The 71,888-nt window shown below is 45.5% G+C and overlaps 1 protein-coding gene across 1 annotated transcript; it reads left to right on the top strand.

Annotated features, from left to right (window-relative positions):
* The first annotated feature begins 4,821 nt into the window (after positions 1-4,821).
* On the top strand, positions 4,822-27,630 carry BMP7 (bone morphogenetic protein 7). Its single transcript, XM_014308066.2, has 8 exons — positions 4,822-4,837; positions 7,728-7,735; positions 10,425-10,687; positions 20,658-20,806; positions 21,972-22,169; positions 23,550-23,626; positions 24,243-24,353; positions 24,860-27,630. The coding sequence occupies exons 1-8, from the start codon at positions 4,822-4,824 to the stop codon at positions 25,007-25,009; spliced, it is 972 nt and encodes a 323-aa protein (XP_014163541.1). The 3' UTR covers positions 25,010-27,630.
* Positions 27,631-71,888: the final 44,258 nt, after the last annotated feature.

Consider the following 71,888-nt stretch of genomic DNA (forward strand, 5'->3'; position numbering starts at 1 on the left):
TAGTAATAAAAAACATAGAGCAGCTCGAAAAAAATCATGTAGTAGAAGATAATTAACATATAATCTTAAAAGCGTCAGATTATGAGCACAACTTTCATAAAGTTCTTTTGGCCCTCGAGGGAAGAGGTTTGGAACTCACTCTCCAGACACCAGAGGTACCTTTAGCCATTTCTGTCTGTTTTGTGTAAACACATCAGAGATGCTCAGTGACCTTCCCAAAATTACTGACTCAGGCTGTTTATGATGAATAGTAGCTAATTTATCAAATTATTTAAAAACATATTACTTTGCCCCAGTGTAGATACGGGAATGCAAGGGAAAAAACTTGATCCTGTTACATCTCTGCATGATCAAACCATTGCATTGAAGAATTAGTGTAACAAGATTTGATTTTAATTTGCATGTCCTCTGCACATGCCAGTTGCAGATTGAGGTGCCTGTGCCCCCAGCAAGCTCTCATTTTCCTCCAAGTCCTTCCCTTGTGGGCTTTTCTCCCCATTTTAGGTTTGCCTGCAGCAGTCTCACACTGCCTCTTATCTCCCCTGGCTGAATCCACTTTATTTCTGACCAGATCTGCTCAGCCACTTCTCTCTCCCTCCTTGGGGATGTTTCCATTTGCTCAGGGTGTACAAGCAGTCAGGGCAGGCTGCTGGTTTTTGCATCAGTGATATTTTGAGACCTGCTCAGTCTCAGAGCAGGTTGCAGGAAGCACCTTGGGCCCCATTTGTCAAGTGTCTGGACTGGGGGATTATTTTTCTCAATAAACCTTATTGCCACTTAACTTTTCTCCCTCTTTGTGCTCTGCAACCTCTTCCCCCTTGAGACACCCATCACCCTCCTGCTTTCTCCTCCTCCCATTTTTGTGCTGTGGCTGCTGCCCCAGCCTGATCCTCATCAGGAATCCTCCCCAGACTGCCCCTATCTCCGTGACCCTTGGATGCCCTGGCAAAATGTGTGACTTGCAATTCACACCTAAGGCTGGCACAGCTTTCCTGGGAAGCTGGCCTGGCCAGATGCAGCTCCCTGATTCCACAGCACCAGGGAGGCAGCCTTGCTGTCCCCTGAAGTACAGAGCCAGTGAACAGTGTGATGTAGCCATCATCTCTGCTCAAAGAGGGGAAAGAAAAATACACTCCTGCATCTTCCCATACCTCCCACAGCTGCACCCAGAGGATTTGGGGGATGTGTTAGGCAGCAGCATGCCTCTGCTCTCAGGCTGTGCCATTCCATTGTGCAGACAGAGAAAAGAAAGCAGGAGCAATGAGGAGCTTCTGCCTGTCCTTTTGCTCACTGCTCAGTTTGGCTGCAGGGACATCTCTAGGGCAGGGTGTGGAGCAGAGCTGAGGCTGCCTTTGGGTGCTGTGCACTCATCTCAGCCTGCCCTGCGCACCCAGGGGCCCTGCAGGAGCTGCTGCCCAGGTGCATCCCATTTTCAGGTACACAGAGACACAGCAGCCCTGCTCTGTCAGGGTGAGCACCAGCCTGGGTTAACCCTGATCCCAGAGCCAGCATGAGAGCTCAAGACATCTGTGATGGCCACAACACTGCCCAGCTGGGGGGACACAGGATTTACAGCATCAGTGCAGTCCCCAGCTTGCCTCTCTGGAAAACAGCCACCCAACAAGGTTTTGGGAATGGGAGAGCTGGTGGGGTGAATGGGAGCTGGTTTTGGGAATGGGAGAGCTGGTGGGTGAATCCCCAGCTCAGCACTGTCCTGGGTTCCCCCTTTGCTGTGAGAGGAGGAAGAGAAACAGGATCTGAGAGCCTGGAGAGGGAGGCCCTGCCGGAGATTTCCTTACAGTGGATTCCAGGAGGATGAAGGTAGAAATAGAGGCAGTCTGTCAAAAGGAACAACTTCATGGACTCCCATTTTTTTTTCTTTTCCCTGTCACCCCTCCCTGAATTCTCCATTCCCTCACACCACTGAAATCCCACAGCAATCCTCAGTGCATTACAGCAGCTGCAGATGGATTGCAGCTCCATGTGCTGCTGTGTTCCACGTGACAGGGCTGTGAATAAGGTATTCTGTAGAAACACAGCTCTTCCCTGCTTATTTAACTTTGCTTTCCCCAGATACACACGCAGACACAGCAAACAGCACCAGGAGTCACACCACCATGGGTCTGTTTACTATTAGGAGAGTTTTGTGTTCTCAGAGCAGTCCCAGGTGTAAATTTTTCACAATACCTTTCATCTCGTCTGGCTCTGCTTTCAGCAGAGAAACCACAGCCTGAGCAGGCACCCATCAGGGCACACTCGGGAAAGAAAATGGATTACCTGTGCTTAACCTGCCCAGAAACTTCATGGATGTTCTTTAAAATGAAATGGTTTTACCATGCAGAATTGCCTCAGAGTGTCTGCAGAGAAATCCCAGCAGGGAATGTCTGAATTCAGACAGCAGCATGCACGATTCTCTCTGTCATTTCCTTCCCAGCGGCTGTTTCCCCCTTTGCCACCTACCATACTTGGGAATTTTAACCTAAAGGGCTCCTGGGTGACACATGGGGCGAGAGGATGTGGTGACTCTCAGCATCCTCTGGTCCCCACACACATTCCCTGGTGGCTCCTGGGGGAGCAGGTGGCTCCCTGCCTGGCCTGGGTACCACACTAACCCCAGCGCTGGAGGAACACCAATTTAGGAACACCAGGAAGGGAGAAACACCCATTTCTGTCCTGAGCAGCCCTTGCTAGCTGAAGTTTGACTGAGTCAGGAAGAACTTGCTGCTGTTTGGGAGATAATTAAACCCATCTTCCCTCGCCCGGCTGTTTGCACGCGCACAATGATACCATTGTTCAGAGTCATGCAACACATATGCTGACATTAAAGTGTTTAATCTTGTACTACAGTATTCCATTATTTTTTGGACATCTGTACATGATAGAAAGGCTACGTATTAAGGGATTTGTTGACAAAGAAATGGCTAATGCTGATACATGTGTGGACTGAAAGGATCTTTCCAAGTTGTGCTCTGCAGTAGGGAGGCTGCTGCTCCCCAGGCCTGGAGCCTGGCACAGATGTGATATGCACTGTTGCTATTACCACTTTTCAATTTATAACAAGGAGTCAGTGTTCAGAAGAATTTTGGAAGCTCCCTGCTGGGTTTGTGGCTAGGTGGTCTCGCTGGCAATACCAGCTCCATGCTGAAAGCTGAACAAATGAAGTGATGGCTAAAGGGAGAATATTAACTCCAGAGGGGTTTTTTTCCCCTTTCGAAGCAAAAATGCTCACCCCAGATCACTTTGCAGAGTGAGCACTAAAGAATTTCCAACCTCTGGGTTTGGGGATAGGGATTTATGGAGCCTGGTTTTCATCTTCTCGGAAATTAGTGCATTAGTCCTGCTCTCCACCCACAGACGGGGCAGGACTTTGCCCTGGCACACACTGAATTTACCACGCAAGAAAGAGTTTATCACCTTCTCCTCCCTCTCCCTGGCTGTAAAATGGGTCCCTGAGCAGGGAGCAGCTGGGTGCAGGTTCCCTTCTGCTGAGCTCTGCCTGGGCTCAGAGCAGCCCCTTCAGCAAAGGGCACACGGGGACAAAGCACCAGGGCAGGGCTGGGGCAGATGGGCCCAGAGCCCCCAAATATCTGGGGGTGCTGAGCTTGTGGCTCAAGGACAGGCTGTGGTTTCAGAATGGCAGCAATCCCTGGTGATGGGATGCATTAATGAGTTATAGAAAAACCACAGGCTATTTCTCTAGTAAGCTTATGTCACAGATCAGAATCTAGGCTGTATTTGTTTTTCCTTAGGTTTCTCCAAAAACCTGCACTAGCTTCTAGAGGACTTGGAGAGCTGCAACTATTCAGTGTAAAAGGCCTGCCAAATACTGTTTTTATCACTCCTTAAAAAAATTTTAAAATATATCCCATCACATACCCCAGGACATTTGCTCTACTCCATTTATAGAACTCCCAATTTATATTCTTCAACTATTTCTTCAATTATTTCTGTAACTGCTGCTTTAGCTGCCTAATGTCAGCATGTAAATCATGAAGCCAAGAGAATGGAACAGATGAAAACCAATCACAGAACTTTGCATTCCCAAATTCTTGCCATTATAAATTTCCTGCCACTGCCCCTGTAACTCTTGCTGTCAAGGACAATGAGGAGGGAAACATGTGCCTTTGCAGACTGTGGCCTGGCATGACATTATGGCAATAATCTTTATTATAGCCTGGTTTTTCCTCAGAAAAATATAAGGACTGACCTCACATTTCTTGCTCAATCAGGCGCCCTGCTGAGCCCAGTGGGCTCTCTCAGCTGCAGAGACCGCTGGATCCTCCCCCTAATTGGTTTCCTCCTTCTTGAACCTCAGCACCATAAGGAGAAAAGGCCTATATTTCATAAGTGCCATGGTTTTATCCACCAATTTAGAGACAAAGAAGCGCAATTTATAGAGGGAACATTTAATGCCTGTTAATTAGAAGCCCACCAAGAGGTCTCGAATTTGGCATCCCGAAAATTTACAGCCCGATTTCACAAGCACCAGCAGCAGCCCTGAGCCCCAGGGGCGGCCCTGGCCTCCCTCCCCGTGCTGGGAGGTCCCTGCTCCTCCTGCCACGCTGCTCTGGGAGCTGGGACAGGCCAGGATCCACCCAAAAGTGCATCTTTTGGGAAAGGGGACATTTCTTTCCAGTTGGATGCACTCCCCAAGGGATACAGGAGGGTGAGGCAGGAGATAGGAGTGGACCTTCGCTGTGAGACACGGGCTGGTGGGGCTCAGGTGGAGCTGGTTTCTGGGAATTTGGTTTCTGGGAATTCCTGCTCTGAGATGATGCAACAGAGCCTCTGAAGCTTTGGCTTCGGTCTCAGGGGGTGACGATGGAGGGAAAGAAAGGTAAATTTTCTTGGAAAATTCAAACAGGACTCTGCACTGCTGGATGCAAATGTGTCAGTCAGAGTTGGGAGGCTGAGATCCACCCTGGATCTCAGGACAGTCCAGGCAGCCTCAGCCACCTCTGAAGAAACAGTGCCCATTTTCTGTAGCTCTGCAGCTGCTGGAGAGAAAGCAGATAAAGACTCTCCTACTCTCTAAACTCACCACACAGGTAGACTCTGAAAACCTGTTAGACCTTAATGCCAATGTGGCAGACTTTTTTGGCACCCAAATCTGTGAGGGGTTTCTCAGGCAACTGCTGGTGGCTCAGCAGCAGCCTGGCTGAGAGGCTGAGGCAGGGGGGTGTTGTCTTTTGGAATCTATTTTCCTTTGACTTATCTTTCAGTCTCAGGAATTCAGGACCTTTAATCTATTTGAGATTAAAGTCCTTTACAAATCCCTTCTGGCCTTTTTTGGGAGTGAAGAAGTTACAGACACCCTACTGCACATTCCTTCTGGTGCCTTTTTCCATTGTAAATGAGAAACAAGTAGCTCTAATTGTTGTGAGCACTACAGTAAATGAGACAACTGCTCTCAAAGTGCCTTATAAAGACAATTAACATATTATCAGGTGAAAGCGTTAACAAGAAAATTTAAGTTTTTAATTGTTTATATATTCAAAGTGTATTCTAAGTGCATCACCCAAATGTGCCAGGGAGGAAGAGGTGTGGAATTACCAAAGCTTTCCCAGCTTGGCAACCTGAGAACAGAGTCTATTCATCTGATGTTGAGTTTCTTTCTGAAAAGCAGTTTTTTGCATCTTCAGAAAACAAGGGAGTAAAAATACCTACGCAGGGAGATTGGCCTCCCGTGAAATCCATTGAAATTAGTGAAAATATTTCTATTGACTTCCCTGGCATTTAGATAAGCTCTTTAATTCTTCAATAATAATTATTTTTAACATAGTCATTCTTGGAAAAAAGTCTTGCTGTGGTTCACTGTGATTTGCTGAACACCTGGGGCTGGTGGCTGGCGTGGTGCTGCTGCGCTGGGTCCCAGGAATGAGCTGGGATGTGTGGGGAGAAATAAAAGCACTGCAAGCTGGGCCTCACCATAACCCTGGTGTCACGAGGCAGGCCTGGCCACCAGCAATCCCTGACACCACCCCAAAGGTCACACCAGGTTTGCAGAATTACCTCAGGGTGGCTTTGCATGTGCCAGCAGAGGTTCACAACGGGGCTGCAAAGAGCTGGAGTTAGTTCATTTCTAACCTCAGCATACTTTGCTGTGAAAATGACCAAACGTGGGATCAGTTGAAGTTTCCAGCTTGATGCTGATGTGTCATTTGCTTTGGAAGTTTGGGCACCTGGGGTGCTAAACCAGGACCTCAAGGTTTTCTGTCCAACATTATTTATTTGGTACAGGTTTTAACTGTATTGCTGCAAGTTCCAAATATCAGCAGCCACACTGTTTCATCCCTGTCTGCTGATGTTTTTAAGTTCTGTATCTTCAGCACACGCCAGGACAAGCACCCAGTATTTGCTGACATTTTATCTCCAGCTTTCCCATATTTTTGGATCTGATACCTGGCTGCTTCACGCCTGAGCACATGTACCCATCCTGTTTGCTTTCAACCATCCCTGGCAGTTGCACAACTGTGTCTTGTCCTGCCCCCTCTTGCATCACCATCAGGCCACAACAGAGCCTTGGAGACACAAAGGACTTCAGAGAGCTGGGAGCCCTCTCTGCGTCAGATAGAGCAGCACTCAGATCCTGCTCCGATAGCAAGGCCAGGCTTTCAAAGGTGCTGATCTGACTTGCATATTTGTGACAGGTGTGGCCAAGCCACTGATAACCACCAGCCTGAGATATTCCTTGTTTTGGCTGCATCTCCTTAATTGTTCCCCCACGATTTCTGGTGTCTTGCTTATTTTCTCATGCATCTGACCTCCTCCTCCATCCCACAGCTCCCACTGTCTCCACCTTTCCCAAGGACTGTGCCAGGGGGAGTGTCTGATGATCCTCATCCACCAGAGCCCCAATTAACTGCCACGCTCACCATGCCAAGGGTTATTTTACACCAGCAATTTTAGAGCCGTGTTAAATTAGGCCTTTTAGTTAGGTCAGATTAAGCCCTGTGTTAAATTAGGCCAAATTAAGTTAGAATTTGTCTGCAGTGGCTGTGCCTCCAAAATGCAATTTTACTTCTAAGAAAGAGGAGAGGCTCACACGCATCACCTGTGAGTGACTTTGGATTGTTTTTTAAGGAGAGGAAATGCCCTGTTTTCCCACAGTCAAGGCACACAGTCTGTTTCATAGCAGAATTATTTTTCAAGGGTGTTCTTCCTTTTCCTATTTTACAACCTTTGATTGCACATCCAAAGCTTTGGCTTCCTCTCCAAGCAGCTGCCTTGCCAAGGCATTTGAATTGTGAGCTGGAATTTCCAATGTTTGAAATTAGCGTCTGGGCTAAAACCATTCACCAAAGCCTTTGGGTAGTAGATTTGTGAGAACTGTGAGCCTGGGACAAAGATGAGTTGAAGTTCTGTGGCCAGAAGGGCTATGAAGCATATCCAGCAAATATTCAAAATGCTTGATGTGTTTTAAGGGAGCATTTAACATTAACTTAACATTAGTGGCGACCAAACAGCTGAGATTAAGTCCTTCAAGGATGACCAAAAAGTTCTTCTTATGCTCATCGTGTCAATAGGGATTTTATAAACCTAATGGAGGAACTACAAAATCACATCCAAAGATGCAAAGAACTGCATCTTTGCAAGATGCAAAACTACAGTCACATCCAAAGAATTGCTGCAGCAATTCTCTTGAACTGTTGCAGTGAACACTTAAAATACCACTATTCCCCTTTGCCTTTTTTTTTTAAGCTCTCCCCCCACTCTCCCCCTTCCAGCTCCTCAGGTAATTAACTGGAAATGACCCAGTTGCAGCATTGTCAGAGGCCTAACACCCATCAAACCCAGGAAACTCAGGCTCCTTGAATGCTCCCCTGCTTACCCCGTGCTGTTGTGCTTAAGGTATTACAGGGGTCTGCAGAAAGTGCTTGATCAGATATACTGTACCACATGTTCCCAAATACCAACACACAGCAGCATGACTTGGGGATAGGATTTCAGCCTTCATAATGAAGAGTCTTGCTTTTATGAGTTCGAGTCAGACCCTTAACGTTATTTTAACATAGATTTTGGTGTTTAATTATGTAATAAGATTTACTGCAGTCATCTAACAGATGTTGATTCAGGGTCAGTGTTTCTCATAAATTAGTTCTGAAAGGATTTGTTACTTCTGGGTCAGCAGATAGGTCCAGAGTGCAAAGAAAAAGGGGAAAAACAATAAACACTGAGTTGAAGGGTTTCTTGGGATTCTTTCTTCAGTTACATATCCACATATTTTCATGATCTTAATGACTATAGCCACAGGAATGTTTGCTTTAACACTAAAGATGGCTCAGGCCAAAACCCTATATCCAAACATCTGCAAAGCATGGGAAAGTTCAAACTTTGGGGCTCTTTCTTTTATGACCCTGGCTGTTAATTTTTCATACTAACACGACACATTTTTTCTAGGGCTCAGCAGTGGGAATTGCTGTGAACTTCAGCAGCACCCCAAAAAGTTTCATCTTCATGTGCTTGTTGTCAGACCTTGTGTATAAAGTGCAGCTAAAGGCCAGTGTTGGTTGATGTAGTTGTCATCACACACGTTCTGAAAAACTGCACCCACCTTCCTCTGGAAATTCAGCCTTCCCATGTCTTAGGAAGCAAATGATATTTGTATATCCTACTGCTAACAGCTGCAACTAAACCCACACAGCATTATACTCATTGTTCTACATTTGTGGTTAAAGGAGGGATTCCATATTAAAGTATTTTTCATTCCATTTTAATTTAGTTGCAGATAAATTCCTTTAAAACTGAAATTATGTTCTTTATGTCTTATTCTGTTAGGAGTAATTTGTAGGAAAGGGATTGAGGCTCGTTTAATAGTGTTGCTAGCACATCCAGGGCAGCTGTAGTGTGCCAAGTCTTTCACAAACACTGGTGAATATTCACAATATTCCTCCACATCAGGGTATGAGACACTAAATTTTGCCCTGAGGTGTTTCAGTAGAGGTGCAACAGAGAGCGCTCAACACATAAAACCATTTGCTAAACTTAACCACCTTTGCCTTGGATAGCTCAGAGGTTTCATACCTAAAAAACTCCTCTGAGATGAATCCCAGCTATGAGTAAGAGCTCTGAAGCATTTCCCTGAGCAGCAATCACACAGTGGCAAGCTGGACTCCTCACAGAAGGGATGTGAGAGAGGAGGAAGAGTCCATGGCCAGAGGCTGAGCCTCGGCCAGCAAAGCAGCGCTGGACCTGCTCTGTGCTTGGACACAACCCTGCTCCCAGAGCCTCCCCATGCTCTGTCCCTGCCCTGGGGACACCCTGGCCAGGGCTGAGCTGTGTTTGTACCATGCGGAGCTGTCAATTTAAACAGCACTTTCCAGAGCTGGGCTTGAAACTCCTCTTTTTTCAGGAGTAATTCCCTTTAAGTCAATGGATTTACACAATGGATTTGCTGCTGCCAGAAGAAAATCAGGCCTGTAGGAAGACACACATTCCTCGCCAAGGAAATCTCAGAGCTAACTACTTGAATTGTGCACTCGAGCTGCAGAGAGGTCAAGTGGACAGACGACAGGACTGGGACATATAGGAAGTCCCTGGTTCAAACCTCAGCTCTTAAAATGTCATGCGTTGTGACCTTGGGCGAGTCAGTTCAGCCCCTTATAGCTCCATTTCCCCCTTCTCCTTTGTCTGACTTGTCTGTTTAATTTGGAATTTGTTCCAAGAAGGGTGCCTTGCCTCATGTGCTGGGCTGGGGCACTGACACCTCTCCTCCCCCTTGCTGCAGGACTGGCTTGAAGTCTTTGTTTCCTCCCAACACTGACCCCTGCTTCCGTGCCACAAGCAGGGGGGACCACCAGCTTCCATCAGGGGACAGGCAGGCCTGTCACCCCGTGGGACAGCACACATCCCAACACCAGCCTGGCAGGATCTGGCACTTGTTATTTCACAGTCAGGGTTGGGAGGTGGAAGGAAGCCCTCACTTTGAACAGTTGCTTCACAGCCCTGATCACTAAAGATCCTTTAAAATGAAAGCTTTGACCCTACAGAGAGGAGCCGTGAGCTCGTGATGAGTTCAGCTGGCACCAAATGTGGGTCACTGGCATGAAAAGCCTCAAAGGCTGGAATTTGTGTCTATAGAGTGTGGGTATGTGTGTGTGTGACTGTCAGGAGCAGAGCCAGGCCAAGAAGCAGCACTCCTGAAAAGCCCCATCTGTTGGTCTCAGCTCCTTCCCACAGCAGCTCGGTCGTTATCGGTGGCAAACGTCCAGAGTCACTTGTCAAGCACAAAGCTGCCAAAAATCATTAAAACACAAGGGCCCCCAGTGCCAGCCAACTGTAATTTTGTTCCAAAGGGAGCCTGATAAACACATATATGCCCATAATAGCCCAGATAGAGGCAGATATTTCCTCTGTGCTTTAGTGATCTGAGCAGCCCCCGAGATGCTGCAATCAGATATTCCCGCCCTTTTCTGTTGTGGCAGCTCAGAAGGTGTTTGCTGGCGAGGGGAAGGGGAACAAAGCAGGTGCCTAATGGGCTGTTTTCTGTTCCAGTGGAGCATGACAGAGAGTTCCAGCACCAGCGCTGCCACTACCGAGAGTTCAGGTTTGACCTCTCGCGGATCCCCGAGGGGGAGGCGGTGACGGCCGCCGAGTTCAGGATCTACAAGGATTTCATCCGCGAGCGCTTCGACAACGAGACCTTCCAGATCAGCGTCTACCAGGTCCTGCAGGAGCACCCGGGGAGGTGAGGCACCCACAGGGACACGCTGCCCAGGGCACAGCTCCCTGTTCCTGCAGGGAGTCCCAGCCAGGGCTCCCAGAGAGCCTGGGGCCATCAGCACGAGGGGCTGCGTTTGGCTTTGGGGCGTGCAGGGGATCCCAGTGATGCTGCTGCAGCAGCTCCTGAGTGTTGTGATATGGGCACAGGTGCCCTGGGAGCCTCCCCGTGCCCCAGGGAGCATCCCCAGCACTCCTGCTCTGCCCTCTGGGAGCAGTGGCTGTGTGTTAGTGCAGAAAAACTATCATAAACCAGGAATATCTCAAGATTTCTGGAAGAAATCCCCCCCTTCCTCCTGCCCCTGATGGATCCCAAGGTGGCAAACCCAAGGAGAGATGCCCTGGGAGCCTCCCCATGGCCCAGGGAGCATCCCCAGCACTCCTGCTCTGCCCTCTGGGAGCACTCAGTAGCCTGGCTGTGTGCTAGTGCAGAAAAACTATCACAAACCAGGAATATCTCCAGATTTCTGGCAGTACTCCCCCCTTCCTCCTGCCTCTGATGGATCCTGAGGTGGCAAACCCAAATGCTTCCTTTGGAATTGTAGCTTAATTACTAGCCCTTATTATCAAAGGCATTCGAGCTCCCTAATTAACAAAGACAGATGACACCATGCTTTTTATATTGACTGATTGTTTTGCATGTGCAAAACTACAAGATGAGCTATTAAATCCCTTCCAAGCAATTATTAATGTATGCCAAGCTCCCTGACAAATCCTCCAGGGAACTTGAATAAGAACATATGTTCAATTTTCTCATCTGGTTTTAGTTCCAATTAATCAGCAATCCCAAACCACTTATCAAAGGCACTTAGTTTCATTTGCACAGATTTCTTTCACATACAAATCCTACCAAAAGTGAGATTGCATTTATTTATGTGAAAAGTATTTACAATCACATTCTAGTCAGAAGTTATTCTTTAGGACTACTAAATATGGGCTAATAATACTACAGTTCTAATTTAGGTTTATGAAAAGAGAAACACCAGGGATTTAAAAAGTGGAAAGTCCAAAAGGGTAAGAAAAAAAAGTATAATCAGGACCCTGGCTTTATAGTTTTATAAGAGCTAATAAAAATGCAGAAAAAATTGAAAAATGTCAGGAAACCTTGTCAACTTTTTTTTAATGGTGAGAATTTCTACTGGCTTTGCTGGATGGTAAAAATATTTAACCACTGGTGTGTTTTCTTCCATATCTGAAATTCTGATTTTATAGCTTAAAACTCATGGTTCTCCTGGCATTTCTAATGATGCAATTATTTGCAGTGTTTGGGGACTGTGCTAAAACTAAATCTATTTTTATCAAACAGTGGTAATTCAAACTGTGCATTTTAACCAGGTCTTCCTTAAAGGAGAAGGCAACAAGCCAGAGCTGTACACAGGACCCATCAGATGTCCTGCTCACCCTAAGCATTTCAGTTTATTCCCTCTTAGGCCGTTCCAGAGGCAGCAGCCTCCCTTTGCTCTATTTCCTGAGTGGGTTATTTAGGTGCCAGCCTGCAGGGATGACCTTCCAGTCTTGGGAAGAGCAGAAACTGTAGATGTGCTGGCAGAGGAGGAGGCACCACCCTGTGTGCCAGGGCATTGGGGAGCTGCCAGGAACCTGTTCTTGGGTTAATGACCTTCCTTCCTCATCAGATGCCAGGGCAGTTCCCCCTCGGGTCCTGATGAGTGAGGTGCCCACTAGGAATCTTACTGACAGGGGCAGAACGAGATCTGATACCTTAATTTTACCATGGTGCATCCAAAAGGTTGTTACAACTTTGTTTAGAGAGGATGGGAAGGCACTGCTGGGGAGCAGCAAATGCTTCTGCAAATTCTCTCCTCCACTAATTCCTATTCCTAAAGGAAAAAAAAAACATATGCAAAGGGTGGGCATATACATCAACCACTGTCTGGAAGAGGTGAGGAATCTTGCTAATTATACAGATGTTCCAGCCACAGGACTAGATGCAATTTTACTGCATCATATTCACCACAGCAACACTAATGAGTGCTCATGCATATTCCCCTTTTGCATACATTTTGGCACAGGCTATGGTGAGTTTTGAACAGTTTGTCCTGAAAAAATATTCCTGTTGGTTTGGATTGACCAAAGGTAAAAATATTGTCACTACCATTTGTAAAAATATTTGCTCTTTTTCTGCATTTTTCCACTGACATTTTCCACCCGGCTCTGTCACAGCCCAGTCATCCAAGCCAGTGTGTCATTGGGCAAGTGGAGAAAGAAAACAAACTCTCTCCAGTGTTGATCAAAAAACACCCATTGACTTTGATGCTTCCTTGGCTGTTTGTCTCATCCTGAGCTCTGGAAAGTCAGCCCCATCTGACGTTGTTAGCAACAGGAGCAAAACAAAGCCAAACCCTCCCCCCCACGCAGGCAGGGAAACCTCTGCTGCCTTCGGGTTTCCTTCTGCCAGGGCTCTCCTGACACAGGAGCACTGCTGGAACTGCCTTTTGAGACCTGACCCTGAAATTCTGCAGGCTGTGCAGTGCCCGAGGCGCAGCAGATGCTGCCGGGGCAGCTCAGCATCCTCTCACACAGAGCAGAGAGCAGGACAGCTCCCAGAGTACAGGGAAAGCTCAGGCTGAGGGGGACTGGAGAGATTTTCCTCTGTGAGATGTGCTGCAGGCAGGGTTTTCAGTGAAACCACAGAAGAGCCTGCAGCTTGGAGGGTGTGATGGTGCCCTCAGCTCGCAGAAAGCAGAGGTATGAGCAGCTCAGCAGTAAATGACTTCACAAGTTCAGGCAGGTTGGAGGGATCTAACCAGCAACATCTCCTGTGTGCACTTCATTGTCAGCGAAAAATACAGGCTTAGGTGTTTCCAGAGCAACAGCTGCACCCCCAGCAGGCTGTTCCTGAAATCCTGCCCCTCAGCAGCTCAGTGTTTGCAGGGTAGAAGCTCTCCCCCATCCACCTGCTCAGCCTAGCAACCCTGGCAGCACAATGAGGGGCCAGCCCTCCCTTTGCAGCAGATGAGATGCCACTTGTGACTTTGGACTGCCAGAAATTACATCTCTGTCAGACTGAAGATATTATTACAGGTGTTTGTAGGAAATCAGGCTAAGGGATTTAATGTTCTTTCTCACTTCTCCAAGTCTTTCCTTGCAAGGCAAGCACTTCAAACTGGCAGCATCTCCTTGATAAAAAGGCGTGCACAGCATTCTTTAGGCACACAGCATCAGGTATTCACTTTAGGCAAACAAGTACATTCATGAACAAAAATGTCCCAAATATCACAAACACTGATGATGTTTTAACTGGTACAACATGCCTCAAAGCTTTCAAGTGCATAGCTCAAAGTCCAGTGACTCATGTCCAACTTCTCTTTGGACGTCATGGCTCACTCACCCAAAAGCCTGGGAAGGTGTTTGACAAAGCCAGTGCCTGACTTGAGCAGGGTGAGAGCAGCAGGACATCCAGTCCAGGTTTGAGGTGACAAACTCCTCAGTGGGAGCTGGAGGTGGCCATGGGGAGCCAGGGGCTGCTCAAGTTTCCTCCCCCTGGAAAAGGAGGGAGAGCAAAGCAGATCCCAGTGCTCAGTCAGAGCATCCCCCTCAGTCAATTAACCCGCAGAAAAAATGCAGACTGTAGAGCAGCCCTAAAGCTCAGAGCTCGATCCTGCTTTTCTGTCTGCACCTTTTGAAGCTGAAATACCTCATCCCAGAGTTACATCTCCTATTTCGTTGGACCCAGCTCTTGCACTGCAGAGTGAATCCCAGCCCCTTTGAAGTTAATGGGAGTTTTGTTACTGGGGAGAATAAAACCAGGTACTTGACCAGCCTTTGGTAATTGAAATGTAGTTGTTACATGTTCACTTTGTGGCCATTATGGATTTCACGGGCTTCAAAGGCAGTGATTTGAATGCTCATGTTACCAGTCCCACAGAAAAATCAGATCTTGCAGGATGCATTCCTGGGTTTGACTTGCAGCTGGAACCCTTTAGCTTGAGCTTCAAACTACAGCACTGCTGCAGCAGATCAAACCTGAGCCCCTCTCCAGACCCCTTTCTGCCATTCACTGGAGTCTGGTTCCATGTTGTGGGTTGAAACATGTAATTCTAGTACCTAAGAAAGGCTTGGGCCCACCCAACCCATAAAGCAGATGTGCCTTCTTTTTGGGGATTTTTTAAGTGCCAGTGTGATCGTTCTGAGGATGGTGCAGCACAGCACAGCTGGATTTAATGATGTGCCCCAGCACCATGACAGTATCTACAAATACCAACAATTAATTTGATTATAATTTTTGGTGACTTATCTGCAACTCAGTCATTTATCTCTCAGCAAGTAACAAGGGAACTTGAGCACAGAGATCCTGCAGCTCTCCAAGAACAGAGTGCATTTGGTTTTCTCCTTCCGACCATTCCTAAAAGCCACCACAGCCTGCAAAACCTCTGACAAATCTTGAATTTAGCAAGGCACAACTCTTCACAGGCACTTGAGGAGCTGCAGGAGGCATTTTACATACCCCAGTGGGTCCTTGCTGGGGAAGTGATGCCCTGATCAACAGCCCCTCAATGCTGAGCAGAAACAGCTGTACAGAAAGTGTCAGGGATATGTGTAAAACCTCATTTCTCCCAGCGCTGTTTTTACAACAGGCTTCATGTTTAGGAAACATGTTGCATCTCAGTAACAAACTCCCATTGCCACTTTTAATCAGCCTTTGAGATCTAGATCTTACCCTTCTCCAACACTGTCTAAGAAAGGCAACACAGCTACTTGAAGCACACAAAGCAGAATTAAGAATCTGCCGCAATTTTAAAGTGAATTTAATTTTCCCCTAGATTCAGCAGAATTTACACAGATCTGTTTCACTACCAGTACAGCCAGTTTTCAGGCCAACCCTTGGAAAACACCTCTAGCAAACTGAATTCCTGCTGTGGACATCACCTGGCAGAGCCCCCGGGCTGTGTTTGGTGATGGTCGCTGCCTGGGGGCGTGGGGAGAGTTTTTATCAGTGGGGAGAGTTTTTATCAGTGGGGAGAGCTGTTATCAGTGGGGAAGGAGAAGAGGGAAGGATAAGCAGGGGATCCCAGGCACAGGGAAGGGAAGGTGTGGGAGGAGGGCTGCATCAGGTCTGTGTACAGAGGGTGTTGCAAACGTGCCAGGGAGAGGCCCAGGGAGATCCTGGGGCCCTCTCAAAGTAGGAAAGTCTGAAAAATATTTTCCTAAGCTTGTCTTTGGACAGCTGCAGCTGACTTTAAGCAATGACACCAAGCAAGCTGGAATCTGGATAGGGCAGGTTTTTAATCCAAACAGATGTCTTCTAGCCTCACATCTCCTCTCACCCTGCCAGGATGCCCTTTTTGCCTTCTCCTCCCTCCACCTGCTCAAACCTGGATGTGAATAACCCCTTCCCCCGTGCCAGCTCTGCCCTTGGGCTGCCTGCTGGAAAACTTGCCCTGTGCCTGCGACCCAAACAGCCCCTCTAGGGTCAGAATATGAGTTGAGAGGAGAGGATTGTGCTCCTGCCTTTGACACTGTGGTTTACATGCTGAATCAATGAGAATTCAACATATCCACGCATCAAGAGTTTCCTACTTTAAAACAGAAGCAGGAGGGTTAACCCACATTAACCCAAAGGCTGTTGCAAGGTGCCTCTGTGTGGTATCTGTTTAAAGCACGGATATTGGAATTCCTGCAGGTAGAGGGAGGGATCAGGGGAGCCCAGCTGCCAGGTGGGCTCTTTGGGCTGAGAGATTCCCTGTCCCTGATGCAGGCAGATAAGCCTGTGGGCTGCTCCCAGCACAGAGTGCTGCCTGGTCACAGCAATCACCTTGTCTTACAGTGTAATGGAAATATCCAAGAGTCACCTTCGCTGCTGCTGCCCGTCCTCTTTCTCATTTATTTTTATCCCTCTTGGAAGTGCTCATTAGTGTTTACTGCCACTTGTAAGCAGCAGTTTGAAATAACAGGGCTGACGAGCAGGATGGGGACAGTGGGTGAAGAAAACAGACATAAAAGCAGGGACTGTTTGGCAGGAGGACTGGCCTAAAATAGTGTAGACCTTCCAGCATGATAGTCTATAAATGCAGAGTTTTATCTCCTGTTCCCTTGCCAGTGCAGAATTTCTGTCTCTCATGTTTTCATCCATGTTCTCCTTGTGCTCCAACTCACCAAGGCAGGTGATTGGGGCAGATGGAGCACTTCTCATTTTTGGGTATATTTCTAGTGTTTATGGCTTCAAACCAAGCTGCATCCCAGGGACTGGAAAAGCAAAAAGCAAGAAGCCATACATACTATTTTCACAAAGCTTCATGGTTGCTAATCCTTTCTCTTAATTTAGAATTGCCATGTTGCAACAATTCCCTTTATCTCACACCTTCCCTTCCCTGCCTTATTCTCTGATTTCTGTGCTCACCCCCACAATCCTCACTTCTTCCAGCCCTTTTCTCTTCACTAAATATTTGTGATCCCTTTCCTTACCACCATCAGCCCTTTGGCAGGTCAGCCCTTCCACCTCCATAGCTCCAGCTGCTTCCCAGACACGATCTCACATGCATCCTGCCCAGCCACCCTCACGCTGCAGTGCTGGTTACTCAGCCCTGAGCCCAGAGAACAAGTTCACTCAGGAAGTTTCACAGACCACACAGCACTTACATGACCTGTAGACAAATTTTTGGGAGTGCTTTCTAACAGGAGGTGACTCTCCTGTCTGGCATCCAGTGTGAGACACTACCAAAGACATCAGCAGGCAAATGCCAACCTCCTGTCTTCATCTCAGGCTCTCAGTGCTTGAGACAGGCGAGCAGAAAGCCCCAAATTTTATCATTGCTAAAAGCTCTGACACTCCCGCTGATGTCAGTTCTTTGAACACTGAGCCATTTTGATGTGGTCTCAACAGAACATACTTGTGGTCTGGATCCAGACTTTGTAATTTATGTAACTCTAATCTAGACATTAACATTTCCATGTCCCAGCCTAATTTTTTCTGTAAAAGGAGGATCATGTGCCTTTCCTATCTCTTGCTCTGGAAAAAAAGCAAGTACAGTTTCTTGCATGCACTGAAATTCTAAAATGAAGGAACTGAATGCAGGGCCGAGGAACCAAAGGGGTTTTTTCCCTCCTTGCTGCAGAGCCATCGTTCACACTGCTCCAGGAACAAGCTCTGTGAGTACACAGTGGGAAGGTGAGGTACAGGAGTGAGATGTGCATAGAAACCTTTTCTCTTTGGGCTCAGATCTTTATCTCTCAGCTAAAACCCAAAGCAGCCACATTAGTCAGACTGAACCAGCACTACCTTCTGTGGCAAGTCATTAGATGGGAGCCCTCAGAATAAATGTTGTTTAAGTCTTAGCAGAACAACATTTCTTTGCTGTGTTTACTGTGTCTTGTCCAGCAAGGATATCTCGAGGGCTGGCTGCCTATTAGCTGGTGATTTAATGCTGTTTGCCTGTCTTTGGAGAGCAGGACGTTCCACTTCAAGGAGGTTTTCTTTTTGAAAAGAACGAGAGGTTTCTTTTCATATGAACAGGAGCCACATCTCAGGAGCCTCTGCTTGCAACACCAGTGAGGTTGTGCATCCCACCCAGAAAACACTAACCCAGGAGTGCTTGAACTCCTCCAAAGGGCGTCCAACACTGGGCTTTCTTGGGGTCCAAATGTTCCAAGTGTGTGTGGGAAGGACATTTCCCTTCAGTGGGTCCCTTTGATCTCTCTCACTTCGGGCTTCCCCTCCAGGCCTATTGTTTGCACATTGCTGTAACTACAGGAAAACAAATGTATTATACAATCTCCCAGACTGACTCACCCTGGTACTTGATGCCTCATGTAGTCTGCTTACCCTGATTGCATCATGTCAGCATGGGAAGCTTAAAGGCTGTTTTTTCTGAGTAATAATACTGCAGTTGAGCAGTAGCTAAAAACAAAACAAAACAAAAAATTATCACGATTGCTATTATCATTAACCTGCAAACTACAAGGGGAGAAAACCAAGCAAGCCAAGTCCCTGTTAACCAAACCTTGTGTGAATCATGAGTTCCAGTCAGGGGCCATGCTGAAATAATGGACTATGTGAATAAAACACCCTTTACTCCTGGAAACTTGGCCTCAGCCACTGGGACGGGCCAATCCATGCAACTGCCTGGTCCCTGGCTCCTGTGGGATGTGTTTGGTTCAGTGTGCTGTAAACAGGGAAGGGTGGGAGGTGTCCTGTGCTGTGGGAACGGCGCCACTGCTCCTGGGTGGGGATGGAACCCCAGGAGATTTGTCCCCTGCTTGGAGTTCAAGCTTCTTGCATTGCTGTAACTAATGTGAGAGGGGTTACCCGTCCTGTTTAACTCCAGATTTCCTGGGAGCAAAGCTGACTGAGCTCCCAACACCTGCCTGGAGCATTGCTGCCCCACAGCCCTTCCTGACCACCCACTTTGGCCCCCAAACATCCCCTGAGCACTCCCACAGGATCCCCTCTGCCTTGGCAAGGAGCTGGTGCAGCAAGTCCAGCTCTGGTGTAGGGCTTCTTCCACAAACCAGAGCTTTGCTTAAAAGCAAGCACTGATTGCACCCTCAGCAGCACTGGCTGCATATTCAGCCACGGGGTACCCAAATCTCTCCTCCTTTAGGGAGGAAACACAAAATTTTCTTCCTCAGCCTTGCGCTCGCCTGCTCTGCAGGAACTCATTTCAGAAATTGAATTTCATGCAAGCCAGCACAATCAGAGGTGGGTGGTGACACCCCTTAGCTCACAGAAGAAAGCATCACCTCTTACACACTCTGGCCCACTAAGGTTGAAAGGAAAGATAAACAATAAAAGCATTGAAAAAACAACCCCTCCATTCCTGTTCTGTGTGGGACAAAAGCTTCTAATTTCTTGGTATGTCAAAGGGGAAAGAAACACTAAAAGCTGTGAGTCAAAAGCCCTTATGCCAACAGCTCTCCTCAGATTCATTTCTGATCACTTGATGTTTCATGCAAACAAGAGGCACTGTGTAAACCAAGCTGAATATACATATTTGCACTGACAAATCTATAGTGACCAAATTCATAAGGCCTTTTAAAGCTTTGAGGATGTGATTAAAGGGTTTTTCAAGGATAGTTCTTCATTCAAAAGGATATAATTACACTTGAACAAGTTATCATGTTTGTTCACTGTAGGCACAAAAGCAGCTCTTACAGGACTTGTCTAGACACTTCCACCATGTGTCTTTGTTCTTCTTTTAAAGTATTTTTTTATAAAAGAACTGCAGCAGCATCCATTTTTTAATCGGAGTTTTATCTCCTTCTTTTCTGATAAAACTCCTTCTTTTACAGAACCTGTATTTTCTCAAATTTTAATTTTTCAGAAATATGCCAGGAAACAGCTTGTAAATCTGAAATAATTTCACCTATTTCAAAAGAACAGAATCTCTCTATTTAGGATCTTTTCCATTTTCTGATATTATTTCTTTGGCTAGAGTAACCCAGCAGTGGCCTTTAAAAAAACCACCCAAGCAATGAATTGAAAAAAGATTGTGACCCACAGCAGTGCAGAGGGTTATTGCCTCAATCAGTTATCTGTAACCTCAGATGAGCCAATTAAAAAAAAACCTATTACATATGATAATGTATGCACACCATTGTTCCAGCTGGCTTGCACCAACACTACAGTTATGCATAAAAGTCAGGAAATTATGTGTGGAAAGGCTAATGAGCAGCATTGTCTGCCCAATTACTGGATTTGCATATGCAAACAGTAATTCTGCAGATCTGGGCCTGGCAAAAGTTTTAAGGTTGCATCAGGAGCTCAAGGTTAACAGCAAAGTAACCCCAACCCAGCTCAGCTCTGCTTCAACCCATCCTCCCTTTTTTGAAGACAAGTTTCACCTGAGGGTGATGGGAGGGGAGCACAAACCAGCCCAGCTCCACCTATCGCTGAAATCCCAACCCCATGCACTGCCTAAAGGATGTGTGTGGAGACTCCACTGGAAATCCTGGCTAACTGGGAATTCTGCTCTTTGTTTCAGGGATTCAGATCTGTTCCTGCTGGACTCCAGGACGATCTGGGCTGCAGAGGAAGGGTGGCTGGTGTTCGACATCACCGCGACCAGTAACCACTGGGTGGTGAATCCCCAGCACAACCTGGGCCTGCAGCTCTCCGTGGAAGGCATTGATGGTGAGTTCACACCCCAGCAGAAATCAGGGACTCTGTTTCATGATTCCCAGCCAGGAGGGGCACTAAATATCATATGATGTAAGTACAGCAGCATTTTGATGCAACGCTTTATGCTCGGGCAATCCTCAAGGCTTTAAGTGACGTAAAATGTCAAAGTAAATCAACCCCCATCCTTTCATTTTATCTGCTGTTACATGATCTGTAATCATGAAGCAAATGCAGTCTATTAAAAAATAATCATACAAAATAAATGAACTGGGAGCCCTTTTCCCACTCTCTCTGGTCAGGCTGCCTTGCAGGGCTTCTCCAGGAAAATGTCAGCTGTCCTTTGGCATGTTTGATTTGTGGATAACAAGGCCCAGCTCTGGCCTTAGCAAAAGGATCACAAAACCATAACTTGGATTTAGCAGCAGCACTCAGTGGCTTGGGACAGAATAATCCTGGAAATCACCTCTGCATTTCACAGCAGCACCCAGACATCCCTCAACAGCAACAAGGAGAAACATTAAATTTCCCATTGCCACCCTCTCCTTGCCTTATTTGTAAATAATTGATTTAATTCTACAGAGAAACCTACTAATTGTCTTTTAGCAAAAATCAAATTGTTCTAGAGCCCAAGATGAAGGATGATGATGAAATCATGATGATTATCATGGATGATAATCAGAGTTTTGTACAAAGTTATCAGGTACAGTGGTGGCAAGATGCAGCAATAAGCAAAATGCCTCTAAATATTTGTTTCTCTCAGCTGAGGTATATCTGGAGCTCTGTCAGCATTTCATACAAGGCATTTTTATTTTAAGCTAATAACCTTCCAGTGGGAATTTAGTGTTCCTATGGGCTGAGTTTTACGGCTCCTTTTATAGGATCACTTCAAATTATAGGTTGGTGAACTTGAAGAAACCCCTCTAAAGAATGCAGGAAAAGCTAACGCTAAGCGGATTTGGGCTAAAACAATTATATGTAGGACTAGTTAATGTAACTTTTACACACAGATATAAAATGAAGTTAGCTGTACTGAGCTGCTCGTGTCAGAAGCAGCTTTGCCCGTTAAGCCGTGGTCTTTGGAGGGTGGATGGCATTCCCAGGAGTTATCCTGGCTGCTGCCAGGATGAAACCAGGATAAAACCAGGACAAAACCCTCACCAGTCTGTTGTGCTTGCAGGACAAAGCATCAACCCCAAGCTGGCGGGGCTGATCGGGAGGCAGGGCCCCCAGAACAAGCAGCCCTTCACCGTGGCCTTCTTCAAGGCCACCGAGGTGCACCTGCGCAGCATCCGCTCCACGGGCGGCAAGCAGAGGAGCCAGAACAGATCCAAAACACCAAAGAACCAGGAGGCATTCCGGGTCTCCAACATTGCAGGTACAGCACAGCTGCCTGGGAGCACGCTTGTGGCTCTGGGATGGTGTGGGAGTGGTTTCTCCCACTTCATCTGTTTGTTGTCCCTTTGGTCACCATTGGTTCAAAAATGGTGTAGGGTTAGGGTTGTTCCAAAAATATCAGGTTGTTCCAAAAACATTCTTTTCCCTATGTTAGATTGAGGGATTTCTTAATTCAAATTTTAAAAAAGTTGAAGTAAGAAAATGTTCAAAAATGTTCAGAATGGTGTGGGGTTAGTGTTGTTCCAAAAATGTCAGCTTCAAACAAACATTCTTTTCCCTATGTTAGATTGAGGGATTTCTTAATCCAAATTTAAAAAAATACCCCAAGCATCTAACCAGAAAAACTCCTTTTCTGCCACGCGAAATAAATTCTCATTTTGAAATGGAAGATAAGTACGTTAAAACAATCAGTGATCAGTGTACCTGAATCCAAATGCTGTCCATTTTCAGGGCTTGTGATTTTAAGTTTAGCCCCTAAAAAGGACAGTAGTCCCAAAATTCTTGCATAGAAGAAGAAAACCCATTCATTCTCTGGATAACCACGGCTATTCTGGGGGGAGCTGTGCTTCCTAATTTGGAAGAAAACTCCATCAGGCATTTGAAATAGAAATGTGGCTTAATTATGTGATACCTCGGAGGTTCTGGCCCTTGATGAGGGTCCCAGCAGGAGCCCCAGCTCAGGGCTGGCTCTGCTGAGGCAGCAGCAAATTCCAGCTGCTTCTGGGAGTGCCTCACTGAGTGGAAGGAGAGGCTGTGAGGAGCAGAAGGAAAAGGAAAACAGAGCTTCCAATCACACTTTTATAGAATCATTAAGGTTGGAAAAAACCTCCAAGACCATCAAGTCCAACCTTTGACCAACTCCCACCTTGTCAACCAGCCCAGAGCACTGAGTGCCACGTCCAGTCCCTTGAACACCTCCAGAGATGGGGACTCCACTGCATTCCTGGCAGGTCCTTCCAGTGCCTGACCACCCTGTTGGAGATTAAATTCTTCCTGAGCCATTCTTTCTGCTTGGGCCTTCAGCTCAGGCTATGTGTCCAGAACAGACAAAACTTTAAAACTGCGCTGTTTCTCCTTTTATCTATAGGCAGTAATCAGAGTGATCTGTGTGTTGCTATTAGGAGGTCAGAGGATGTCCAGGGGAAAAAAATTAAGATAAAACCCCTACTTTCCCAGGCCTTTTTTGGCTTTGCACAAAAAAGCCAGAAGTGCATTTCATATATGTTGAACCCAGCCATTATTGTATGACTAAAAAACCTAAATAACCAGTTGTAAGTGCACCAGATGAGCAGCAATGCCTCACTCCCTGCTGAGGGAGCTGGGGCAGCCCAAGCTCATGGCCACCATTGTCCCCTCACAGAGAACAGCAGCAGTGACCAGCGACAGGCCTGCAAGAAACACGAGCTCTACGTCAGCTTCAGGGACCTGGGGTGGCAGGTAAGGACTGGGGTGCCCTGGCACATCATTTATCAACTGCAGCAGTGAGACACAGCTGCTAACAGATTTTTTATTTTAAATCCTGAAGGGGAAAAATATTGTTTACAGCCTGTAGCATGCTTAAGTGTTTCTGCTAAGTTGGGTATACAAATATTTAGTGGGAGGCTGGCTGGGAGCTCAGCACGTCAGGTCCTTTTGAGGGGCTGTGAGCCTGCAGGTCCTCTGGCAGTGCTGAAGGCATGGCTCTCCATTTTCATCTACATGTTTTTTTAGACCTGGTTAAAGCTATTTTCCTTTCTGAAAGCTTGTGTCTGCATTGTGCTGCTGGGTGAAGGGATCCTCGTGGGCAGGCAGGACACTGCTGAATGGATAAACAACTGAACCCAGATGTGCGGCTGCTCTGTGGGCACATTTGCAATGTGGGGTGTGTCCCTGCAGGAAGAGCAGGCGCTTCACAGGCCTCTAAGAGAGCTTCAGAAAGGCCAGGGGGGCAGATTTTTATTTTGCAGGCCGCTGTAACTGTGTGTATGAATGTTTAGATTTATGTGCTGGTTGGCTTTTTGTTTCACTCCATTTCTGTCCTTCTCCACAATCTGACGGCTTCAATTGACTCAAGGACTGGATCATTGCTCCGGAGGGCTACGCTGCCTATTACTGTGAAGGAGAATGTGCTTTCCCCCTGAATTCCTACATGAATGCTACAAACCATGCCATTGTACAGACACTGGTAGGTGCACCCTGTCTCCTAGCACAGCCTTACACCTGACAGCTGCTACTCAGAAATAAATTTATACACACAGGGTCTCTGAGCTAACAGGGGCAGGAGGATCTGCCATAGCTCTCAGGGTGCCTGCAGCACCTGGCCCCACATGTCTGGATTAGAACCTGGCCAGAAATGACCCTGTCTCTGCTGCAGGCAGTGGCAGGCTCTCTCTGGCTTCAAAGGGCCCTGTGATAGACACTAATGGGGGTTTGGTCCCACTGCACGGGAAGGAAGGAGCAAGACACCAGACCCACTGTCAGCACCTCTTGGGGAAACTCTGTAAGGATCCACAACGTGCTGCCACCAAAAGTGGATTTGGGGTCAGGCTGAGAATCAGTGAATCCCAAAGTTACACAGCTCAGCTGCTGAGTGAGGGTATGGGACAGGCAGAAGGTTGCCCAGGACAGAAGGATATGGGGGGAGCAGAGGGGAGAAGTGAATCTTAACATTCCTCTGTTTTCATTCCCCAGGTTCACTTTATAAACCCAGAGACTGTGCCGAAGCCCTGCTGTGCTCCTACACAACTCAACGCCATCTCAGTGCTCTATTTTGATGACAGCTCCAATGTTATCTTAAAAAAATACAGGAACATGGTGGTACGAGCATGTGGCTGCCACTAGGTTTGTAGGACAGAGGAAGAAAAAAGAAAAAGAAGTTATTTGTAAAGAGTGGGTTTGTATGGCTGTGTGGGGTTGGGGGAAAGGTTGGTGCTCCAGCCGTGGGTTTAAAAAAGTCCCAAACCATTTTAGGACCAGGCCTCTGAAAGTTCAGACAATGGAACAGTTTCTGGATCTGAAGAGGCATTTGAACACATTTTGTTTTAGTTTATTACAGACAATGAGCTTGTAAACTGAAACAAGCCAGAGAAACCGTTTAAAACCAAATCTGCTTACAAAATTGGCTCCTACAGTACATACTTTTGCAAATGAGTCTTTCTGGAGATTGCAAACTCACCAGTGTTGATTGTGAGTAAAACAGTAATAATCTATCCAAGGTGAGACTGTGCTGTGACTAATAAGTGTGTGTAGTTCCTGTAACACGGTTTGCAATAAAATAAGTGAACAAAATATACCTGGAGTGAACAGGTATTTTGTTAGAGAATTATTGCTTCCATTCCTCTGCTTCAATTTCATAGGCAAAACCAAGGATGAATTACATGCAACTTCCAGCTTTAAACTACAGTAACAAAAGCTGGATGTGGATTGACACAAATTCAAAGGACAGATTAGGCTAAGGAAGAAAAAAAAACAATTGGCAAGCAAAAGAGCTGAAGAAAAGTGCTTCAAAGAGTGAGAATTTTGGGGTGTGCTTTTTTCTATCAACAAGGAAGGAAATTTCCTCCAGCTGCCAGAAGGTGTTTCAATTTGCTATTAACTTGAAACAGGAAAGCAGCAAAATGCTGAGAAGAAGGGATTAAACCTGATGTTTAGCTGGGGTGCCCTGAGCAGTTGCTGTAAAAGCTGCAACTAAAATCCTGCTGCTGTGTGGAAAATGTCCATTGACTCCCCTGAGGGAACAAGTTCCAGCCCTTTTCCAAGAACATGGAGACTCAAGTCAGAAGGTGCTGTGAGTTGGGATGCACACCCAGCGCCACACAGACTGGGAACAAGCTGGGAAAACCTTCCTGGGGCCAGTGCCTCTGATAAACCCCCTGCTCTCCTGGCTTCACCTCAAAAAACCCCACCACAATCCCCTTCAAGGGCCACCAAGAAGCTGGAACCAGAAGCAAGAAAATGTCCCCTCAAGGCTTTTCTTTTCCCTTCTTTTAAAGTCACAGGTTACACAAACATCACACTTAAGTAATTAAGGCTCAGTTAAAGTTGTTGCAAAGAAGAATGCAGAGTTGCAGTAACCAAATCACAAACCAATTCCCCACTTTGGCACGCACCAAAGTAGGATTGGTATAAATTTCACCAGGGAGATAAAAAGAAAATAATGCCCAATAAAACACCATGCCCAGCACACCCAGCTCTAAATCTCCAAACTTCAGAAAGCTAAACCTCCAACAGATGGGTCCAGGGCATCACAAATCCCTGGAGATAGGTCTCTGCTCAGTGAGCAGATGGGGCCATGCAGCCACAGTAGGGACTTGGCTCCATGTCCTGCCTTAGAGGAGAGTTAGAGAAAGAAGATAAATGAAATTCTGGACTTCACTCGCTGCTCTTCTCCCTTTAAGTCGCAGATCAAATCCAGACCAGATGCCTCACTTTAAAAAGAATAAGCAAAGGAAGAAAAAAGCCCTACTGTCTACGAAATAAATTGGAAACTTGTTTCTGATGGCCTAATTCTCATCTCATTTCAGTCAATTGGTGTTTTCCCAGCAGTTTTCTCAGTAGCAGGATTAGGCTGATGGGAAAGGGGAAAAACCTACAACATTGGCAGGTTTTGGATGGGGGCCTTGCTGAGCAGCTGCCACCTTGCCAGATGTGCCTGGCATCCCCTTAGATCCCTCCAACATCTGCAGGAGCAGCCTGCCTGCAGCAGGGAGGACTGCAGCAAACCTCCCTGTGGGCAGACTTTGGGCAAACACAGCCAGCCACATGGCAGGACAACAGCTGAAGCCAAAAATCCACCTCTCATGGAGCCTGCAGACAGCACCATCCACCACAACCTGCCCTCAATGCATCCCTGGTTAGGGTGAGGAACTGAAATCACACAGAGAGGAAGCATCTTTTGACATTGCATACATACACACCAGTGCTTCTGTAAACCTCCTAAAGGAAGTGAAGGTGCTGCCTAGAAAGTTAAAAGCTAATCATGCCTGAGCTTCCACTATTTAGTAGTCAAGGATTAGTTTTCTCTTGTGGGTGTTTCAGTGTTGGTGGTCTCTGCGTTGGTGTATTGCGTTTTTAACTTGGACCACGGTGTCTTGCTGTATGGGACTCATATATTAAATATTATGCGGGGATTGTTTCTGTTTTGGTTTTTTGTTGTTGTTTTTAAGCATAATAACAGGATTTCTGTTGCTAGGCTCAACATCAGCTTCACTGTTTGTACATTTTTGTGTAAATAGTTGTCACAAGTGGAAGAAGAATTATTTATTTCCATCTCTGAATTCCTTTTCAATCACATGCAGGAAAAATGATTCTGGGTTCCTAAACACATTTGTTTCCTTATTTAAGAAGTTATTTATTAACAGTTGGCAAAAATGCATACACATTTCTGGTTCTCTTCATAGAGCAGTTGTCAGAAGCCTTTTTGTACAAACTAGTAAAATAAATCATTGCAACTTTACAAAAGATATCCCGACGACATTGTGTATCTGTGTGGTTATTCTCCCTTTATTCAAAGAACCTTTCTGGCTGGACAATGTTTCATCTTGGGCCTCTGTTTTCATGCAGCTCAGTCTCTATGTACGGGCAAAACTGTCACGTGTCATTATTTGGGGCAGCTCCTTCAGTCCAAATACAACAGGGAGGGAAGAATAGCAAAAATATGGATGTGTTTTGCAGTCTGTGCTGCTAAGATCCATGATTGAATTATAGTGCAGCTGTCAGCAGCTGTTTCAAAGAAGCAGGGGGTAAATTAGTTCTGTTTACTGCTAACATAGTTCAGAGATTTAGTCATCCCAATAAAATTATAGAGGCACAAGAAAGGAAGAAAGAAACTCCAAAGAAGCATCAGCCAAGAAGCTGACATTTTCTAATTTAGATTGTTTTAGCATATTTGAGAGATGCTGCTGGCATGAGGTTTCCTACTGTGGATACCACTGCATTGCTATGGAGGCAGCTGAAAAAAATAATGGTCTAAATCCCTCTATTAACTGAGCATTGTATCTTCGGGGCACAACAGCAATTTTGGGGTTCTTGTTTTCTTTGAACTGTGAGCAGAGTTGTGCCAGCTTACATAGATATATTTACAGGGCCAGAGGATTAAATCATCAGCATTTGGGAGTTAATCTGCCATCTTCCACAAGCAAGTACAAATTCATAAGTAAATTTGCTTTGTGCACTGCTCTGAGAGTCCAGTAAAGCATCAGTGGAAAGACCTTTGTTGATGTAAAACGGGACCTACTCAGCTTTTGTAGGCCTGGACTAAATTTAGAAAGAGGATCCTCTGGTATTTCTCATTATGGTCCCAATTCTCTTCATTTAGGTGTAAGACAGGGGTGGTGCCAGCAAGGACAGAAAAAAAAAATATTTTTGCTTTGCAGGGCCAGTCCTGCAGCCAACAGCAGCTTTACCACTGAGTTCAACACGTCCAGCCATGAAATATCTGCTGGTTTCCAGCTCTGCCACAAACACACACAGCTTGCTGGATGTGCTTTGGAGCAGCTTTCCCAGCCTAGGAGCCAAAACTCCGTTCCCAAGCTGGTTGCAGCCTCCCCTTGGTCTGCAGCACTCCTGTGGCTTTGTCTCCTCATCTACTGTTCTGGAAGAGGAATTCTTGACATGAATACATCCACTGCCATAAACTGGCAGGGCCATAAAACCCTGGTGGATGAGCTTCCAAACAGCTAGATTTATCTGAGTAATGACATTTTAAAGCACATTTAAAACATTTTATAGAACAGTTATTCTAGCTCCCTTTCAGGCCAAACTTTGAGGATGTTATGTTTGCTTAATTGAGCTGTTTCAGATCTGTTCCAGTACTGACAAAAAAAATCCTTTTGTCCCTATGCAGGAAACTGCCTCTGCTGCTGCCAGTGTTCGTGTAATAAAAAATAATGATTTAAATAAGCCTTAGTGCAGCTTTAAGATTCCTGATTGTTATGGAAGTGTCAGCTGTAAAGCCCAAAACCAGAGCGGGCCAGCAGAGCTTGCACAAGCCCAGCTCAGGGCATGGCCAGGGGCTACAGGATTCCCTCTGCTGCTGGATTCAGTCCTTCAGCAATGGGAACAGATACTGCTGGATAAAAATCCCCACAGACTCATCTTTTGAGTTCAGAGTTCACATCCTCTGCGTGCTTCCATCCAAACACCCTGCTTGCTGACTTCCACTGCTGCCACAAACACATTATTCTCGGTATCCAACCTTCCTTCAGAGAGAAATTCTGCACAATTAAGCTAAAAGGAACCAGTTTGAAGTTTTTATTTATCAGGTAATGATTGACAAGACCTCGAGGCAAAAACTAGGAGCGCTTTATGCTGCAGTCACTCATTACCCAAGTACAAAAGCAACAGAAATGGGTTATTATGGCCACTTTGAGTTACTCTGTTTTAAATAAAAATATCTATTCCCTTTTTCTGCTTAATGCTGTGGAATTTGTATTCCTAAATCAGCAGCTGAGAAAGACCAGAAGCTTAGGATAGCACGTTTAACACACTGATTTGTTTCCTAGCTGGTTTTCCAAGGGTTCATTTACCAAGCAATGGGAACAGACTTTTTAAAATTTGGAAAGTTGTTTCTTGGTATTGTGAGGTTTACCACTTAGGGATAAATCTGCTGTTTTCTCCAACAGAATCCTTGTGTATGAATTAATTCCATAAATGAAGACAGCACAATCTTTAAACAGTTTAAATTTGGCTTTGCATTTAAAAGGAGAACAGGACAAGCCATAGACAAATCCATCAGCTTCACACTTTTTTCCCCTCAGTGAAAGGTATTGGGGAACGCTGGGGGGAAAAAGGGGGCTCAGCCTCAGCCCCACAAACCCTTAGAAAGCCAGCTTTGCACTTGAGCAGCTTTTGCAGGCATGGTTAAGCATTTAACCATTTGCAGGCTAAAGCTCTACATGGGGCTGCTTGAATTAACCTCACCCTCAAAGAATTGCCTTGCTTGTCTGCAATAAACCCCAATCCCAGGGCAGCCAGCAGTACTGTGGGGAGCACAGCAGCTGTGTCTGGGGTGAGTGCTGTACCCAGTGCCTGTAATTAAAACCACTCTCGGAGCTGAGGTGGCTCCTGAGTGAGCAGCTCTGGGCTGCTGATAACTTGGGCCTAATGGGCTTATTTTAAGAAGCTCTTAAGAAGAAAGGAGGGGATGCCAGGAGCTCAGTGGATCTGCTGTGCTTTAGTGTGTCAGCACCTGGGCCTCCAGCCCAGCACGCTGGGGCTGTGCTCAGTTTCCAGAGCAGCACTACAGGTTTGTCACTGTGGTTGTGGAGTGCACAAAGGGACACAGAGGCTCTATTGGCCTGGCTCCCCACCTTCCCTTCCCTTGCATGGTCTCTCCACTAAGCTCCAGAGTGGACAGCAGCCCCAGGAGTGGCCAGACACTGGTGGCAACACCAGCCAGGGGACCTTGGCCTTGGCTAATGAAGGAGAACCTTGCAGGCTGCTGGATTTACCCCCATGCCATTTGCTGCTGCTGCGTCAGGTGCTTCACATCAAATAGGAGGAAGCAGGGACATTGAGTGTCTGGATTCAGTTATGAGGGGTCAGAGCTCAAAGATATCATTTCTCAGGTCCCAACAACTTAAGTCATTTTGCTCAGTGTTTAAAACAGGCTGCAGACAAGAGCAGAGCAGTCAGTGGCTCTACATCTTCTGCCTCAGACTCTTTAAAAAGAGAGATTTGGGCAGCTGCTCAATGAGAACAAACTCCTCATTTTAGCTTCTATCTTAGGCTACATACTAAGCACACAAGAAAGGAGAACAAACCAAAATATCAGCTGATCCAAAACGGACATGAGAGGAGCTTTGCTTCTGATTTGTTTGTCCATTTCTCAGTGATCTACTGCCACTGCTGACCTGGATTTGGCTCCTGAAGTGAGAAACCAGCTCTTAAATCCGCTGAAATGAGTTGTTCTTCCTTAACAGGGAATGTCCTGGCTGAACTGCACTTTTAGGAGTTGATTACTCCAAGGTTAATTACTCCAAAATGGATTTTGTGACACCTCAGGGGTAAGTTTTAGAGGAGACAGCAAGTAGAGGTAGGGCCAGGCCTTTGTGAGAAGAAAGAATGCAGATACTGCCTTTGCAATTGTACAACCAAGTTCTGAAATCCACCTTGCAGGGCTCCCTGGAAACCCAGCCAGTGGTTCTGGGGAGAAGGAACACAACACTCACAGAGACTGAGCCACCATCAACTTGGAGCTACTTAACCAGGAGATCTTTTACCCTAACACCAAGGCAGACTTTTTTTTTAAAATTCTAAATCAGAAAAATGCACAAGTGATTCCAAGTTCAGCCCATGAGTTGTTTTGGTTTCACATGACTACTGAGAAATCAACTGTAAAAGCTGGTGCAGTTACACAGACACATACCATGCACAGAATGTGAACTGTAAATACTGGCAGGGAGTCTGCTTTAAGAAGCTGCAGTTAATGTTGTGTCAGAACAGCCCTTGGAACCCCCATTTCCAGAGACTTATAGGGCAGGGGGTGGGGAGGGAATAAATCTGATTTTGCTGGAGCTTTGCCTACAACTTCTCAGCCATAAAGCCTTTATTTATGGCTGTTACACAGCATGAAGGATTCAATTTGTTCTTTGTTATGAATTTCAGTGGATCATGTAACTGTTTATTTCCAGATATTATAAAAAAAAATAAAAACATTGGTATTTTTGGTTTGCAGGAAAAAAACCAAGCTCCTCATAGTCTAGATTAGTGGGGTGTGCTCAGACCACACCTGATAGAGATAGGGGGTCCCAAAGCCCTGAAATTTCTTCCTTGGCCAGGAAGAAATTTCTTTCCTCCAGCCCCCTCAGAGAGCTGCTGGAGGCACTTCTTCATGGGAGTAGGTGGGAAAGCATAACCAATTCAAGGCACAAACTGCATCAGCTCTTCACAGCTTTGAGAGATTTCCTGCTTCTAGTAGCAGCTGAGAACAAGATGCTCAATAAAAGGAAAATCACAGCCAAAAAGAGCCGTGTGTCTCCAGTGACTCAGTGCACTTTGCAGTGGCAATGTGGAGTCACAGTGACAGTCCTATTAATTAACACTTGCTCAGCATTCCCTCTTCAAAGGGCTTTTATTGATGGCAGTTAAAAAGGAAGATGCTTGTATTTTGCATTCATTTATTTCATGTTTCTCATCTGGCTCAGGAACAAGCCTTGAGAAACCTGTTTTTTGGGCAAAAGGCAACAGCCTCAAGTTAAAAGGAGATGGAGGCTCCTTCCTGGGAGCTGTGGGAGATTGACAGCAAACTAAGCCCACGGGTCAAATATTATGTTCTCCAGATGGGAGTGACGGTCTTTGAGGAAGCAGATCTGGTTTTCTGCTGCAGCACCTCTCAGAAAATGAAAAGGAAAACATCTCTGCTGGCCCTGCAGGATACTGGAGTGGCTTTTGCTTCCTTTCCAGGCCATGTGTCAGACATACCCTGGTGTCCCCTCAAGTGTCCTCCTTCCCTTTATCAACCAGGGATGCCTCAGGTCTGTCCTTCCCCTGCCTCCTCCTGAAACACTCTCAGCAAATGGGGAGGTGGGACAGATCCCAAGGGTTGTCACCATCTAGGGCACACCCTGGCACACCACAGACTGCATTTACTGCTGCTGCAGCTTGAAAACCAAATGATTTGGGGTGATTTATTGCCAGTATGAGAATAGGGACCTCAGGGACTTGTTCTTGGCTCAGGATCCCCCAGTTTTGTCAGCCTCTGGTTGAAAACACACAGGTTAATTGGACAGAGGCATGGAAAACCCTCCCCAGCTCTGCTCCCTGCCTCTGAAGGGAGTGTGAATGAACAACATGCCAGAGGTCACACACGCATTTGCAGAGAAGTTTACATTTAATCAACATCTGCCCCTCCCACCCGGCACATATGAGAATCTTCTGGGGAAAATAACAGTTAATCAATTCACAAAAATATTGAACTACAGCTCTTCCCTCCTCAGTCAAATTAAAGAGCTTTTCTGTGCAGTGACAGCTGATAAACACTGTGCCCTGTACTTTGGGTCCTCATTGCTGGTGTCTGCCTTAATTGCTGCTCCCCATTTGCCTTGGCCCCTTCTCAAAGGAGGCAGCACATCTAATTGCACACGGAGGGAGATGTCTGCCTCTGATCTGCCTGAGCAGCTTCTCCCTCAAGTAGTTTAGAAGTGTCTCTGTTACTCTAAACCAGTAAATGAGAGCAGCTTTGGGATTCAGCCATCTCCCCCAAACTAAAGGATTTTCCCTGTTCAGTAGGATGTTGTCACATTTGGCTGCCAAAACTGCTTATTGTGCTGTGAGTTGTCAGCCAAAATGAAGCTCCACTGCTGCCTGGAGTTGTTTTTGTTGAGGCCTCCTCATCTTTGAGAGGAAACTTCCATATCCCCCTCCCCACTCCATTTTCTTCTGCCATTTACTCAATTGCATTAACAGCAGCAGCAACATCAGAAAGTTTGTGGTGATGGGACTGGAATTCCTCAGTGGAGTTTGTCTTAACACATCCAGAATACCAGATACCTACTGAGCTATATATAGAGATAGGGCTACATCTCTGAAAAATTAAAAAAAACCTTATACTTCTGAAAGCCACAAGGCCACAAAGATAGGTTATGTGAATTACTGTCATTACCAAAATTGCTGGTTGAAGAAGAACTTCTAAGCACCCTGCATTGCTCTAGAAGTTTGACTATAGGAACCACTGTAATTACAAAGTATTTTAAATCATGCCAGTACAAACACGATCTGGAAATGGAAAATACCGTGCTAGTCATTGCATCTGGAAATTAATGGTTGGCATGGAAATCATGGAACTGGTTACTCATGCTGAGCAGTGGGCACGGTGAAGTCATGTCCACCGCCACTCCTGACTACCTTTGACTGCAGGCAGAGGTTATTGCCAGCCTCACCCACACTCTGGCAGCCCCCAGGTGTCCAGAAAGGTGTGACACATCTTTGTGTGTCACCTTTGCGTCACGCACAAAGGCCAAAGGGCCACACCAGCCACATCACCCTCTCTTGCAAGACCAAATCAACATTCAAGTCAAAAAAGCATTCTAGTGAGACTGTTTGGAATAATAAATGTTTCTTGCTAAAAAACTGTGAGAGAGGAGGTGGTAACCAAGCAAAAGAAGGGGAAAAACCAACCAACCAACCAAAAAAATCTTTACAGCAGCTTCCAGATTCAGCTCACACATTTTGCTGGCAAGAACAGCTTTTCTCCCCAGCCTCTGCCCAAGGAAGGAGTTGTGGGTGCACAGCAGAGAAGGCCAAAGCAGAAGCTCCTCCATTTACATCACACCTGAGCCCTGCACACAGCAGACAGGTTCCCCTGCCCCAGCTGCAGGTGGCAGAGCTCCTGTTGCACAACATCCTGGGATAATCTCCAGCAGCATCAGCCTGCAGAGTGCCTGTCCTTATCCCCTGCTCAGCAGCTGCTGTGGGTCCTGCCTGCCAGATCAAAGGGGAGCTCATTCCACCCAGCCAGTTCCTCAGGAAGCTGGGATCAGCCTGCTCTGGGATGGAGCTCAGAGTGCCTCCAGCCAGAGCTGCAGCTGAGCTCTGCTGGCCTCAGGACAAGAGCAAACCGACTTCCAAAGGCAGAGCACCTCCTCATTCTTTGTTTCTGCACCCCTGGTTCCAAGCAATGCTTTTGGTCCCCTACACAGATAGAACAACATCCACTCTTCCCTGCAGATCAAGCTACAGCAGCAAAATTCACAATTTCAAGGTTATTTTGCCTGCAGAGTGTGGAGAACTTGCAGGAAGCACCCCCAGCTCTGTGCTGTGCTCACCCCTGTCAGTGAGTGGAGCAGGGTGGGCAGCAGCAGAACAGGGCACAACACACAGAGCCTGCAGACAAATTCTGCACAACACACACAGCCCGCAGACAAATTCTGCCAGCTACAACAAGTGAGGCCACTGCCTGAAGTGCTTCTGTCACAGCCAGCCCCTGTCCTGATCAGGACCAAAAAGAAGGCAAAGCCAGAGCAAATAAATCATTGGAATAATAAATTAAAATAACATAACCCTAAAAACAATACACAGAATCTCCTCTACCAGGATTCACACACTATTTCAAGCTGCAGCCTGTTCAGTGCTCAATCCAACCACCTGTTTCTCTGACACTGCAAACCACTGCATCATTTTATTTAGGACAACAAAAGATAAATCTTACCTGTCCAGTACCAGAGGTCACCTTTTGCCTTTCCTCCATGCTCTCTTCTCAAGAGAAGTAGGCTGTGACATCAAGGTCACAGCATTTTGTCCTTCCAGGGAAAAGAGAACTTGCTCCTTTCTGAAGTCACCAAAGCACCAAAGGCCACAAGACCTTTCCCCTCCTTAGGACAAGCTCTAGCCTCTCTAACTAAACCCCAGAACCAAGCTCCCAGCTCAGCCTCAGTGACTGGTTTAAAACCCCATAACCCAGTCCTTTCTGGGAACTTCTGATTTTCACCTCATTTTGTGATAATTTACCCATCAGTTTTTCAATTAGGTTGTCTCTCCACCATGTGCTATGGTTTAAGCATGGAGCAGCCTCTCTCTGCCCCTCTCCCAGGCTCCCACCCCAAGGCCCTCACTACTCAGCAGTCACCAATGCTGCTGATCACCTTCACCTCGCGGGTTGTGGTCTCACACAGTCTGAGTCCTCTGTGGCCACCAGAAGCCACCCACACACCTGGCCCCTCTGCAAGGGGACTTTCTGCCCCCCATCACTGTGGGGACCTGGCAGAACCTGCCCCTAGAATCAGGGTGTCAAGCAGGTTCTGGGCTGGTTTACAAGTCCAGCTGGGCAGTGGGGAGGGAGCTCCTACTGAAATCACTGCTTCCATGGAAAGCCTGGTGTGACAAAGGTAGATTTTTCACATCTCATGGCCCATTTTAGCAAGGGTTGCTCCCAAAACATTCCTCTCCCACGCTGCTCCAGGAGGTTGGGGGGCCCCACATCTGCAGAGGGGTTGGGAGCCCTGCCCACGCGTGTGGGAGTGCAGGCATGGTTTCAATGCCCAAGGCTGCGCACAAGGAGGTTTGGTGCAGGCACAGAAACCTTTTCCCCTTCACATGTGCCTTGCAAAAGCCATTTTTGGCTGTGCTGGCTGTCCCCAGCCCCGTGTCAGCCTCCCAAGCACTGCTGCATCTTGCTCAGAGCCGCAGCTCGGTGATCAGCACCACTTTCATGTGGTCTTTGTTCCCTCTGCATCTGGGTCCCACATTTAGGAATCCAGCACTTGGCAGTGCAGCAGGGATTGGGTGACAGCCACTTAACTGGTTCTTTACCAGTCCTCCTTCTCTGCAGAGAGATTTTCCTCCAGGTCAGATGGATGGGCAGCACATCCCGCACCTGCACAGGGTGTGTTTAACAGGGGGTTGTGAGTCTAAGGATTGCAGCAAAACTCACCCTGTCTTAACACAGCCCTTATTATAAATTAACTGATTTAGACATCAGAGAATTTCAGAGCCTACTCTGGCAAAAGTTCCTATATTGAATATTGATAATTCCCACTCTCATTTCTGTCCTTTAACAAGACATAACTCAGTATGACTGGAATGAGCTGGACCTGGAGTCTTGATTTCTGTTTCACATCATCCACTGCATAACTCTGGGCAGGAGGCCTCACCCATCATTGCCACAGTTTCCCAGCCTGTAAAATTTTAATTTTGCAGAATTTTGGAGGAAATGGCTGTGATGGGGTGGGCTGTAAAGGACAGAAAGCACTTCATGCAGGGGGCAGAGGTTGTGGTGAGGAGTCTGGAGTGACCACAGCGAGCAGACAGGAATGAGGCCAACCAGACTGCCTGGAATGGGTCACCTCCAAAGCTGGGAATTCTCACACCAAGTCCAAAAATCGGGAAGTGTTTGGCCCCCATCCACCTGTCCTCATGCAGGCAGTGCAGGGGCCTCTCTGATACTTTGTTCAATGGAAAATTTATCCTCTGCAGATATTTGTGATGTGTCACATCTCTCAGGCTGCTGCACACACAGATCTGCCAGCTGAGGGTTTTATAGGCCCCGTAGGGAGAGCAGCAGAGTGAGCTGATCCCATCGCCATGGAGAAATAATTAAGAGGTTTTGTTGAGTAAGGCTTGGAAAACAAAAAGTGGAAATGACTAAGGGTCTTAATTGAAATGTATTTCAAATTTACAGTTTCATCAATAATTTCCTTTTTCTCCACTGAAAAACACCTCTGGAATAATAATTAAAAAACCTCTATGAAAAAAGGTGTTGTATAAATAACGTACAGATGTCAGACATGGGGGAGAATTATTTTAGGTTTAAACTTGCAGCACAGTTTGAAGGAAGGCTGTGTGAAGAATTTTTAAAAATACATTCATTTTTATTAGAACTTTATGTTTGCCATTTTTCAGCCTGTTCCTCATAAAAAGAGCAAATTTGAGCTTCTCTGGAGCTGTGGTTTCCATAAGCCAGGTTTAAGTATAGGCACAAGACAATCTCCACAAGGGGAGGGAGCTGGATCTGGGAAAGGCTCTTGCAAAATAGGGTCAGTTTAAGAACAAAATGTGTATCTGTCTGACTGTAGGGATGGAAGAAGATTTTTTAGCTCATGAGCTGTTTAATTAATCCACAGAAAATAGTGGATCTGCATGGCCCAGAAGGTTGGGAATTGTGGGATCCCTGCTGGCTGTGGGCACAGCTCTGAGGATGGAGCTGGAGTACCTGGCAGAACCAGGAGCAAGGATGGCTAAAGAGGTTGTGGAGTGCTGCTGGGGACATCTGGGGACCCATGGGACTCCTCTGTGCCTCCTTCCTGAGTTTGCACACCAGGCACTTGGGCAGACCCAGCCCATCCACGTGGATCCTCTGCTCTGCAGCTCACGTTTCTCAAAGAAAGTTGAGGCTCCTTTGAAAGCTCATCTTGTTTTCTCTAATTCAATCCGGAAAAGAGTCATATTAATACCAACAGATACTGCCCACACACAAATCAGAAAAACTAAAGGGCATTGCAAAAGTGCCTGTTTCCAGTGGTCAGATTAGCTGCAGACGGAAGCAATTGGAGCTGCATTAAAACTAACAGGCTGTAATTGTCCAGAGGCATTGTCTCACAGTGCAACACTTCTCTTTGGCTCTTCACAGAGATTTCTTGGAATTTTTTCAATCGCTTTTCTGCTTGAAGTATATGCTGCATTTCAGATCTTTCCTTTCCATGTCACAAGAGAATGAGCTAAAAGTTCATCAACAGCCTATGGCAACATCTCAGTGGAGAAAGTTGAAGTCATTTCTTAATGCCATTTCTTATTAGCTATCATCATTGTGTAAATGCTGCAAGTACAAGAGCGCAGGAGGTCTGCTGTTAATCATTATGAACCTTGGTTTCTCCCTGCCTAGCAGTTAAACCTTCAGAATCGTTTCATTTCTTTAAAATATACAGAAAACTGGCTTCTCCCAGACCCTTGGGTGTTCTAGTGAATAATACCGTGGACTTGGTTCCCAACCAGCTCTCTGTAGTTAGTTAGTCAGATAGATCTTCTATTTAAAGATAAGTTCCATCCCACCCCTCTGCAATCTGGTTATGATTACTGGTTACTGCCACCCGCAGACTGATAAACTTATAACAGCTGCATTGCAGGAAATCACCTCCAATTCAACCCTGATGTTGTAGGGATGTCTTTAGTTAGCTTAAATAGGCTTTTAACATTCATTTTTTTGTGTGCAAAACACCTATCATTAATTTTGACTCGAGAGATCAAACAGTTAACAATGTGTTGATCCTAGCTTACTTTTAAGTGATGTATTGTATCATTTCTGAGAGTTATGAGGGGTTGATATTTTCTTTTACTAATGCATCAAAGTCGATAAGTGAGCGGGGCAAACCCGCGTCCTGGGAAAGGAAGCTATTAACAGCTCTGCTCGGAAGGTTCTGAGGGCCACATTGCGTCATAGCCCTCCAGTTTATTGAATGTTAACTCTTTTTTTTTCCCCCCTAACCAAAGGAAATGAGTTTCTATAATCCTCTGCTTTGAGCTGCATCCTCAGTGGGGTAATGAAAAATGACCCACGCCATCCGATAGCGCGCTGCTTTGCACACAATAGATCTTCACAAGGGCAGGCACAATGCTGCTCCAGCTCCAGCTCTTTCTCCTTGTTGAAACGCACAATGAATTTATTTATTGCTGATCTAAAAGGCACTCGAACAGAACGGGCACAGCGGGGGAATCGCCCGAGTTTAACTTGGCATGGTAAGAAAGCAGCCCCAGAGAAAATGACCAATGTGCAGGCTTGGGAGAGCAGAACATTTTTATAAGGAGGTTCTTGAAATGGTGGGTTTGTGCACATGCAGAGAGCAAGGCAAATTGGTTCCACCAACAAGGCATCTGCTTCCTTGAAAACTTTGTTTTTTGGCAGAATTTGTATGTGAGTTGGGCATGTTGAGTGATTTATGGGGCCATTAAACATACACTAAATCAATCTCTATTAGGGGGAAAAAAAAAAAAAGCACCACGTACTTAAAAAAGGCCCTGGAGCGAGATTGCTGAACCCAAGGTCTGATGTTGCGAGGCAGAATGGTCACTGGCAATTTGGAGATGTAACATGAACTCAGTCAGTCAATTTGGATATGATAGTTTTTAATGTTCCACGAATCCAGCAAAATGTGTGTCCAATTAACTACTACTGAAGGACCTTATTTATAAAATAATACTTTTGTGGTCAAGTTGCACTTTTTCCACTCATTTCTGCGCACAGTTCAGGTTGCACATTTTGTGTGTTTGATTAATACAGACAAACATCCATTTTGGGCTGGCTGCTCCTGGCAGGGCTGGGCAGAGAAGAGCCTTTGTCCCCATCATCACAGATTTAGGCTGGGAAAGGAGGCAGGAGAAGGATTTTCTGCTGGAACTGAGAAGAAAGAATTAAAGCAAGAGGTTGTCCTTTGCTGAGGGATCTCTTCAACAGGAAGACCCAAGTGCTGGAAACACTGAGTTGGCAAAGCCCTCAGCTGTTTACTCAGTGCTGTTTTGAAGCTGAAGAAATTCGTAGGTGGCACAAACATGGCCTTCAGTGCATAGGAAAAACATCCTCCTTAGAAAACACATCTGAGTTATTTAAAGGATATGTGCAAAATGTATGCATCCCAAAACAGCCCCTTTTCCAATGTAATTTCATTTTAAGACCGTGCAGTGGGCAGACATTCACAAATTCAGGTAAAACAAGGTTTTATGAACTCCCCTCTGAATTGCCTATGCAAACAAGCATAACGTTCACATGGAAACAGGCCAAAAGTGTTTTGTGAGTAGAGCATTAAGATATTTTCTTCTTGACTTGGTAAGGGATGGAAAATCTGTAGCAAAGCCCTACAGCTTGTCAGAGGAAATTCTCCTGTGTATGTGTGCACACACACGTAAGGGCAGGAGAGTGACATGTAGTTTCTGGCATGCCACAAGATGGGATGGGGGAACTCAGGAATGCTCTGTGAATCCAAGAGCATTTCTCACCCAAGTTCAGCATTTTATGCCCAGCTTTTCTCCAGTATTGTTTTCAGTTAATTTTTTTTCTGATTTCAAAATGAATATATTTGAAGTGTGAAACGTTTGAGCTTCAAAAATGAATAAACGACTTTGTTTAAAAATTAAAGAAAAAGAAGCGATCCAAAGTTCTCAGGAAAAACAGAATGAAAAGGCAAAGGAATGAGATTGTGGCAGAAGCTGACATGGACACAAGAGAGGACATGGAAGTGATGAGGCTTTGACTTGCACTAGAGCCCAGCTCCTCCACAAGAAACCCTTGAGCTCCACCACAGCCCAGCAGCTCCTGCAGTTTAGAGATCATCTGTGGGGAGGTGTCTGGAACAGAGAATCAAATTTTTTTTGTGGAAAAAAGGCAATGGGATTTAAGTTTTGGATCCCACTCTCATGGCTCTAGGGTTCAAGGGCAGTGACAGCTGAAGACACAATTAATGTAACAAATGTAAACCAGGTAATTACTTTGGTGATACAGCCTAATTGCAAGGAGAACTGGATTTCTCTAAGTACAGGAAGATCATATGCAGTATTTTCTAGTATTTTGGCAATCAAGTGCACACTCACGAGACTCACATTCCCAGAAAATCCAGAAGCAGATCTTCTCTCTAAATCCCAGGAAAACTGCAGCAGCAAGAAGATTTGATAAAAGACACCCCAGACAGGTCAGTGGATTATAGGGATGTACGAGAGGCTTCTCCCCAAACTGCAGCTGACAAATTTTGCAGCAGCCCTTGCTCAGAGCACACACTGGATGGGGACAGAAGCCCTGGGGTGTCCTTGGCTGGGGGATGCTGCCCTGCTTGGAGCCACCATCTGCAGCTCCAGGGTCTCCTTGCACCCCAGCTTTGGAGCCACTGCAGTTCAGCTGTCCTGGGGCATTTCTCATCAAACTATAATTTTTCCCTCTCCTGTTTGCACAGTCAGTGAAATACCCAAACCTGCCTTGCACATTCTCCTTGGCTTTTCTCCTCTTTTTCATTTGCATTAAGAAGAAGCAAAACAGAGCTTCTCCCCCCAGCCCAAAACAAACCCCTTTTCTTCCTTTCTTTCACGGCAGAAGAAAAATCAAAATAAACAAAGAAACAACTGCCTTGACTCCTCCCTCCTCAAACCCTCGGGGGCAGTGTGGAGGTAGAATGCCCTTTCTAATTTCATTGACAGTGCTGTTGATATATAGGGTAATTTTATCTTAACAACCTGTAACAAAGGATAAGACAGTAGTCGTCTTGCATTCCAGACAGTAGGAGATGTTTACTCATTCTCCCAGCAGACTCTCTCATCATTCATCTAGACTTTATTGGGATGCCAGGAAATGGGAAACCTATAATTTGAGAAACATATCACACAGAGAAACTTCTTCTGTTTGGTAAATAAAAGGTAGCTGAGGATCTGAGGTTAATCTGCTTTTTAAAAAACTGTTCTCACCAGTTTTCTCATTTCTTCCCAAAACTTTACTTTGAGCTAAACCTTTACAGAGTGTGGTACTGAGGAAAAACATCGCTGGGCGCCTCAGGAAGGACTGGGATGTGTCCTCACCCTGGGGCTCTGGACTCTTATGCTGTTTTTTGAGGCCGTGCTGCCAGCAGTGGCTCAGAGCACGAGATGTGTCTGTGGCAGGGATGGTTTTGTCTTTATCTTTGGAGGCATCACACTGTCCATGCTGGAAACACTCTGAGCAATCTCCTTCCGTGGGGCCAAGAGGAGGGGAAGGGAGAGAGAAGAAAGCAGCAAACATATTTTGCAGCAAACATTCTTAGGGGTTTTTGCTCCTTAAGTGATTTTCACATGAGTGTTTATTCCTGTTTACGCAGCTCGACATGAATGCCTGGCTTTGATTTGAGGACAAACTGCCCCATAAACTCATGAGTGTCTGAATTTAACCTTCACCTTTCCCCCCTAACCTTCACTCTTGCTTTCCCCTTCATAATTGGTGACATTCTCACAGCCAAATTTAATAAAATATGTGTTACTGAGAGTGAACTAGACGGTGAGCACAGATGGAGGTGGGGAGGGATGGTGTGTGATGCTGGGCAGTGCAGGGCAGAAAACTCCTGCTAAAACCAAGTGCCAGGACAAAATCCCTGCTCTTAAGGACCAAGATTCCCAGTGGCCAGAAAACCATTAGCAAATGAATGAGGTAAGTCCTCCTCTACCCATCAACCACAGCTTGGCTTCTCCCTCTGACAAGTCAAACAAATGCCCAAATTCATCAATTCCAGGTTCCCTAAGTGCCATTCCTATGGATCAGGGCTCCACACAAATTCATCAATTCCAGGTTCCCTAGGTGCCATTGCCTATGGATCAGGGTGTTGCCCCGAATTTTTTAAGATTTTCTAAGCCTTCTGATGTTGACATTCTTGTAGCCAACTTTCTCACACACTTTCTGTAAATAACTCATTGTTTTGCATTCCTTTATGGAGGAGGAGAAATTTGATGGGCTGTTGGTTTGTCCAGTGTCATTGGAGAGGTGGCACTGTCACCTTCCAATCCACTGTCACTTTTGGAAAACTATAAATGTTGGAGTCAGAAAATGAACCTCCCTTTTTCTTCTTCACCTTGAGAGCAGCGGTGTGCGCTTGTGTTCTTTCGTGTCCTATAGTGAAATCAGGGCTTCACCCAAATTCATCAATTCCAGGTTCTCCAAGTGCCATTCCTATGGATCAGGGCTCCACCCAAATTCATCAATTCCAGGTTCCCTAAGTGCTATTCTTATGGATCAGGGCTCCACACAAAGTCATCAATTCCAGGTTCCCCAAGTGCCATTGCCTATGGATCAGGGCTCCTGCCATGCCTCCCATCCATGCTGGCTGCTGTGGGAGCTGATCAGCCTCTCCAGGCACAGCAGGCTGGTCCGGGGAGGAAGCAGTCACCCCTCCTGGGTACCCATCAAAGAAACCCATCTCCTTTCAGCTGTGCTCAGCCCCTCTGCCCTGCAGTTGTCAGCCAGGAGCAGGGCTGGCTCTGGCACCCTCCTGACAGCAGCTGTGTGGGCTGCACAGGCTTCAGCTCTGCTCACATTTGGGCCCTGTGGTTTTGAGGCTTCTCACTCTGTGACAGATTCCCAAAGAGTGTGGTCGTTGTCATCTTCCAAGCAGCCATTAAAGGCAGAGTTGAAGTCGGGGTTATGTTGTACCACAAGCCTTTGAAGAGCTTCTCTGCGTGCTCTGCAGAGCAAACCCAAAGGCCACTGGTGTTCTCTCCTGGGTCCAATCCACCTCTGCTGTGAGCTCCACCTAATCCTGGCGAGGGACTGCAGGGTGAATCTGGTCAGCCCTGTGACCATTAAAGGCCTCTCACACTGGGACATATCTGATCATAGCTGTTCAACTGCATGGCACAGAAAAGAGATTTTTTTTTTTCTCTCATTTTATACACATGAAGTCCACTTGGAAATGGACCTGAGCAGCTGCAGCTTGCTGGAGGCAGTAATGGATGGAGGTAATTTACCCTGCGTATTTTTTTTACCCTGAAAGGAAATTTAGTCTTTAAATGCAGTCATTGTGGGGTAAGAAGAGAAGGAGGAGAGAACTGAGAGAGGATAAGAGGCGTGCCTTTAATGACAGGAAAAGAAAAAATCTGTGAGCTCAAACTAATGCAGCTTCCAAACTCAAATAGATGTCACCATGGTGACAAAGCCTCAGACTTCATGAATTTTTTCCTCTTCCCGTTTGTGGTGAGCTCTGGTACCCTGTTAAATACATCCAAAGCCTTTTAAAGACTCATTGGAAGCATCTGATCCAGTAGAAGATTTCCTCATAATAGCACTCATTAGATATGGGGAGAAACCACATCTCAAGCTGCCTTCCTGTCTCTGCACACCAAAGACATGAACTTTGGAGTTAAAATTCAATGCCTATATGAGGCTCACTTGCATAAATATGATTTCCAGCCCAAAGATTCCAGGGGGGAGGCCTGTGGTAGGGTAATAATCCCAAAGATCCCCTTCACCTCAAGATCTGTGAATCAAAACCCAGGGATTATACATGTGTCTGTAAATAATATTTGATTTAACACCAATCCAGTGATGAGCTGGAACTTGAATCGGGCTGGTTTGCACAGCCCCAGCCCATTTAACCTTTCCAGACAGATTTAACTCATCACACACATGTCCTTACAGCTCAGTCAAAGCACATCCCAGCACTCCAGAGCCACCACCAGCTCAGGACTGTTTGGAGACCAGGGTGAAACCTCCTGGCAACCACTGCAGACAGCAGCAAATAAAACCAGCATTTCATCACCTGACCCGAAAGATCTCTGAATGCATCTGATGCCCCCCAAACCTGAGACTCACAACAGGTTCTTCTGTGAAATCCAACCAGTTTTGGGCCCCAGTGTTGACCAGATATGCCTCACTCAGCATTTGCCAGCTACAAAAATGTCACGGGCCTGAATATTTCAGGATTTACAGCTGCAGAAAACTCTCCAGTGTCACCTTTCTCCCCTTTTATGGCTCAGCCATAATCTTAAATTCAGCTGAACACAAAGAGCTGCCTGTAGACAGCTAATCCTAAAGACAGAGCTTTGTGTGAAACTTGGAGGGAGAAAAAGAAGGAAAAAGAAGGAAATCACTGAGAGGGATTGGCAGGAAAGACAAATATTTTTGGCTAATTTTTGCTCATATTCCTTTACCCTGGTGTGGGGCTGAAGTGAGAGGCTCCTCTTGGGCCCATTCTCACACCACGGGCTCAGCAAAGCAGCAAATTCAGCACCCAGCAAACCCCAGAGGGGTGGGAGGGATGGCTGGGCTGGGGAGGAGCAGCAGCCTCGGCTGTCTCACGGGTGAGGATTATCCTCGGGATCAGCAGTGAAACCCGGGCTGATAATGCTGAGCTAATGCTGACAATTACACAGCAAAGCCAGCCTGTAACCCAAGTCCTAATTGCATCTAAAGAGCTCTTCTTGCCTCCAGGGAGGCGCTGGCTTTGGGTATTCCTTGGGAAGATGAGTGGTCCTGGCTGTCCCAAACTCCCCAAGGGACCTGCTCCCATCTCAGAGCAGTACCTGCCCAAGCTGCTCAGCTTTTGCAGCATTTCCAGCTGTGCTGACCTTTATTTACACAGGTTGTGATCCCATTCTTTGTCAGAACAGCCTGAGGTACATCAGGCCCCTCCACCTTTTGGCCCTTTCCACCAGGGTCACAGAATTATTCCAAGTACCTTGGAAGTCTCCTGACATTTTCCCTGCCTGCCTTTCCTAAACACAGAAACGTTCCCTCAGGCACCAATGGATTCCCACAGGGATTGGGAGGCAGAGGAATAAATTTAACCTTAAAAAAGAATTCTGTAACCACCACTGAATTTCACATAGTGACAAAAATCCTCCCTTAAGAGAGAACATCCTGCACATGGGAAGTCAGTGATCTCTATTCCAGTTTGGGAATCTCCATAAAAGATTCGCTGCATTTTCTTCCTGCCTGCATGGAATTGTCTCCCCACATTGCTGCTCACCTACATCAGGAATGAAAATGGGAAGGATCCTGAAAACAAGCTAAAACAGTTGAAAGCTAGACAAATACATAAACAATAAATAGCATTTTCCTCTCCTGTTTTATTACTACATAAAGAAAAATGGGGTTTATAGGGTTTTTTTCACTTCATGTGTTAATCACTTAGCAAGAGGCCTAATTTTTGGTATTATTTTGGGAATTAGTGTTATTAGGGGAATTAGGAATGTCACCCACATTAAGGATGCTGAGAAGAAAGCAGAACTGCCCTGGTGCTGCCTGGCTTTACCTCACAGTGTGTGCAGGAGCTCTGGATGGGCAGCCCAGGGACACTTGCCAGGGGAGCAGGAATCCCTCCCTGCCCAGCACTCAGCCCTCTCCTGGATCCCAGGGACAGCCAGGATCAGCTCCAGGATGCTCCAGCCTCCTTTTGATGCTTACAACTCCATTTTGCAACCACTGCCCAGGACAGCTTGTGAAAGCAGAGAGGGATGATCCAGCTTCTATTGGGAGAGTTTTTACCCACTGCCAGCTGCAGGATGCTGTTTTACAGTCTGTGCCTCTTTGATATCTGACACGAGCTGCTGTGTGGCTGCTTACCTGCTGAAACTGTTTGGATTTGTCCTGGTTCTTTCTTGTCTGCATATGGTTTGTGTCTAGGTATACTTTGTTAATCTCTCATGGCATTTTTTAAGCAGCCCAACTGTTTTTGCCCGTGCTATTTTTGGTATGCTGAGTCTAATTGGTACCTTGCAATGAAAAGAATCTCAGTGAAAAATATATTCCCTACTTTAGTTATGATCAACTCTTTAACACAGAATTTAAAATATTAACACACATCACAGAGCTCTCTGCAGTCATTATAAAAGTGCTTCTCAGAGAGTAAATAAGTGTTTTGTTACAATATTTATCTAAAAGTACCAAAGTAATACACAAATCTGAGATTAAAACCTTTGAGGCAGAATCTACAAATTTTATAATATCATATAATTGGATAATATTAAATGAATAACAAAAACCAGCACATTTCAATATCCTTCCACAAAAAAAGTAATTGTATCCCCATGCTAAATACAAGGACCTAAGACTCAGTACCAGATTCCCAGGAAATAAATGCTTTACCCAGGAGGCAGCTGAGCTGTGCTCATTTATATCCCTCGGGAATGGGCACTGATTAAAACACTTGGTCAATGTTACAGGACAGAGAGGAAACAGGAAAAGATGTTCAGTGCTGCTTTTGTGATTTATCCATCACAAAACGTTTCCTCACTCTGCATGGAGATGGGCAATGCAGGGCACTTCACCTTAGAAGTGAAATATCACTAATTTTTAGGTGTGGCTTCAGTTTCTCTGAAGGGATCAGCCTTGCCTCCACACAGGTGCCAAAAGAGCCTCACTCCCCTCATCCTCCCCCCTGTCCAGGTGGGACCAGCTGGGTTCTGGTGCAAAGGACATTAATTCTGGCTGAGGAGAGGCTGTGGAATGGCCTCGTGGCCCAGCACAGCCCTGTGCCAGGGGGGCAGGCTGGGGACAGCTCACACCAGCGCCACTGCAGGAGCTCTGCTAAGCCCTGGCCTCAGGAAATCCTGATTTCCAGGAATAAAAGTCTCTTTCATCTTACGGGCCACTCCTTCCCCGTGGTTTAAACTGAGAGGACCACATAATCCTGTTTTTCTGTGGGGATGTTTGTAACCCAGGGACAACGTGTAATCCTGCTGCAATCAGTCCAAAACTCCTGGAGGAGAGTCAAGGGATGCTGTTATTTGTTATTCCCAACAAAGTGGCTGAGGAGAACCTCAATAGCTCCCACTCCTGTTCCTCCTTACATCACCTTTTATTTCAGAAATCAAGCAGGAATAAGCGTTCAGACCTCTTGTTGTTGTGATCTAAATTTCTTCCCCACAGTACGAGTCTTTATCTCTGTTGAACTTTTCCAAACCAAAATTGCTTATTCTGATTGCCAGGGCTAGACCTAAGTTAGAGACAGAGAAAATCTGGGGCACCAGAATTCCACTCTTGACTGAGGAATCACTGTGGGTGAAGGGAGGGATAAGCTGCCATTTCTGCCCCTCACATGGACCATCACACTGGGTAATACCAGAAACTGCTCTGCTGAGGTCAAATCATCTCACCCATCAGGCTAAATATATTTTTAGTGATTATCTTAACAAACTGCACTGAGTCAAACTGTTCTTACCTCCTGGAGATGTGACTGGCATGGAACCATTCCACTCTGCTCACAGGGTGAGGCTGCAGGAGCTGAAGATCCATCATTTCAGTCCAATTTAGGCAGCTTTTATATTATATACATTAATTAAAAATGGAAGTCTTGTCCAGAAGAAGTTTGTCTCCCATGGACAGGAGTAAAGTGCCCTGGAATAGATGAGAATTTTATATTGGGTAAAATATAAAATTTTTATATTTTTGCCCATTAAGTTTGTAACTTAAAAAGAGGAGCAAGAGGGCATTAAATGTGCCCTCTTAAATAAAAGAGGGCTCTATAGAGAATGGTACCAGAGGGATCCCTGCAGCACCGGAGATGCCCCGGAGGGGTCCCCTCGGTACCGGGGTGTACCAGGACATACCGGGCTGTCCCGACGTTATCGGGATGTCCCGGGGAGGATTCCGGGCGCTGTAGGGATGTCCTGGCATGTCCCGGGACACCGGGATGGTCCCGGCAAGGATGGAAATCCCCGTCCGCTCTCTGGCGGCCGAGCAGCGGAACGGCAGCAGCGCAGCATCCCCGGGATGCAGAATCCCGTGCTGAGAGCTGAGACACGGACAGCGGGGACCGGCACCGAGCGGGGGCTCTCGGCTCCCTGTTCCTGCTTTGCGGGAGCCGCTGGAGAGCCAGGAGCTCCTGGGGAGAACCAGCAAGGTGCAGGAATAGGTGTTAAGGGAAAGGGTGAGAAATGGAGAGCGCAGGGCGCCGAAACAGCAGATCAGGGCATCTCTGCCGACCCCTCCTGCAGCACTGCCTCCATCCCCTGGCTCCGGGCTCCTCCATCCCCTGGGTCCGAGCTCCTCCATCCCCTGGCTCCTCGCTCCATCCCCTGGCTCCGGGCTCCTCCATCCCCTCCCTCAGCCCATACACGCTGCAGAGCAGTACCCGGGCTGCCAGGAGGGAGCCTGCACCAGCACTGCCACACTGGCAGCTCTTAGCCAAGTGTGTTTGTTACCTTCCCTATAAGAACATTTCCAACTACTCCGCTTTGCCAGCCTGAGATAACTTCTGTGGCATTTCTATATTGCACACAAGATGGAGTGGAAACAATGACTGTGCTCCCAAACTGGACAGGAGCTGCATGTGCCAGCTGCATCCCATGGAAATGCTCCTGCATTGATGGAGGATAGCCAGAAACAATTACAGAACCAAAAACTTACCTAGCCTCGCCTGGTTTAACTTAAAAATACATATTTTATCACTTTTTATGTGAGTTCTGGGTTTCTTTTACCTTGCAATCCAACACAGTGTCTGACATCACTCAGGGCACCAGTCTGATCCATAGGCTCTCTCCTTTAGGCTGCTTGTCCTTTCAGGTACATTGTGTTTCCATTTACACATCTATCTATCTATCTATCTATCTATCTATCTATCTAATCTATCTACCTATCTACAGATGTATATATATCTCAATATCTCTATATATGATTTTTCATTGCTGTCAGCCCTCTTCCCTCCTCCCAGGAGCAGGATCCCCGAGCCACCCCTGAGCTGTGGCTTTGTCCTCACCCACCTTTCAGTGGGAGCCCACAACCCTTTCCTCTCACTGAAATGCCATTCCTGGGTAAATATTTTCCCGTGTGTATCGAGCAGATGCTCCAGATGCCGATCTCGCTTTCTGACGGTTTCCTTGCTGGTGATGGAGCGAGGGGCAGCAGTGGAGCAGCACCGGGAAGGATTGTCCTCACCCACCTGTGCCCTGCTCAGGGCTATCTGTGCTCGATGGACATAAAAACCCCCGAACACCTGCGATTTTCCCGAGGTTTGCCGCGAGCGGGCAGCGAGTGCCGCGGGATGCCGGGAGGCGGCGCTGGCGCCGCGCCGGGAGCCGGGAACGGGCTGGAAAGGGGATGGGAATGGGGCAGGGAATGGGGATGGGAACGGGGCAGGGAATGGGGCAGGAACACGGATCCCGGTCCCCCGGACCCCGCTGCAAACCGCAGCGAATGGGACACGCAAACACCGAGAGCCCAGCCCGGGTGCGAGGCAGGAACCCCCAAGCCCTGTACAGTGACTTGTTGTTATTTTGGGCGGGCAGGCGGCTCCTGCAGCCGAGGCGGCCCCGCCGTGCCGGGCAGAGCCCGGGGACACGGACCCCGTGTGCTGGCGGCGCCACCCGGGCGCTGGGCACTGCCCGCAGCTCACAGCAGCCAGCAAGGATTCCCTTCCCGTGATAAGTCCCGTGGATGATCCGCTTTTACACTTTGCTCAAAGGTTTACGTGTCAGAATGAAATGAAAAGTTAGTTTCAAAGACAAGCATCTCAAAGTTTTCTTGAGGCACCGAAGAGCATCCTCACAGTGACCTCTGAGCCATCTCAGCATCACTGTGAAAGGATTCTTGCCTGGGTTTTCTCTCTGAGTTTTTTAACAACTGGTTAGCACCTCCTCTGGGAGGAACACAGCCTTGCTCTCACAGAAATCATTCCTTAGGGTTGGCAATTTTATCATATAAATAAATACAGATAAATACTTCAGAGGACTCCTCAAGCTTCTTCCGAGTTAATAAAACAATAGCAACAAGGCTGGGTTATGTCTCCTGATATCTTCTCAAACGCATCCTTTAGAAGAGTAACTGCTATGGTGCTGATTTAGCATTCCCAAATTATTAACATTTCTATTTTAGCATCACAGAAGCTTAAATGCTGAGCATGTATAAGTAAGGAGTTCCAGCTTAAAAATTCTCTCATACTCACAGGATCCTTCATTTCTGAAATTGTATTTTATTGCCTTCATTTTGCAAATGGCAAAAATACAATGGCTCCCTTGTGAAGTTATGCACTGGAGTTTGCCACACAGAATATTTTGCAATAGTCTTTGGATAGATCTCTTTGAGATCTAGTAGATCTCTGATCTACTGCATGAGAACTTGCCCTCACCTGTGGACCATCCTGGTCTCTCCATCCCTGGCAAACTAGCACCACAAAGCTCTCAAATATGCTCACCTTTCCCTCCAAATCTTGCACATATTTAGTGGAGTTTCCCTTCTCATTTCCAATTCTCTGCCTTACTTTGTGCCAGGCTTCCCCTATCCCTCGTGTCCCAGCCTTATCCCTGCCTGCTGCTGCTGCCTCTGCTGCCTGTGCTGCACTTCTCCCTGCTTTTACACTATTCCAGTTGCCTGGAATAACCTTCTTATCAAAATGCAACAAGCTATCTCCAGCTCCTTTACAGACCACATGAACATCCACCTGTTCCCCTGACAGTAACCATATGCCTCTGGATTTGTTCTGGAGCGTGGGAGGCTGCTTTGTGCAATTTGGGCAAGATCCAGCTCTCACCAAAATTAAGGAAAAAATTCCTATTGATTCCAAGGCTCAGATTGGAAATTTCATAGGATGCTTTCCTCCTGTTTTATTACTGCAGCACACTGGGCACATTTGGGATTCTGAATGCCAGCAATGATTATCACGAAATTGTGCTGATATAACACCAGGCAAAGAGGTAAGGCTGGGTCTGCCATCTCAGAAGGGCAGCACAAAATCACTGTAAAGTGATTTATCTAAAACCCCTTCACATGGCAGAGTTTAAAACACAGCACACAAGGAGACAGAGGCACCTAAAGACCCAGACTCAGCTGGGGGCAAATGTGCAGCTCTCCTTGGTGATCTGAGCATACAAACTATCTCTGTATCAAAAGAACTCTGTCAACACTATTTGTGCAGAATCATAAACATAATAGATCTTGCCAACTCCTCCGTGAACTGGCTATTTATTGCACTCATCTCCGAGGCTTTCTGAGGCTGGAGCTGGAGGCTGCAAACATAAATACTGAAATGATGTGTTGCATATGCCATGGCTTAATTTGCTGTGTTTGATTTCAGGCTTAGTTTTGGAAGCCCCTCAGTGTGTAGCCTGCAGTGCTCCCTGGGCTGGGAGATAACAGAGATAACAGAACAAACCTCATCAGCCTCCCTGACAGATGTGGGGGTCAGAGTGATGGTGTGAGTGTGGCAGCGCAGAGTGTGAACTCCCACAGCCACTACTGGACCAGAATGAAGGGCAAAGACAGAAAATCCAACCCAGAGCCACGTCCTGAGAGCAGAGAAGGTGGGCAGAACATGTCTCACCCTCAGCATCTGCTGCTGGTGGTGGTGGGATACATCCAGTGTGGGAGTCTGTCTGCCTTGCAGGTGTGGTCAGGACTTTGCTTCAACCCCAGCACCGAACCTGGCCCCTGGTTTGATGTGCTAAGAACTAGATCTGGGCAACCCCTGTTTGTTCACTAAAAATGCCATTTCTGCAGTTTCAAACAGATGAAGTCTTGCCCAGATGGGTGCACCCCAGCCAGGGAGATGATTCCCTGCTCCTGGAGGTCACTGATTAGAGCAGGCACAAGGCAGGGGCAGATCCAGCCTCAGAGTGCTGGAGGATGTAGAAATCCACCTTTTATCATCTCCCCCTGATTCAGTGACCATTTAAGGAAGTGATTTAGTGCAACAGTTCCAACAGGAGCTGTTGGGTCTCCTGGAAAAGACAGAAATAACCTGATGGCAAGGGTGCCTTCTGAGGTCCAGGATCTTGCTTGCTCATTAATTTGTTTCCAAAAGAGAACAGCAGAGATGGAGCTGCATGCAGCTTCCCAGCATCTCTCTTACCCTGAATTTTGGAGCAGACAAGAACACATTGGCACCTCCAGCTGCAGGTCAGTGATTCCTGATGCTGGGCTTACATTTTGGCCATTTCTTTTCTTACAGAAGATTCTGCATGAAAATTCTCATCTCAAAGAGCTAACAAATTTCAGCAAGAACAGAAATGCCAAATTCCTGCTTCCAGTGAGAAAATAAATGTATTTACCCTGGTTTTATCTGAAAAAGCCCTTCTTTCTCTCTCCTTTCCCCACACATTTCAATTGCTGCTTGTAACCTGAATAAAATACTGTAAAACTGAAGCAATATTTCCTTATATATCTTATAATGCCCACAGGAATTCAAAGAAGGACTTTGTATGAAGTCTCTTGCACAGTTTTTTGTCTACTTACATGATACATCCAACTGGAAGTTAAATACCAGCTGAGGAAATGGAGAGGATGATGCAAGCTGAACTTGTCCTTATAATGCTGGGATGCAGGAAGTGATGGTCTGTCTGATAAACCTGAAAGAAGAGCAGATAAATTCATCCAGCATTCTGCGGGAATGGTCTGCACACCTCTTGCAGTGGTGTTTTCATGTGAAATTCTTTCCTCCCTTCTGCTGCTGCTGTCTGGCATCTCCTGTGCTTGAAGGACAGGAAGAGTTTTTAGGAAAGCAGAGTGAGGTTGTTTGGATGAGGCACAGGATGTTCAAGCTGCCCAATTTTAACAAAAGTCATTCATGATTTCGGACGCTGACACATCCAAAAGAGGCTTCATGTGCAGTAAGGTAAAGACAGGATGAACGCTTTTGGATAAGACAAGAAGTGACTTCAACTTTGATAGCAACTGAAATCAAACCTGACAGCTCATTTAAACATTCTGTTAATTTAGAAGAGAAAAAAAGGCAAAATAAAAATGCACTTTAGTGATCTTTTCCCTGGGCACGAGGGAGAACCAAACCCTCCCTAAGCTGAAGCTGAGCTGTGTGATGGTTAAACCTTCACCTCTAACAGTCAGTGATGGTTAAACCTTCACCTCTAACAGTCAGTCACCACTGCCTGGTGCATCTGGGCTGAACAAATAATTATTGACTCAACTTCTGTAGCCCTTCCAGAGGAAATTATTGACTGCACCAAAAACATCAGTGAGGCAGATTCATGTGCAGGGCTGGCTTTTCCTCTGGATCAGCCCTGTTCCCCATCCCATTCAAAAATGGCCAAATTATTCACTTTATATAGATATAGATATATATGTATTAACATACATGTAGGAACCTCCCCTCTAGCTGCAATAAAATGGTTAATCAGAATGTAAACTGTCATTAGCATACCATCAGGTCCTCTATAAAAACCTGGAAAAGGGTGTATAATACCTCAAATATATTTTTAATAGGTTTTTTTGAGTGAAATACCATATCCCTGATGTTTCCAAATCAGAACAAATTAAGAGATTTGTTTTACATAATTGGTGTAATTGGTAAGTTAAAACACAGCCTAGTGCAGAATTATCTACTTTTTATCTCTGGCAATTTCCATGTTACAAGAGCCCAGTCTGTATTCCACCTTTTCATAAAACCATTCATTACTTCCTGATCTACACTAGATCTTCCTAAAAGTTCAAAATACTGGTTCTAAAATAATGAACCATCCAAAGATTTTTTGTAATCAGTTCAATTCCACCTGTGGACACAGCAGAGGGCTGGGAGCTAATCTCCTTGCCACTGCTGTTTCCCTTTCTTGTTTTCTTTTTCCCTGCTTAAACTCCTGACAGCCAAAGGGCTGTTCCTGGGCTGAGACCATAGGAGGAAACATCAGCTCCAAGGAGGATTTTCAAACAGAGGAATTGTCTTCCTGTGTCCAAAGTCTGTGAGGACACGCTCACAATCAGAAGAGGCAGATCCTCCCTCTCCCGGCCCAGAGAACACACACAGCATCTAAATCTCCCACCCTGAACCCTGGTTTAGGATTCATTCAGTGCCTCCAAGTAAGATGTTAGTGTTATTTTATCAACAAACCCCAAGCAGAGGTCTCCTACAGAGCTGTGTGTCACAGAGGGACGCTGGGGATGGATTTTACAGGAACACACCGAAAACTCCGCAGCTTTGCCTCGTTCAGCTCTGCCTCTTCCCAGTGTCTGAGGATGGGTGGCGAAGGGAATGCATTTAACAAGAAGAAGACGACATTAAACATCAAACATCCCTTTGCTTCTGACAATTAATTGAGAAGAAAACCTCATAATCAGTTGCAGGCTCTCTCTGTGCCATGAGCGTGACTCCGCGCAATTACCGCGCCCTGGTCCAGAGCGAGGGCTTGCTTCTCATCTTTGTGAGATGGGGAGGCAGCAGACAGAGCTGAGAGGTTAAAGGTGCCTGCAGGAGGTCACCAAGGGTGTCACTGTCTCTGAGCTAGCCATAAATAACAGGAACCAGTGTGGTCTTTGGTTTGTAGAGCAGCTTTAAACCCTGGCTGTCAGGGAGGTGCTGGGCACACAGAGCTGCCCTGCGCCAAGGGCTGGTGGGAGCAGCGCACATCCCAAGAAAGAGCTGCCCAGGGAAATTTGGCTGTCCCATCCCTGGAAGTGCTCAAGGTCAAGTTGGACAGGGCTTTGAGCAACCTGGCCTAGCAAAGCTGTCCCTCAGTCTGTAGGTTATGTTTGCTGTCACCTGAAAGCAAAAAATCTTACAAGGAAGCGCGCAATGCTCTAATCTCTTAGGACAGCACTTGCATAAAAGCAAGTGTTTATATCAATGATGCCACTCACTTCAGGCTGATTTTAATCATCAAAGGAGAAAAAGCACATTTTGTTTGGTCTTTTACTAGTCAAAAATGGCTGGTATTTAATAAGCCCTGGAGCCAGATCTCAGTGGGACAGGCTTTTTATGGGCCAGAGGCACCTTCTGTACTGTCCTTTGCACACACAGCCACTGACCTATGTCCAGCTGATTTGAATTTACTTCCTAAATCTGATGCTTCACCCAGTTAGATCAAAACACACACACAAAAAAGAGAGAAACATGGCATTTCTAGACCACAGTTCTTGGTGTCACTACACATTACTGATAATTTAGGAATGCTACAGAACATCTCAAGTTTAAAGTACTTTCATGGTTCCAGCGGAGAGCTAAAACAGATGGGGTTTCAGCATGACCTTTCAACCTACCAGACACTGTTGACCCAGATTATAGTTCAACAAAGCTGCTCCTGGATTCATGTTACATTTTGGGAGAAACACCAGGTTTACAGTGGGAATGGATAGGCTGCCCAGAGGCAGCTCGGGTGGCAGCTCAGGCAGCCACGGGATGGGAATGGTGTGTCAGTCCTACTCCCTGTGCAGATATCTTTATATCTCTTTTGGAGAGAGCCTCTGCTCTCTGCCACAAAATGCTGGGAAAATAATTCAGGAATGGGAGAAAGAACAGTGAGAGATTTCACTGGGAAGTCAAAGAGAGGATTAAAAATGAATAAAATCGGTAAAGCGCTGCAGTTGAAAACACTCTTTTTTCCAAGCTCAGGCTTCACACCAGAAAGCTGGAGCTGAAGGTCTGGTGGTGGTCAAAGAGAGCAGGTTTTACCACAGAGGTGGCTGCATTCCAGCACTGGGGAGGGATTGCTGGTCCTGCCCCCCCAGGATCCCCTGGACTCATCTCTCTGACCTCAGCCAGTGGGGAACTGGAGGGGCACCATAAACCACCAAGCACTGTGGCTTCCTTTTGCAGCAGAGGGAGTTCCTGTCAATGTGCTATTATTTTAGACATTGCAGCACTAAAAATAGTGCCTGTATTTTTTTTTAGCGAGCTTGTTGTTTTCAGGAGCTCTGAAAATATAAAGGGTTCCATAAGTGCTCAGAACAAGCTTGTGAAATAGCTGGAATACAAAACCACTTGAAAATGCTGTTTGTTACATTTCCCTATGAGCTCAACAATAAGATTATGCTATGCAGACCATTTTGCTAAAAAATTGGGCTCTTTATTTAAAGTTTATTTAGCTGTAAGAAAATCTGGGATGTCTACCTAGTTTTTCTCTATTCTATATGGCAGCAAAAAAATCTGCATTCTCACAAAACCTTCCCAAAACGCTATCACCATGCCAAAAGCCTCTTCAATCTCCTTGCCCCCATGACAAAATGTTGATGATCCAGACCTTAATGATGTCTGCTTGTAACAACAACACCAGACAAACAAACCTTGTGTCCTTCAAGTGGAGATCAGCTGCACGAGAAGGACCAGGCTGCCTTAATCCCCAAAAGACTGACATCTGTCCTAATTGTGAAATCCAAACAGCGTTTCTAAAGCAGCTTTAGAAGGTGCTGCCCATGTGTGTTGGTGTTTGCTGGAGCTCTTGGCCCTGACAGCAGCAGTGCCCCATCCCTCCTGTCCGGCACAAAACCCTTGGGATAAAACCTGAGGCACCCAGTGGGGAATTTCCTAATGCATCATCCCAGCAGAGCTGGATGCTGAACAAGTAGGAGCTTATCACCAGGTCACTGCTCTGCAGCTGAAACGGGTGATGATGTGCTGGTGACTTGCCAACATTTGGTGTTGCAACATTTTTACAGATTATCCCCTATGATAAAGCTGCTGCATTTAATGAGTTTTGCCAGCTCAGTTACGGTTTGCACAGGGTGCAAAGTGAGTTTTGGACTGGACTTAGCAGTCCCTGTCACCCAAAATTTTCAAAGTGATTCGTCCATATTAGTCAGGTCTCAGAGCTGCCTTGTGAAGTACCTGTTTAGTTTCCCTAAGAGCATCAGGAATGGGTGTAGGGATCCCAGCTGAAGGTCCTTGGAGCAGTCCCTGGCAGTGGGCAGTGGCTGCCCTGCCTGGTGGGGAGCATGGGAATGCTGCTGGATGACTTTAATTTGCTGAATTTTGAACCCGAGTTTCAGAGTGTCCCCTAGCAGGAGTTCTATAAATTAAATTAAAAACACAGTAAGAAAAATCTCATTCTCCTTACTCTGAATTTGCCACCTGCTCATTTAATTTTGATACCCTCTTGTTGCTTTCTTAGAAGAGACATTCAAGAACAAAGAAAGCTTTTAGGGCTGACTCAAAAGTGTCTGATACCCATTACTCATCCTGGATTTATCTGAGCTGTACTTTCCTGCACACACCTGCACAGAAATCAGATCTTATACGGCAAAGCAATAATCTACTCAGGTTGTAGACATGAATTAATAAAACTGACACTAATTGCTGGATTTGTTGCTTCTCTAGGCCTGCATTGCCCTGTTGCCAGGGGACATGGAAGGATGGGGAGAGGCAGAGATCAGCATCCAAAAATAGAAGTTTGTATTTAGATGACTGTGAATATACACAGGTGGTCCTTGCTCATCTTCTTTCACAGCTTATTTTCTGGCTTTAATTACTTTAAAAACCCTCATTTTAGCAGACCATTATTTTTTAATCAGTCTTTCTCTCCCATCCCCAAACGCAGGTTTAACGTTACAGCAACGGCTGCGAGTCCAAAGGAGGCAGAATTTCTGTCCCCACCCATGAAGAGCAGTCGATTCACTGGCAGCCTTGCCAAGGCCATATGCAAATCGTGCTAATAGGAGCAGCTGCTGGCTGCACAGCCCAGGGGATAAACACAAGTTATGCTCATGCTGCTGCCCCAGCTCCCATCCCCAGCATCACCACGCTTGGCTGGATGGAAATCACCGTCCCTGCGAGCCCTCTGCAGCCCTGACAGGTAACTGTGACAGAGATGCTGTGCTGGGGATGCAGCTCAGGCAGCAGCAGGGAAGTCTGAGCAGGAAAATGTGTAGGAAAATGTGTCTGGGCTGTCCCAGAGCAAACTGGCACTGTCCTTGGGTGGCAGTGCCAGGCTGCAGCACATTAAGGTTTGGCCTGTGCTTTCTGTCCTTCCAGCTGGGTTTCATCCTCCTAAGCCCCTTGAGGGGATTTTATTTGTATGTATTCTGCAGCTGACGGGATGTTTTATAGAGTTTTAGGGTAAGCACAAGGAGGATACCTGGTGAAACTGTGTTAAACCCAAAGACAGGCTTTCTGCTTCGCTCTTTTAAAGCTCATCTGGCACAAATACCTGGATGAAGCCAAGGCAGAGAAAGACTAAGCCAAGGCTGGTGAAAAATGGGAAAGCCTGGATGAGCTGAAGGTCCACTTCCCATTTTTCCCCTTCCAAGAGCCCTCTGTCCCTGCTGCCCCACAGAATTCCAGGGCACGAGTCCAGCTTGTCACCTTCAAACAGGGACTTGTTTTTAAGAAATCCTCTTAAAAATCCTGTATTAGGGAATTGTCTTAGTGCTTCTGAGTTCCTTGGTGGAAATCAAATGGCCCTGCTTTGTTAGCAGGGTTAGGATGTCAGGCAGCAAAGACTGATTCCATGTTGTCATTTAGAAAGTGCATTAATAAGTGTAATTAGAAAGTATTAAGATGGCCTTTATCATCCAAGGGACATCTCTACACTGCCTTCTGCTCCTCTCCTGTTCTCAATCTTAAACTGGTTATCCGTGCTTCTCATTACTTAAACAAGTCTGGATTTTTGTAACATGTCTTGCTGCCGTCACTTTATCCTTTGGTTTATTTATTTACTTGAATCAGAAACCAGAGCCAGATCAGCCTCCTGTGCCCTCTAATCTCTTGTTTGCTCACACAGCCCACGAAGCAAAGGCAGCCCGACAGAACAGGTCTGAGAGCATCCCATGTGGTACCTGTGCACATTCCCAGAGCTTCTCCTGGATCCTGTCTTGGAGGAGACAGAATGTCCATCCTGTGGGCTGCAGCTTCCCAGCTCAGGGAGGAAACCCACATTGTCCCAGCCCACGTGGATCCTGGTGGAGCTTTGGAGCAGTCTTCCCCTGTAATAGTTCAAAAAAAATCAAATGTGAGAGTGAGAGAGATTTCCTGTGATTTTCAAGATTTCAGGGCTACTTCAAGAACAGGACTTCAATGATTGTGTGGCATGCAGATGGAGTAAGGGTGAGGCTGGATTTCTTGCTCTCCTGCTCAAACCCCATCATTCTGCTGCCTGACTAATGGTTTGCAACCATGTGTCCAGTAGTCTCCACATTTGAGGCTGAATTTCATATTCCACTTCGGGTGCAATTTTTAATTCCTTTGAATGCTTGAGAGGAGAACAAACATTCAACTTTTTTTTTCCTCCTCAAAATTCCTGCCTTTGGCTTCTTTTAGGACTCTTCTGACCATCACTCTGGACTTCATCTGAGTCTCAGGGCTCCAGAGTTCTGCCCAATTTCAGATTTTATAATAAAAGTTTTTCCAGATTTACCTTCAATTTCAGAGGATGCATTTCTACTCCCAGTTTAATGAACAACCACCAGCCAAAGAAACACTCTTCCCACCTCAAGAAATTACGTTGTTTAAATGGAAAAAGCCCTGGTTTTAATTAATAATGGAGCATGAAACACATATAATTTACAGCAAGGGCCCTGGAGAAAAACTTTACTACTGTCAAATTATTTTAGCAAGAATCAAAATTCCAGTCCCAGCAACTTGAGCTGTTCTAGACTGTAATCAGGGGGAAAAAAATGGTTCCAGCTACTCACCAGTGAAAACAATATAGCCCCTGAAAGAAATCCTCCAACTTTCAGTCCTTCTGGGTCTTGTGCAATATTTTGTGGCTTTTCCTAGCACTGTTTTAATGATGTTGACAATCAGATTTTCAAGTGACATCAATACTGGTGGGACAAAACCAGAAACAAAATGAACTGGTTAGAGCATAGATGTTCTGGAAAGTCAAAGCAAATAATAAATTCAAAAATGCACTTAAAAAACCCCATAGTGGATCTTAATTAAGAGCCAGCCATTTTTATGGCAAAGGCAAATCATCAACAGCTTGTGTTCAAATTTCTGTCAGTATTTAATTTCCAAACAGTCCAGGAGTGTAGGTAACAAAGTGTGGTCACACACAAGACAAATGCCATCTGAGCTAGACTAAATAGCCTTAATGTCTTTTAGCTCAATACCCGCAAAAGTCCACCAAAAAATAACCACATAATTCACCCTCCAAACGCCAGCCCTTCCCTTAGCACGGATCAGACTCCTATAATTGCTCCCAAGTGGCAAAACCACAAGCATGGAAGCAAATGAACCATGATAAGAGTCTCTCATATTAAAAGCATCATAAAAGCCTGAGCACAAAGCCGAGCAAGAAATGCCCTTCTCTCTCCACATGGCCCAGCTCCACCCCGGGCGCCGCCCGCGCTGGAATTCAGCCCTCCGTGACAATACCCCAGACATGGCATTAACACTTCTGAAAGCTCTCAGGCATCAAAGGTTGCCCCCTTCACAAGATTTTTCATACCGAGGACATGATGAAGTAGTCTGGCTCTAGCTGGAAAAATAGTTCAGATGGCACCCGAGGGGCTGTGGTGAGAGGAGCTGGTGGAGAGCTGGCACTGAGGCTGGCATCAGCCTCCTCTGCCCTCATGCAGAGCATGCCTCTGCTTTCCAACTCTGGTGCTAAAGCTGCAGAGGGCTTTGTGGATGAACCCCAAGCATGGGGAAAACTCCTGTTTGCTCTGGAGTTAGCTCAGACAGCAAAAACATAACGAGGAGCTTTGTTGAGGAACACGGAGCTGCAGCAGAGGAGGCAGCTTGGAGGCATCCACCCAGCCTGGCCCGGGCAAGGGGAGGGCAGCATCCTCCCTGGGACTGACACAAAGTCAGCCTGGGAGCTGTGCAGACAGACAATGATGTTTTTATAGGTGACACATCCAGAGCTAAAGCAGCTTCTTGGGTCCTGTGACAAAATGGGCTTGTCACCGCTCTGTCTGTGAGCAGAGAGAGCTGCCCTGGCTCCAGCTGCTGGCAGGCAGGGAGGGAGGGCTGCATTCCCATCCCCTGTGCCCTGGGAATTAGGTACTCAGCACAGCATCTGCAAGACCCCAAATGACTCAGCCATCAAAGCCGTGCTTGCAGTGATTTTTCAGGAGTTTCAAAGAGCCTTCTGACAACATGTGCCTAATTCCTTTAGGCGCTATCAAAAATGCTGCCTACCCTGGGGATGGCTGACTAAACAGAAGTCTGAACATTCATGTCATAAATATCTCGAGACAAGCCTGTTGATTCAGTGAAATGTGTGGTTGGCTCCTATTGTAAGTGCATTCACAGAAAACCTCACAGTGTGCTGCTGCTTGGGATTGCTTGCGAGCAAAATAAATGACAAACATTTTGGGGGGGTTTTTTAAATAACATTTTGATACATTACAAAGTGGCTTTTCTTTTAATTTTACACCACATCGTTTAAGACGACATGAAGCAACATAATTTGCTGAGACAAGATACATACAAATAAATAAATAAAAAGGGATTAAAAGGAAAGCCGGTTCTGAAAGTCTGTGAGTTGGAAAAGGCTGTAATTTAAACCAGAAGGGTCTGGATTGGATTATCCTGACAAGCTAAAAGGAGGCAAAACTCTGCTGTGCATTCATGAAACAGAAATTAAATAGAGGGGAAGCAACGGCTTCAAAGTAAAAGAGTAACTAACAAAACCATCTAATTCCAGATCTGAACCCAAAGTTTGGTAGCTCCAAGCAAGCCAAGGACCTTCAGAATGCAGATTCAGTGATGGGCCAGGTCATGGAGCAGCAGGACAACCATATCTCTCTGTGGGAGACTCAAACCATCATCCAGCAGATCATATTGAAGATGATCTTCCCATGGAATAATATCTTGGACACTGGAAGGCAAACACAACATTGACCACCTTTAGGAAATTCAAAGATCTTCAAATTCCACAATTGTCTCCACCATAACTGCAAAGCCACAGCAGTGATGGGACAGATTTACTGCAGCAAAAATACAAACCAGCATCTGTGACGCTGACTGGTCAGTCAGAAACCAAACCCGCTCAGAGATTTGAGTTCCAGCAGAGAGCAAAGTCAAGCGTGACCAACAAGAGCAGGGCAGATCCAGCTGATCTGATAGCTCAAGAAACCTTATTTTAGTGAGTGCTGAATTCCAGAGCCCCAGCTGAAGGCTGTGGGCAGAGGTTGAACCAGAGACCTTCACTCTCCCCTCAGCTGTACTGGCTGGCATCTGTATCCCGATTTTTTTTCCTGAAATTTTCCAAAATTTTACCATGGCAAATAGAAATGGCACTGGAACAAATATTTTACAAGGAAAATTATACATTTCTCAGGGTCAGTATTTTCCACTGGAACCTTTTTATTGAATAATAAAATTAATTATAATATGGATTTTGTGGAGCAATTTGAAGAAAAAGAGCATTATTAAAACAATACTCATCTAATACAAATAATTACTACAATAAAACTTCAAAGAATAAATGATATTTACATTTTATGTCTGAAGGTATCCTACACAAATTTGAAAAAGAAAGTACTAGAGAAGTACAGCAACTTCTGGATCTTAGCAGCCCTGTTAACCTCTCTGGGCTAAGTGTCAGATTAAAAGTAAATCTTTAATTTCTCAGAGGCCTAAAAGTGTAAAGACCCAGTTTTTCACAATGACATCTCCTTGCATTGTATAATCTGGGTTCATGGAGAAATGGCAGCAGGATCCTGGCACTGGCACTTTAACCAGGAGAGCATAAATACAGCCATGCCAAAAGCCAGCCCTGTGCTGGGAACAGTCACAAATCCAACCTCTTGGGCAACACTTCAGCAAATTCAGCCCCAACTCTTCTCCCAGTCAGGGAACAGAGTCCCTGGCTGTCTATTCTCAGGCAAGTAGAAATGCAGCTCCTACTTGCTGAGGTTTTAATGTCATATTCTTGATAATCTCATGCACTGAGCATGAGATTCAGCCTCCTGCCCCGAGCCCTTCAGCTCATGCAATGCCTCTCTTTACAGCTTGCTTACAGATATATTTCAATTGGCAATATTCGAAATTTCCAAATGGAAAATAGCTCCTGGTGTGTGAATATGGCCAAATCACAGGATGATTTTATTCCCACCAGTTGTTGCCACGCAGTATGAAATTACAGCTCGTATTACTCCATACCATGGCTTGCAGAAATTTGGACCAAAACTTTAAAAATATTAATGTGTATGCAAATGGAGTCTTGTGCATAAATCAAGCACACACACTTAATAATCTGGTGCTTTGGCTTCATGAAATGATAGATCAAAGCAGAACAAATGAGGAGATGGAACCCAAATTAACACATTAACTGAAACAGAGCCCTCTCAGATCCTGGAAACCACTCTCTGTCTGGGTGTCACATATCCAATTACATTCCTCGTAACTCAAATGACAGCACAGACTGGGAGAAGCGAGGATGCCTATTCCTACTCATCACCAGCTACTCATAGTAATTTTTTTCAGAGTACTAGTAATTATCCTTAAAGGAGAACAATTAAAATCCAGTGTAATTGGAAGTCTGGTTATGATTACGGATGAGTCAAAGTGCTTTGGAAAACGAACACAGAACTGTTTGGAGCTGCATTGGTATTTTATTAATCATGTCATTAAAATGGATACATGAAGTGGGTGTAGCTATACGGTGGGATTTTCAAAAGCTCTCAGCACTAGCCACACTCTGCTCCTAGTAAAGTTGGCAGGAATTTTATTCCTTGAGTGTAATGGGAGCAGAGTTACGCCAGAACAGGGCATTTTTATAGCATCCAAACCTTATTGTTCACAAGCAGCCAATTCTCTCAGCATTTCTTTAATTCCTTCTGGTGATCCCATAATCCTGACATTATTTCCCTGTCCCAGTGGCAGCCCCAGGACTGGAGGTGCTGCAATACCCTTAGCCTGGGGAAATATGGGGCAGAAATCTCCCTTTCCTCCCCACAAGGATGAGAACTGGTGGGAGCTTTGAGGATGGAGGGATTTGGCCCGAGTTTGCTGCTGGGGGCAGAGTGCACAGACTTGGCCTTACAGGTCTCAAGAGTAACACACAGCAATTGGGAGCAGATGGTTGGCATCAGAGAGCAGCTTAAAGAGACAGCACTGAGAGTGGAGAGCTGAAAAATAACATAACAGGAGATTTATTTGTGGTCTCTGGTCCAGGGCTGTCTAAGAAATATAAGTAGTGGTTGGTACTTTCTGCTTGTCACAGCTAACATGGGACCTTGACCCAAACAGATTTTGGCTGTTTTGTTCTTTTTTGCAAAACCAAAGCCCGATCTGGTAAGAATAAGTCTAAACAAAGCATGACCCCCCTCACATTGTTCCACTGATGTGGCTCCATCAAGCACCAAAACTCCAAAGCTGGTCCTTAAGGAAGAGTGGGAATGTACCTCAAAAACACAAAGCTCCAGATTTGAACACTTTCCAGGATTTTGCTCATGAATCTGTTTGCTGGCACTGGAAGCGTGGACTGAAAGGAAAGAAGGACAATCATTTGTGCAAATCAAAGGTCAAGGAGAAGCAGTGGGAATGCAGGAGCGGCTGTCTGCTCTGCCACTGCCTCAGCCAGCTCTGGAGAAATCCCTCTGCATCCATGGACAGCCTGGAAAGACACCCAACCACACAGATAACTTGAAAGCTATGACTTTAAATCCTGCCATTTGTTTTGTGCAACAAAATCTTCATTTTAAGAATCCACCTACTGAGATATGATTTATACCAGTCATGCAAACAGCATTTAAAAGGTATCAAAAGCTCTCAGACAAAATCCAAAGAATACACTGAAATGCTGTTCTAACAATTGAGAGGATTCCCTACATAAGATGCTAAGATATAAATTTTCATTTTGTAATTAAAAGGGAAAAAAAATCTGCTTGTAATCCTCTTGAAAAGTGATCCCCTTGGACTGAACAGTCTTAATGCTTTACATCTGAAGGAAGCAAGGTAAGACAGCACTACACTGCATTTTGTTCTATCGGAGGGAAGCTGGAAATAATCTGGAGAAAAGATTATTTCCAACTTTCCAGCTCTTTTTCTATAATTAACAGGATGTAAGACATAACAAACAGAGGCTGAAGAAAACCACAAACTCTCCATATGGGGTTCAGTTCCTGTTTACTAGTATCCTGTTTACAGCACAGCCTTTGATGGTCAGATAATCAGGCCTCTCATGTTCCCAGAATGACCACACTTATTCTGTACTTATTTAAGGCTGGGAAGACTTTTTAATAAAAAAATATGTCAAGGAAACAAAGCAGAGAGATTATAACAATATGCATCACTACGGAAATACCAGACTCATTGTTATAGAATACAAAATTACCAAATACCCTTTTGTGTGAAAACAGAAGGATGATGTGAGTTGCCAGTTCAAAGGGAGGCAGGGAACAAAGTCCTTTCCCTCTTGCTGCTGCCCTGGTCCATGTCTGGGTCACGTCACTCAGGTGGAGAAAGGAGAAATACCCATTTCCCTGGAAATTCCCATTTCCCATTTTCCCACGACAGTTCCCATTTCCCAATTTTCCATTTCCCAGGACAGTTTCTATTTCCCATTTTCGCAGGACAGTTCCCATTGCTGGCCAAGGGCTCCCTTGGGCAGGGGGCAGGTGCTGCTTCCCAACCTGCCCTGCTCAGCTCCAGGCACAAGGAGCAAAAAGGGGTTCAGTTGCAGCTCTGGCTGCTGCTTTGCTCCTCTTTAACACAGGGGCCAGTTCAGAGCATGGCCCATCCAGCACAGGCTGGAGGTAAACCTGAATGGCACCAGCATAAACAAAACCAAACCATTCTTACTCCAGGCAAAACCAATTCCCACCTTGGTGTGCCCAACTCTCTTTTGGCTGAAGAGTGAAGTGCATATAGAACCTGTCTCAAATAATAAAAATTTGCACCATCAGCTCCTCCTGTGATATTCCTGGGCCCTTGGGCACAAAGCTTGGCTTTGGAGACAATTCTTTTCCAGTTGTGACCTGGACTGGACCACAGCTCTAAGGACAGTTCTGACCTTGGGAAAACAACAGCAGCCTGGGGTCACTATAACAGTTTTGGTACTTCTTGCTATGATGCCATCTTCCACTGCCTACTCCACAAAAGAATATACCCTCTTCTCTACACAGCTTCTGCCCCTTTCTTTGTCACACACAACTTTTAGAAACTTCATTCCACTTGGCACAGACCAAATTTTTTTTCATGTTTTTGTCACGAATTCAATACCACTAATTTAATTGCAAACTTTCTTGACACTGCTGGTTGTGTACACAGTGTACAGAATGTACAAAAATGGGAATTTTTTTTTTTTTTTACTTGAAAGGAGGGTTTAGGAGTAGAGAGGCCTGCTGTAGGAGAGCTTCCTATTTTCATTTCTTCTTTTGAACTTGTGTTATGAGAGCAATAATTTAGAGAAATTACACTTGGCAATCAAGGTTTTCTCATCACTTTGCATGTGCTAAGAAAAGTTGCAAGTGTTTAAGTAAATAAAATTAAGACTGATTACTAGATAGTCGCTGAGAAAACATTGTATGACAGCTTTTATCTCTAAGAGAACTAAGGTTTTGTTATAAATAAAACTGCTAGAATTATGCATTGCAAACAAATACGGTTTTGCTTATTTAGATTTTTCTTCTGATAATTTTTTTTTTCATAAATACCTTTTCATTTTGCTTTTAAATCTCTTCAGAGTTTAAAATGTCTTACATCCTAAGCCACGTTGCTATACCAGATTTACTGATGTCATCTATTTGCTTTCTACATTGAATGTATAAAAGGACAGCTCATCAGAAAGTCAGGGGAATTAATCTATTAAGATAATCTGAAAGTCTAACCCTTACAGGGTTCTGCCTGTATCAGCTAAAATCAGGTGAATTTATGGGCTATCATTCTTCCAGCCCATTAGTAACACTCTTTGGATTCATTTATTTATTTATTCTTCCCAAAGAGTATCACTCATGTCTTATGAAAGAAGAGGAAAGTCCCCATGACTCACAGAAACACCTTAATTAGTGAATTTGGAAAGGAGGGCTGGTCAGGATATGCTTCCTTGGGGACATGGTCTCCTGGGAAAATAGCCAGTGTTTAAAAATTTCTTGGAAAAAGATGGAAAACAGATGGAAACTTTTTCAACACTACTGTTTTGGTATGTAAATTATTTCAGTGCTCTTGAAGAGGTTGAGATTAAAAACTTCAGAACATAGTTAATTAACGGTGATAATCTTAATATAGTTTGCACCATAAATATACCTGGCCCTTAACCCAAGAATAAAAGAGATGTTTGGAGGGGTATCATGGGTGTGGGAGATTTCAATCTTGTTTAGCCTGAGGTTTATCTCACCAACTGTCTTGGGCCAAGATCTCCTTTCACAGTCTCCTGGTTCATACCACTATAAACGAGGCAAGAATCTGGCCCAAAAATTTTATCAGGTTTAATATCATCATAATTACAAACAGCCCATTACTCTCAGTAATTACACCACAGAGACGGAAGTTTAACTCCATCCTTACTCAGAGATGCTACACTTCTAGGTGATGCCTGTGTTCATCCATCTATTCCACCCAATATTCCTTAAGGCAAAGGTGACTTTAAGTCATGTTGAGGACATCGCTTTGGAGCAGAGCCCCTCCAGACAAGGACTTGGAAAACTAATTTTTTAAGAAGAATTAATAAAGCTGGTTTTGAGAGTTCTCCATACCTGAGAGCCAGGAAGCTCCATAATCAAATAACATTCCCAAGGGCTTTTCAGCCTGCAGGAAAATAATTTAATTTCGCTCAATTGTTCCCTAACCATGAGAAAGTCTTAATGATGTGTTGGTCACACTGTCACCAGTTCAGCACAAGGTTTGATAGGTCAAACATGGGCATCATTTCGTGAAGCTGGCTCAGGGATGAGCTCAGTGCCACCTTCATTATTCAGGTGCTGCTCACAGCACCTCAGCATTGTTCATCGAGGTCAAGTGAGTCACTTGGCACCTCTGCAAGACAGCAGGAGATGGAACAATAAAGGCCAATCCCAGCTCCCTTGATGCAACCACATAAAGGTGCTTTCTGCACCACAAACACACCACAGCTGACAAACCTCTTACCAGGCTGTGAGCTGCTATGAAAATACAGTTCTTTTTGGGGTATTTTATTCTGAGGCACTGGCATACCAAAGATCTCTCAATATTTTTAAGGGACAAACAATTTGACTTTGCTGTTCTGAACTCTGTAGAATCCATCTTACAAGTCCAGCCATCTGCCTGCCACGGGCCATGAGCAGCTGCCTTTTAGCAGAAAGTGAGGATTGGTCATTGTTTTATTATTATTGAACACCCTTTATGTTGATAATAAATCACTTTAACAACCTTGTCACTGCAAGGCTCCGACAAACCCGCTATTGCACAAGCCCACGTTCCACCCTCTCCATCCAAGAGTTTTGGGGACACCACTGCCCCAGTTCCAGCTCACTGTGCTATCTACATCCTTTGACAACACAAAGTGCAAAAACCTCCTCAATGCTCATTTCCTGAGGTGCCCAAAGGCCAGGTCTTCAGCTGAGATATTCATCACGGAGCCATGGTTGTCTCAACAAAACTGCTCTCCAAGAAATCCTTCTCATGGTGCCTTGCTGAGAAGATTTTTCTATTCTCTTCAGTTATCAAAGAAGAATAAATATTAAATAGATTGGTCAATAGTTTTTAATGTGGTTTCTTTTTATTGCTGGAATATTCTGCTTTGCCCAAACAGATATAGTTGGGAGGGGTGGGATGGCTTCAGTAGGTTTTTTTTCATTTCAATTATTCTTCTAAAAACAATGGCTTTGAAATGGTCAAAGAAGCTTTCTTTGACATTTTCAGAAATGAATAAAATCTCCTTTATTTGAAGCAGCTTTTAATTTTCAAATATAAGTTAACTTATCACCAAAAAAATCTAAAGACAGAGATGAGTGGTTTTCTGTTCTGGTATGGGAAAAATATCTGAAATCTTAAAAGGTCTCAAGGTACAATGAACCCATTTTTTGCTGAATTCTAAGGCTAGATATAAACTGTAAATACTTGTGGATTAACTGACAGAACTATGTTTTCTAGAATATACCAACAAACCAAAATCTAATCTACTAACTATGAGATATATTAACAATAATTGCATTAAAGTGAAATTTCCTTGATTGAAATTAGTGCCAAAGCATTCAGTGAGCTGAAAAGACTGGTCTGGACATATCACGCCCAGCTTTTTCTCAGGAGCAGATCTTGCAGAAAGAGCCACTGGGTTCAATCTGATCTGATTCTACTCTCACCATCATTTCTGGCTCCTCCACTCCAGCTGGGACAAAGCTTTTTCACCTCTGAAAAGCCCAAAGAAAAAATCTTCAATTGTGCTAAGATGATTTCAAGACATTGGAGTTAGAACTGGAAAATAGGCCCTTTTGGGTTGAGACTGTGACCAAGAACAGAAATTAGGAGAAAGGAAAAAACTCCCACGTGAGTGGTATTTAAATATCAACCATCAGCCTCTGCTCATCAAGGGCTCACTCAAGTAGTGCAAATATGTCTTTTAGTCAAGTATTAACCTGCTAGAAAGGGTTTTACAACAGAGAAGTGGTCAATCAAGGTCTCTGCTCAGATAACAGCTCTCCAGCACACGCTCCCTTGGGAGAAGCCCTTAAACAAGACATCAGATCTCCTAGGTAACTGCAGCGCTAGATGAGAGCTGTTTTATTAGTTTCCTAATTAAATTTCACAAACTTCATAGCAGTGACAGACTCCTGGTTATCTCTGCTGCAGAAATTCAGATGGGATGCCAGAGGGAAAGGATGGGGCCGCTCCTCTTATTGCCTGCCAAGATTTTGTGCTACCGGTTACACTCGTCAATCTCTATCTGGAGCAGTTAAGAGCTATAAAGAATTCATTAAAAGGGCTGAGATTTATTAGAGGCTCCTCAAGCTCATTAAGGGTGCTGATGAAATGTGAAGCCCTTGAATCCACATGCCATCTAAGAAACTCTCAAGTAGAGCCTATCAAGTTTTGGCAGAGAGGGGGAACAATTTTTTTTTTTTTTTTTTAGATTTTTCCCCCCCAAAAAAGTAAAATCTAAGCCATAGTTCTAATTTTTGTTATCAGCGCTAGAAATTACACTTTTCAGCTGTGCCTGCTTCCTCCACCCCCTGCATGAATACAAAATGACAGCAAGATTTGGGTGTTGCACAGCCAGAAAGACGGGAGGGAGATAAGAAATATTAAAATTCAGTATAAAATGTGGGAAAAGCAATAAAAAGTGGGAATTAGAGGACTCAAGTAGCAACTGCTGCTGGGAAACCAACTTCCCCCTCAAAATACCTCCAGCAAAATACTGGAATAACTAAAAATAGTGAAAATGTGTTTGTTTTCCTCCATTTTCTGCAGGAATTTCAACTGTTCATACATTTCAGTTACACTCAAAGCTCAGAAGTTTTTGGACTGAACAGTGTTTTTATATTTTCAGCTGAGCTTTTAATTTTCCCTTTTCCATGAAAAAAATGCATGTGCAAAAAAAAAAAAAAAAAAAAGCAGGTACTTTCTGCAGAATTATTTTGTCTCTGAAGAAATCCTCGAAAACATTCACCTCTGAAAATGCCAGATATAATTGAAAGAAAGGAGGGGAAGAAACAAATGAAAGGAAATGTGGAAAATTTTCACCCCATTTGAGCTGTAAAAGATGATGCAGAGGAGATGCCAAGCGTGGACTTCAGCCCATCTCCAAAGCTGAGCTTGTCCCTCCTGCACATTGCTCAGCTCAGTCAATAATAATAAAATAAAGGCAGATCAAGCCCCAAACAGAATTCTGAAAGGAGAGGAAAAAACCCCAAGCTGCTCTCCTGTAAAGCAAGCATTGGCAGAGTTTTTAGCTCAGCAATGACCTCCAGTCCAGCTTGGTGTGAGATATTTTCTACAGGGCCTTGTAAAGGCAGCAGCTCTGCCTCAGACAGCTTTTCCTCTGGTACAAAGACTGAGGTGCCAAAGGCACAGGGAGTTTCTGTGGCCAAATGAAATTAATTCTGTGCACCAGGCCTCCCCCCCAGGGAGGGATTACAGCCCAGGTAATAAGAGAAATTCTCTAACGAGTATGCATGTGAGAAAAAGCAGAGTCTGCGTGCAGGGTGTTGGGTTTGGGTGTGCTGTCACCCCATGCAGGGGCAGCCCGGCCCATGGTGGCACGTGCAGGGCTGGAGATGAGAATGCAAATGACAGAGACTTCCCTGGGTGCCAAACGTCTGTGTTTGCTGCATTTT

Source organism: Geospiza fortis, unplaced genomic scaffold (assembly GCF_000277835.1).
Source record: "Geospiza fortis unplaced genomic scaffold, GeoFor_1.0 scaffold361, whole genome shotgun sequence".
NCBI lineage: Eukaryota > Metazoa > Chordata > Aves > Passeriformes > Thraupidae > Geospiza > Geospiza fortis.

Excerpts from the sequence above, each read along its gene's own strand:
- BMP7 (XM_014308066.2), top strand. Across the intron at positions 10,688-20,657 it reads CTGCAGGAGCACCCGGGGAG|GGATTCAGATCTGTTCCTGC; the intron begins GTGAGGCACCCA and ends TCTTTGTTTCAG. Across the intron at positions 23,627-24,242 it reads TCAGGGACCTGGGGTGGCAG|GACTGGATCATTGCTCCGGA; the intron begins GTAAGGACTGGG and ends AATTGACTCAAG.